This window comes from Lactuca sativa, chromosome 8, assembly GCF_002870075.4.
Source record: "Lactuca sativa cultivar Salinas chromosome 8, Lsat_Salinas_v11, whole genome shotgun sequence".
Lineage (NCBI taxonomy): Eukaryota > Viridiplantae > Streptophyta > Magnoliopsida > Asterales > Asteraceae > Lactuca > Lactuca sativa.
Genome location: NC_056630.2, coordinates 161,192,940 through 161,265,028, shown reverse-complemented (window position 1 = coordinate 161,265,028; position 72,089 = coordinate 161,192,940). Strand labels below are relative to the sequence as shown.

The 72,089-nt window shown below is 38.5% G+C and overlaps 3 protein-coding genes across 3 annotated transcripts; all 3 read right to left on the bottom strand.

Annotated features, from left to right (window-relative positions):
• Positions 1-46,639: 46,639 nt before the first annotated feature.
• Positions 46,640-49,528, bottom strand: LOC111877413 (pentatricopeptide repeat-containing protein At3g57430, chloroplastic). Its single transcript, XM_023873940.3, has one exon. It carries the CDS (start codon positions 49,417-49,419, stop codon positions 46,795-46,797), a length of 2,625 nt encoding a protein of 874 aa, XP_023729708.1. The 5' UTR covers positions 49,420-49,528; the 3' UTR covers positions 46,640-46,794.
• A 664-nt stretch (positions 49,529-50,192) lies between these two features.
• On the bottom strand, positions 50,193-54,264 carry LOC111877414 (protein root UVB sensitive 5). Its single transcript, XM_052765976.1, has 15 exons — positions 53,977-54,264; positions 53,600-53,653; positions 53,334-53,467; positions 53,145-53,249; positions 52,785-52,839; positions 52,632-52,678; positions 52,471-52,549; positions 52,294-52,366; positions 52,076-52,165; positions 51,947-52,006; positions 51,709-51,822; positions 51,530-51,590; positions 50,898-51,016; positions 50,670-50,765; positions 50,193-50,551 (listed from the first exon to the last, which is right to left on the bottom strand). Exons 1-15 carry the CDS (start codon positions 54,120-54,122, stop codon positions 50,321-50,323), a joined length of 1,464 nt encoding a protein of 487 aa, XP_052621936.1. The 5' UTR covers positions 54,123-54,264; the 3' UTR covers positions 50,193-50,320.
• Positions 54,265-54,515: 251 nt separating this feature from the next.
• LOC111877412 (probable envelope ADP,ATP carrier protein, chloroplastic) lies at positions 54,516-58,257 on the bottom strand. The gene is made up of 10 exons (XM_023873938.2): positions 57,810-58,257; positions 57,418-57,474; positions 56,856-56,918; positions 56,671-56,727; positions 56,467-56,550; positions 56,310-56,378; positions 56,091-56,203; positions 55,694-55,863; positions 55,025-55,103; positions 54,516-54,804 (listed from the first exon to the last, which is right to left on the bottom strand). The coding sequence occupies exons 1-10, from the start codon at positions 58,152-58,154 to the stop codon at positions 54,681-54,683; spliced, it is 1,161 nt and encodes a 386-aa protein (XP_023729706.1). The 5' UTR covers positions 58,155-58,257; the 3' UTR covers positions 54,516-54,680.
• Between the last annotated feature and the right edge of the window lie 13,832 nt (positions 58,258-72,089).

Below are 72,089 nucleotides of genomic sequence, written 5' to 3'. Positions count from 1 at the left end.
TTGTGTATGATTTTCAAAAAAGATAGGGTTTATAGGGTTATTTTTGCTCAATAGAATGTTACTTCAATAGTGTCATGACTAGATCTAATAGGTTACATGTACCCTTAAGAGTATAAGGATATTTACGCTTTATTACATGTAAAACTTATCAGTGGTATTAGAGTGTTTGGTTGTTTAACAATTGATAGTGCATTGCTTAAACTTGAACAAAACCTGACTTGGAGATTTGGAAAAATCGACATTCTGTCGTGGCACCACGTCGTGGTCCTCTTCTGCCACGACGTGGGGATCTTTTAATCCGCATTTTTCCATATTCTGCCATGACATGGCAATCCAGTTCGATGCCATGGTGAACCCTCTGATCACCAAATTGGTTTGCTTAATTCAAATTAATTAGGATAATTACTTTCGATAATATTTTTATTTGTATAAAACATAATATTTATCTTGGTAATCAGATATCGCATATCTTGAATTTGTGAATTATCTATATGATTTAATTACATTAAATTATTTGATTAATTAAAAGATCAATATTAAAATCATATTTGGTTTAAAGATTAGTTAATTAATGTTTAAACCTTGTGTTTTAAAAAAGTGTTAAAATACACCTTATACTTAAATTATTAAAAGTTTAATATATTATATGTATAAGAAAAGTTAGTCAAATCACTAGTACGCTGTCACAACTAGAATTTTTGCTAGGGAATTCCACTCTCCTATAATCGTTCAACCAGTATAATAACTAGTACTCTAAGCAAATATCATACTCTATGCTCATTCAAATACATCCCTCATACGTTCAACTATGGGTTGAAAACCCTAGAAATCTCGGTTCAAGTTCATTATGAACTAGGACTCTCTTATTGGGCCTAATGGACCAATAAACTTTCAACTTGATCACCTCGGGCCTAGGAACCCTAAATGGGCTCTAAATAGATCACATTCGTAAAACTTTATCATTTTGGGCCATGTGAGCCTAAAATAATCCATCTTAGCTCTAATGAGCCTTGTTGGGCCATAAAAGATTTCATTTGCCCAATGGGCCGAAAAATATTCTTAAACTTCATAAATTCGAACAAGGCCAAGGATAGGCCCAAACAACCCTCCATCTTCATTTTCTTTAGCCCACATGTTTGGCCCATAAATTTGACAAAAAAAAAAGGAAAATGTTGAATATTCTAAGCATGACAACTCATCTTTGCATGGGGGATATCCATGCAAATTTTCCGATAAATACCCATGCCATCACAAACATCCATACAACCATTCCATCATACTACTCTCTCTTCCCTCCTTCTCTCTTCTTAATCTCTGCCTAAGGCCTTTCTCCATCACCAAAAATCATTCAAGTTTCCTTTCACTTCCAAAAACTCAAGAACTCTTCCATTTTTATCATAAACCCGTGAGTGGGTGTGTGTGCACAAGAAAGTTCATCAAACTCACATACTAGGTAAGCTACTTCACTCTCAAGTTGGATAAATTCATCTATGATTGGATCCTCCTAAAAACATCTCAAACTCTAGTTTATACTACTAGAAACATCATTTTTTTGAGGATCCTCTCAAGAAGCAAGCTAGGCCGAAATCTCTCTATTTCTTCATCCAAAAACCGAACCATCAACCACAAGGTGAGTTCATACCCCCTTGTTTTGGTTTTACTTGTTTTGGGGGGATAATACAAGTTGCTTTGTGTAGATCTATGTGTATATTCATGACTATATGTGTTTTCCATGAATTAATTGGTGATTATGTGTTGATTACTTCATTAATCTAAAAATACGTTAAGAAGTTGAAGTTTATCACTTGGATCATCATAAGAACCTTGAGAAAAGTATGTTTTATCACATATAATACATTTAAAATAGTAGATATGAGATTTATACACTTTAAATAGCAAAAATGAGTGTTGTGTTGTAAGATCTATAAATTAAACTCATAAAACAGCCCTTGACAGGAAAGTTTTGGTCCAATCTCGAACTGTTTTGACCCTCTTAATGGAAGTATTTTTTTAAAAATATTTTACATGGATAAATTTCAGATTTATACCTTTAAAATGACTACTCTCACGTTTTCATACGATTTTTCTACAATTTTTGGCGAATTTTACAAAACTGCCTATCAAATTTGAAATAATTTCGGACCAGCCTGTGAAGGTGGGCAATTTCACACTTGTTAGAAGCCATTAAAAATTATGATAAAAATGTTGAACAAAGTAGACCAAATTTAAAAAATTCCAGAATTTACGGATCCAAATTTTGACTTACGATGATTTTTCTACAAATTTTCCAAAAACTTGGTCGGAAAAGCCCAAAACCCGAAAAATATGTATTTCCACAATAATCAAGCCAAAAATGATATTTTTGACAAAAATGGGTTTAAAATGTTATTTTTACCATAAAGTAGTCATCAACACAAGTTTTTAACAAAATTGGAGATTAAAGTGTTATTCTTACAAAAATTGGGCCTTAATTGTAAATTTTTGGCTTATTGGGCCAAGAACGTCGTTTTTACAAAAAGTGGGCTTTTATATCAACTTTGTAAATAATCAAGCTACAATAAACAAAACAATAGCAAACGGGCTAAACACGATATTCATATCCTTATCGGGCCTGGAAATAATATACATGTTTAGTGGGCCTTAGTGTCCTTTTACATGTATATTGGGCTTAGGATAGACATTCATATTCCATTGAGCCTGGAAATAATAGACACATATAGTTGGCCTTAGTGGTTCACTTACATGTTTATTGGGCCTAGGAATGGGTTTTATATGCGTTCTTCTTTTTATGCTATTTTAGTGAATACTTGAGCCAAAACCAATGATAAACCAACAAATGGTTTTAATTTGATCATTTTCTCAGTTATTGGGCCTTAGTGGCCATTTTTATGTGTGAGAGGTCCTGTATACTATTATTATGTTTATTGGGCCTCATTGACCTATTAACATGTGCGACGGACCTTGGATACTATTTGTGTGCTATTTGGGCCTGTAAATACTTTACATGTGAAATGGGCCTTAGTTGTCATTTCATATATATATATATATATATATATATATATATATATATATATATATATATATATTTCGGGCCCATGTTATATAATCTCATTCCAATTGGGTCTTGAAATGATTTACATGTTTCGTGATGCCTTAGTGGTTCACTTACATGGATCATTGGGCCTGGAATGAGTTTATACCTTTTTCTTTGTGTAAATTCGATTAAGGATCTAGTGAGTTTTAGTCGGTTGGCACCTATTAAGTGTACGATCGTAGCCTGTAGTTATAACCAAAGTCTCTTGGAGGGAGAACGGGGATTTGTGTATAGATCTATACGGGGATGACACCCCACACCTGAGTTGTTCGCTACAGTTAGACTAACTCAGTCTAGGGTGACGAAAACCTTATAATCAAAGTCAAAACCGGCGTCCAACAACGCCAAGACAAGTGAAATTGTCATTATTTAGTATGGTTATGACGGCTCTCTTAGAGGAATTAACGTTATGAAGTTTACGGAAGACCATTTTTTCACAGGCAACGTCGGGTTGTCTGGGAACATTCTCTTTACATGCTCTTACATTCTCTTTACCTTTTAGTCAAATAAACAATAACATACATGCATTAATACAAGATCTAACACAAACACACTAAACAGTTTTCAGAAAATATCAGATTTTCTGGTGGTTTTCAAAGTTATACAAATCATTTTCACAAACATGCTTATGAACTCACCAACATTTTTATGTTGACCGTTTTCAAAATAATTTGTATTCTTAGGAAACCGTTAAATCAGGATGAATGAAACAAACTAATGGATATTATGTGATATTTTGTTTCAGCATATTGTTACTATTTTGGCATGTAATATTCAAATACAATACTCGATGTAAACAATGAATGTTGTTATATTACATGTGTGATGATGATGATGTTATGTTTCAATTATATTCCCTGTAATGATATTTCAAGATGAAGTCACGCACAAGCCCCCGGACGTTTCCGCCGTCTGGTTCGGGGGTGTGACATATGCCTCATTCACGAAGCCATACTATAAAGGTAGTTTAAGGAAGTGGCCTATAAAATGATCGCCATTAGGTGTCCACTCTCACCCACCGCTCTCTTGTATGGTGGAGGGTCGTTAGCCGAATGGGTTTGGTAGGACATAATCCCATTAATAAATATAATGATATAAAGTAACTAAACTATTTTGTAAAAATCCCACTCTTAGTTAATTGAGGAAAACATGAAAAGTATGCTAATCCATGAAATTGCACATTATGTTTTATATGTAGTTAGTGGAGTGTGTGTGGTTAACAGACACACTAATAGTGATTATAAAAAGTAATAATGGGCATATCAAGAATTATCATTGTTAATGAAGCACGTGTGGTTAACCGATACATTAATTAGAGATGATATATGACATCAAGGTTGCTAATAATATTTTCATGGTTATTCAGATATTGTTTCTGATCCTCAGCTTCTAAGTCACAAATAGAAGAGCATAATCTGAGATTAAACATGTCATTGATAAGATTCAATGAATCTTAAAAGATCTAGGAATTTCATTTTGAATGAAATTAGTAAATTGCCTTTACCTACCTTTTCTTAGTTATGAATTCTTAATTCGGATCCTAGCCTTATATATTTATAATGGGTTAAAATATTAAAGATTTATTGTCATGTAACTAAAATTCCTTTTCTCTATTGATGTTTACTTCTTGTGATGCTTCTGCTTTTCAAAACTCTACCCAAAACTTCTCGCTACTATTGATCATGTCCAATGTGACATTAGATGGCACCAAATACAATGATTGGATGCACAACATCAAGATGGATCTTGGATCGAGGTCAAAGAGTATGTCCTTGAAAAACAACTTGTTGAGATCTATAAAGTCACTGCTACTCCTGAATAAATCCTCTCCTATAAGAAACACTACGACGATGCAACAAAAGTTCCTTGTATCATGGTCGCCACCATGGTTCCAGAATTGAAAAGGTTCTATGAGGACTACTGCCCATATAAGGTGAACTTGGATCTTGTGGAAAAGTTTCACAATAGATATTGTCAAGAAAAGTATGAAGTCATTAAGTCCCTCATGGTGTGTAAGTTGAAGGAAGGAGTTTCGGTTTGCAATTACGTGCAAAGGATGCAGAGATACGTAGAGCACCTTGAAAGGATTAATGTGAATTTTGACAAGGAGTTGGCCATTGACATGGTCCTTAACTCCATGCTACCTTGTTATGATCAGTTCATATTGGCTTATCATTTGAATAATATTGAGACCACATTGGTCCAACTCCACAACCTATTGTAGACGGATGAATCGGGTTTGATGAAAAATCAAAAATCTACTCCTACTAGTGTTGATGTCATTGTCATTAGGAAAAAAAGGAAAGAAGGGGAAAGGTGCTCCTAATTTGAACTGGAAGGGTAGGACCCATGTTGGGTCGTCTAGCAATGTCCCAAAATCAAAGTCCAGTTCTAACATTCCTTTTGTTAGTGATCCCAAGAGGGCATTTGCTTCTATTGCAATGATAAGGGCTGTTGGAAATGAAGTTGCTCCAAGTACTTTTAGGACATCAAGGATGGAAAAGTGAAGCCATTGTCAGCAGATATTTAAACTATTCAAACTAATAACTCACAATCTACTCGTTATTGGGTCCTTGATACAGGATGTGGTTTTCATATTTTTTTTGATTTGTAGGGGCTAGGAGAAAGTAAGGAGGTGGAGAATGGAAGGATGAATTTGATCATGGGAAATAGGCAATATTTTCCTACTGTCAAGATTGGAATTTATAGTCTTGTGATGTTAGATTAGATTTAGTTTATTGTTGCTATTCGTCAAAAATGATGTGAAACACTATTTCTTTTCATGCACTATTTAGGCAAGGTTTTCGATATTCATTTAATGATGTGAATGGTCAGATTTTGGTTTATAAAATGGTATTTTTATGTTTAAAGCTTTACCTTGTAATGGTATGTATGAAACTATGATTTGTTTTGATAGCTTAGGTAATAGTGTATTCCATATTGATTCGTCTAATGGTTTAGACAAAGCATGCTTGGGGCATTGTCGTCTTGGGTACATTACCATGAAACGCATCGCCCAACTTCAAAAGGATGGAGTGTTGGAATCATTTTAATTAAATCCATATGAGGAATGTGAATCATTTCTTATGGGAAAGATGACAAAATCACCTTTCACTTGATCTTATCAAATAGGTGAAGGTTTGTTGGATCTCATACACACATATGTGTGTGGACCCTTCAGATCCACCATAAGGGATGCTAATCGGTTTTATGTAACATATACAGATGATTATAGCAGATATGGTTATATCTACTTGATCAAACAAAAATCAAAAACCATTGAAAGAAAAGACTAATTAGAATTATTCAAAGTATATACTTGGATAAGGTATTAAAACGTTTGAGTATGGAAAACTCCAAGAAAGGAGAGCTACCTATTCAGAGTAATGCCAAGTTGAGTAAGACTCAAATTTCTAGTGCATATGAAGAGAAATGAGTCAATTCCCATATGCTTTCGCTATAGGATCGATCATATACGTTATGACATGTACTCAGCGTGACGTGTCTTTTGATCTAACAATGGTTAGTGGATATTGGGAAATCCTGGCAGAGCTCATTGGACAGTAGTAAAAAACATTCTTAAGTATCTACAAAGGAAAAAGGACATGGTTCTAGTCCTTGTTGGAAATGATACATTGAGAGTAACTGGGTATAGTGATGCCAACTTCCGGAAAGATCGAGACAACTTTTGTTCATAGTCAGCCTGGTGTTTGTGTTAAATGGAAGAGCAGTAACTTGGAAAAGTTCCAAGAAGGATATGGTGGCTGATTATACTTATGAATTAAAGTATATCGTATTGAGTGAGGCATCAAAGGAGACAGCTTGGTTGAAGAACTTTATCGGGATTTCGTAGTAGTCTCGACCATTCAGGATCCATTAGAACTTTACTATGATAATGAAGGTGTGGCTTCATTGACCACAGAACCCAAGGATCATGGTAGATCCAAGCATATCGACAGAAAGTACCATTATATCATACATAGAGTTGAAGAAGGTCATCTTGTGGTAAAGAGAGTGTCATCAGAAAAAAAAAATCTTGCAGTCTTCTCGTGAAGGCTCTGAGTAGGGTTAAGCATAATCAACATGCTAGGAGCATTGGTTTGAGAGATGATATTAATTTTTGTAGTTAGATGATTAGTTTGAAACTTATAACAAAATAAATGTAGTTTATTTTGGTGATTAAATAATAAAGATTATTTGTGAGTTTGTTTACTGCCTTTGTCAATTATTTATTCTTGTGTTTCAATTTCTATGTTTTAATTCCTGAATAATTTGATTATTCGACACTCCAAACTCGGTCGTACTTTAGGAAGTAAATAGTGAATGAATATTGTCATGAGTTAGATTGTAGATTGTCTAAGTTGTTTAGATAGAGAAATTGTGTTGTTGCAACGTTCATGAGTGCTTAGAAAATGGATATTTGAGTATTGGATAAACCCATGCTCAGAGAATTACTTCATGGATTCTATCACGAGTAATTTTGAGACTCTAATATCATATATTCTTAAAACAGAGATATATATGAGTTGTAATTTAAAAGTCGGTTATGCATTAGTATTATGTAAATGCATCAGTAATTTGATGTTATAAAACTTAATGTCATGCATGATTTGGTGACTAAATGATACAAGCATATAAGTCAAAGTTTATTCATTCTTTTTTCCCTAATAGAAAAGGCGATATCTTTGGGCCCCTTGGTGATTTGGTGTTGACTTATAGTGCTGGGCCCAGCCATGATTAAATTGATGTGTTCAATTAGTAAGTCTTCTGAGGTCATCACAAATCAGGAAATCGAGAAATGTAATTTTGGACAGTGATATTGATTATAATTCATGTCTTGTGCCCATACGATATCTTGTAGAACGAAGGAATATTTGATCACTTATCTTAGGACTAATGTATGATCATATCAGAGTTTGGAGTTGCTCCAGGAAGCACCCTTTGTTATTAGTTTGGAAGTTATACTAGCAATTGTAGTTATAGACTTATCCAAGTTTGGGATACTGTTGGATTAGGTATCTAAGTCAATAACTAAATTAGTATATACTTGAACTATTAGTAAAGTCCTTTTGGGTTTCCCTCAAACCTGGTAATTGAATAGGATGACTTTTAGAGAGAGAAGACTGATTTATTAATATGATTAATAAATAGAAATGAATGATGTATTAATATATTGTCAGAATAATATATTAATTAGAAATTGTATTATTTGATTAACAATTAATTAGAATTACTTTTAGGATTAATTAGATTAATTAAAAGTGAAAGGACCTAAGTTGTAGTTGTTCAATAGATGAACAAAAGGTATTCCAGAACCTTCCACAAGAGGTGGGCGGTTTGGAGGAGTATTCTAGAGTTTCTAGAATATCCCTTGAAGATAATTAGGAGATTAGATAATTATCCAATTTGAAATAATAGTATTATATTCAAATTAGGGTTTCTAGAGTTTTCCTATCAATTATATTCCTATTAGCCTCTAATTTTTCGCAACTCCTTTTGCTAAGAGCAGAGCCCAAAATTTTCCTCCCTTCTCCTCTCTCTTCAAGTTTCCTTAGTTTCTAGGGTTTGGGTGTGAACCATCAGAGGCACGAGATTTATGGTGCTTGCTTCCAAGAGCAATTGAACAGGGAATTCATTAATTATCTATAAGAATAATCAAAAGGTATGTAATCCCTAACTTGTTTATGATTTTAGAAAAAAAAAAGCTAAGGATTATAGGGTTCTTGTTGTTCAATAGAATCTTACTTCAATAGTGCTATGACTAGATCTAATAGGTTTAATGTACCTTTAAGAGTATCAGGATTTTTCCGCTTTATTATATGTAAAACCCACCAACCACAATTTAACGGTCTAGCTGGGAGGAGAAATCGAACCTCGTTAAACATGGTTCGTTCCATGATGATTCAATCTTCACTTCCTATTACTTTTGGGTTTATGCCTTAGAGACAGCCGCCCATATTCTTAATCTTGTCCCTACTAAGAAGGTTGCTAAAACACCACACAAGATGTGGATAGGGAAAGTCCATCACTAGCCTACATCAAGGTCTGGAGTTGTAAAACTTTCTCTAGACGAGAGACTCACGACAAGCTAGAACCAAGAGGTGAGAGATGTATTTTATTGGTTACCCACGAAAATCTTTTAGATACTTACTCTACAAACCTAGTGAGAACATGGTCTTTCTAGCTCGAAGAGGATGCTTTCGCAAGAGAGAGCTCATATTCAAAGAGGACAATGGGAGTCCTATTGATCTTAAAGAATTCCATAATCAGTTAATGAAGGAACCTTAGAAGACACTAGCTCTCAACTAAAGGATGAGACTCTTATTGAGCCCACTAATAATTCATTACATACACATCGGTCTAGTTGAGTTAGCATGTCACCCGAGTTCTATGGTCTCATATAACATCATATCATTAAACGTTTATCAGTGATGGTACATTAGTAAATTTGGATGAGCCAGTTAACTACAAGGAAGCGATGGAAGGCGTTAAGGCTGCCAAATGGAAGGAGGCAATAGATAGCGAGATTTAGTCCATGTATGAGAACCAGGTTTGGAATTTTCCTGAGTATGTACAAGGTCGAAAGACGGTTGGGTGTAAATTAATCTTCAAGAAGAAGACGGACATGGATGGGAAAGTACACCCATTCAAAGCACGATTGGTTTCAAAGGGATTTACTCAAACCCATGGGATTAACTATGATGAGACCTTCTCACTAGTGGCCAAGATAAAGTCTATTAGGATAATGCTTGCCATAGCTGCCTTTCATGATTATGAAATATGGAAGATGGATGTCAAAATTGCTTTCCTTAAAGAGAAGTTGGTTGAGGATATTTATATGAGCCATCCAGAGGGTTTTGTACACACAAAATTTTCTAATAAAGTGTTTATGCTTGAGAAATCCGTTTATGGATTGAAACAAGCATCTCGTAGTTGGAGTCATTGCTTCTATGAGAAAGTCAAAGAATTTGGTTTCTATAGGAGAGAGGATGAGTCTTGTGTGTATGCCAAAGCTAATGGGAGTATATTAATTTTCCTATTATTATATGTTGATGACATACTACTTATAGGAAACGATATTCCGACCTTGCAAGAAGTGAAATCTTCACTTGGGAAGTGTTTCACCATGAAGGATCTAGGAGAAGCTGCTTATATTCGTAGGATAAGTATTCTAAAGGATAGAAAGAGAAGACTTATTTGTTTTAGTCAAAGTACTTAATTGGATAAAATAATTAAGCATTTTAGTATGGAAAATTCCAAGAAAGGGGAACTGCCTATTCAGAGTAATGCCAAGTTAAGTAAGACTCAAAGCCCTAGTATAGATGAAGCGTTAGTTGACATGATTTGAGTCCCATATGCTTCGGCTGTAGGATTAGTCATGTATACTTGTAACATCTCGACTCCCAGGTACTTTATTTATTAATGAGTGACTCTATGAGTTGGGTGTTTGACTCATCGAATAGAGTTGGATTGAGCACGTGGGTTTAAAGACCGACTCGACGAGTCAGTGAGCCGACTCATTGAGTTGGCACTGTGAGATGAAACCTGAAATATCTGGGGTTGGGACCTATTTAAAGGAATTAAAGCCCTCATTTCCGCCTCCCTTATCTCCAGAGAGCCCTATAAGAAACCCTAGATCAGTTCCATCCATTGTGAGAGAGAACGAGTGTAATTTGGGTGTTCTTGTGCAACTTTGGAAGAAGATTTGGAGAGCATCTTGGCTTGGACCAGATAGGGACAGTTGGATCCAGAGATTCTTCTGTGGTTAGCTTCTATTGGAGGTAAAAAGATGATAACTTGATCATTCTTTGTGTAGATCTTGGTTTGCAGGAGCTTTTAGGGTTTTCTCCCATCCACCTTGTGTTATTGAGTCCCTTAAGCATATCTTGAGGTTGAAACCTCAGATTTGGACTGTAGGAGGTATTGTGAGCCAAAAGACCCAAGATTTATGGAGCTAGAGGCAAACGTTTAAGCACTAAACCCTTGTAAGATCTTGTATTGGCATTATTGAGCCAATATGCCTTGCATGAACGTAAAGTTGCAAGATTTACATAGTATTGGAGCTTTAGGAGGTCAAAAATCCAGAGTATGGAGTAGCATTTCTGCCTTAAAATGTCTGAATGAGAATTTTTACTTAAGGGACTCGACGATTCGATGAGCCGAATCGACGAGTCGGTTAGGGTTTATCCCGATGAGTCTGAGCATTCTGTAACTCAGCGAGTTGATGGGTCAACTCAACAAGTTGAGTTGGTTTTATGAGGATTTTGAGGAAACGAGGTGACTCGATGATTTGCTTTGATGCACTCAACGAGTTGGGTTAACATGGACTGTTGACTCGAGTTTGACTTCTGTTGACTTTTGAAGTTTTGACCAAATGTGAGTAATGGAGACCATGGAGGGGTAGAATGGTCTTTTACCCTTCCCAAGAGTTAGAGAGGGGCTAGTATGAATTTATTTAGAGTTGTGATTTAATTAGAGATAAATATCACATGTGTTAGGTGGAGGCTAGATCGGTCATTTGTGTACGAGGTGTATTTGCTTGCTTGTTTCGAGGTGAGTCTTCTCACTATACCTACCTAGAGTGGTACACTTGTGACCGGAGGGTCTTATGTGCTTATATTGAGTATTCTGATATCCTGCATTATGTCTATGTGATTTATGTTGTGTATTATTCTAAGCTTACTCAGTTAGGACCAGAGGGTCCACCCGAGTTGTGGGACCGGAGGATCCCAATGAGATGCATTGGTCGTAGGGTCTTATTTTCAGCATAGCCATGAGAGGCTAATGAGATATGTGTGGTATTTTGGGGAACTCACTAAGCTTCGTGCTTACCGTGTTGTGTGATTTGTGTTTCAGGTACTTTTATTGGATCGAGGGAAGGCGTCGGCTTGATTGTACACACGAGAGAAAGAGTTATGTTTTGAGGATCTTGGATTTTTAATCAAAAAATTACGGAGTTGTGTTTTGGATAATTAGATACGTGGGATTTTTGTGTGAAATATGTTATGAGAATTATGCGATTTTTAAAATGAATAATTTATTTGAAAATTTACGGTGTTACAAGTTGGTATTAGAACCTTGGTTTGAGGGATTCGGATGTACCTTCAGGTGTGTCTGAACTCAAACTAAGGATTTGGGAAGAATTTTCAAAAGAAATGATTTTTCTAAAATGAGAAAGAGTTTTAAGAAAAAATGAGCTGGAGCAATGTGTACAATTAGCCAGAGCCCGAACATAGATTTCCCAAAATACCCTTAATTGTGATATGATATATTTGCGAGATATTAGTGATTCATGCTAGAGGATAGGCTTGATATTTCATATTTTAGGGCTAGAGATGCCTGATTTGTGATGCCTTACTTAGATTCAACTAAGCCTTCATAATACATGAAGATCGGAGGATTCTCAATCCTCCTCACTTCCCAACGATTTATCAGATGACAACCAACTCTTTCCCACTAGTGTTCCATTGCTAGCTAGACCCGATTCATCACATACTTCTAAGAATCAGATGATCACTTCCTGAATCCCAGTGAAACCGATAGCCACTAATGCATGAATGACTCCACACTCACTTCCTGAAGACCACAATATAGATGCTCCAATTAATACCTCGGCAACGAGTTACTTCTCTTGGCGCTTTTAATCTGTCAACCACTAATGGTTGCTAACCACTGAATCCTGAAAATGATGAATAACCCTTTTGCGGGACTCCATCCGATGTCCTCCCACATAAAACCCCTTTTCCAAAGGTGTTCCAAAAAAGCTTCCCGCTTTCAGGCTTTAGAAATCACTCTCTTCAGGGTTCACACCCTGACTCACTCACCAAATCAAACGCCCACAGCTGAACGACAGCAGCTGAAACAACCTCTGCCCTAAACCGGGCAACAAACCACTCCCAAGACATAGTCTACAGTCCCAAAAGTGCAATAGATCGCACAATCAATCCTTTCCATCCGATACAAGATATCTAAGGAAAACCGGACCTCACAACACTTATGCCACGCCAACCGTCCTGAGCTCACCGGCACTGAAATAATATTGTCTATTCCTGTAAACAACTTACCCCGAGCTGGAATACACCTGATCCTGGGGTCATAAGCCTGCTCACTCCTTCGAGCTCGGAAACTGAGAGGGTGCAATCCTTGACCTACCAAACGACGGTCCAATTCATCAATCAACCATTCAACTTCCAGCTGCAAAACCACAACTGGACATAATCATCACTCCTTTCCGGAGTTCCACGACCCGTAACCCGGCCTCGAGCAAACCCCCGAGCCTCAAATCTATAAACCCACAAGCTAGACTCTCTCGCACAACCCGTGTAAATATAACGAGTACAGGTCATCTTCCTGCTCCCAGATAACTGTATCCTTCTGCTCATTAAATTATGTACCGATAACATGTCCCGGTCCTGGAAAGCTCGTCCAGCTCCTCTCCCTGCCGTTGTTACAGCTGTCAAAGCTGTCGCGACAACCATCTCAACAATGTCTGCATGACGCTCGACAAAATACTCAACCATGGCGGTCTTGAAAGACCCAATCATCTTTAGAATTTTTCCCCAAACAATCTCGATTGTCTCCTCCCGGAGGATATCCCTGACACGATCCCCTGACAATGCTGGCCTATCCTTGCTGTCAGCTCCCGATCCTAACCTGGATCCGGTCACAAGACTTCTTGTGACCACCATTCTGGCAATACACCAAAAGGTCTCTAATAACCTATATAATGACAGGGAAACAACTCCAAAACCCAACCCTAGGGTTGTGACTTCCTTGCCACGCGTATGGGTCCTGTGCTTTTAGTAGTACGGGCCCATACTACCTTCCACACCTACCTATATTTGTCTCAAGTGTCATCACAACACCCTAACAATATACATAAATGTAGTGAGCGATTAAATCCTCACTCCTATAGGAATGCTAAACATCTCATATCTGGCCTCCCGGCCTCTCACTACCCACCCAATCCATGAAACTTCCACCAACCCTGCAGCATTAGTGTATACTAGCCACACATAACGCCCCGATAGACTTTCGAATATCCAATTCTACCTTAAGGTCGAATCGAACATTCTCAGACTATAAGATCTTGATTATGCACAGCCATGATACATACACTAAACAACTACAGTAAGGATGTCAATTTCATATAAGGAAAACCCTAGGCTAATAGGCATCATGAAATCAGGCAATTCTATGATGCAATCCCTGAAGATCCCTAGCCTAGTACTAGCATGTTGTTCTAACATATCACATAATCAAATAACTTGTGTGGTATTTTGAGGTCTACTTACTGGCTCTGGTTGATCGTACCCTCTGCATCATCCTTTCCTTATTTCGAAAACCTTTTGAAAACCATTTTGTAAATCCCTCCTTGATTTCAGACTGGATTCACACGAATGTTCCTCCAATTCACTCAAACCAAGGCTCTGATACCAACTTGTAACAACCAAAAACTTGAGCCAATTTAAAACATTTTATTTCATTCAAAAACCATTAAGTTCATACATCTTATTTTCAAAATAGTTTAAACATCAGAGAATCCCCCAGAACCATATCACATGAATCATAAAACATGAGGAGCGGTACGATCACACCTTTGCCTTGCCACAATCTCCTGAAGTACCTGAAACAATACACTGAATTGTAAGCCCGAAAGCTTAGTGAGTGACCCCCAACATACCAACCACATACAACCATAGCCATACCATATTGTATCACAATACAGAACAGCCATGCCTCTCAATTCTGCAGCGTGACTGGTCCGCCCTCAACAGGCCTTCAGTTCACTTGGTCCACTCTCTAAGTCTACAGTATGACTGGACCGCCCGCGCCCGACCTTCAGTCTATATGGATCTATCCCGAGCCTTCGGTATGACTGGACCGCCATACGGGCCTACAGTCTATCCGAACCGCTCGTAGGGTATGTTGGCCTTCAGCACACAGCAGGACCGCCTCAACCCAACATCAAGCAAATAACCATATGCACATATACCAGATAATCACATAACAGTCCGTAGATAAACAAACCGATCTAGCAGATCATATAGTATAGCAACATCCTAACCAGGATATCGACCTAACCGGTCACTAACATAGCATCATCCTATATACCAGGATACCGACCTAAACCAGGTCACTGACATAGCATCATCCTATATACCAGGATACCGACCTAAACCAGGTCACTGACATAGCATCATCCTATATACCAGGATACCGACCTAAACCAAGTCACTGACATAATACTGTCCCAATTACCAGGACACCAATCTAACAGATCAATAAGCACATCAACAGTACAAGTACAGATATCAGATATAACTATCTCACAGATCATCGATCATAGCAATCTCTCATGACCAAGGCATCGACCTAACCAGGTCACAAACATACCAATCCTAACGGATCACAAGAGCACAACAACATTTGTCTATTATGATACCAATCTAACAGATCATAACCACATGTAGCATACTGTAACCAAGATAACAACTAAAAGGGTTGGCCTTGGTGCCTTAGACCCTATTGATATAGTGAGGATAACTCACCTGAAATTGTTGACTGAAAAGATAAGACCAAGCTGCTCCGACCTCCGACACGATCACCGCCACTGAACACTACCAAAGAACCAATTCCATAAATAACAATATTACCAAAGTACCCTTGGAAGTCAAACTGGTCAACTCTTGGTCAAGGTCAAAGTCCTCAGTCAAAGTCAACCCTCCTGGTTGACTCTACTCGCCGAGTCACCCCGTCGACTCGCCGAGTTCCCTTACCCAGAAAACTCTCATGACACAACTTAACTCGCCAAGTCACCCCAAGACTCGCCGAGTCCAACGATCTCCGAGTCCCATCTTGTCCAACTCACTGAGTTGCCAACCGACTCACTAATCCAAGGCTTTAACCAAAAGAGGTTGGGGTTCTGCGACCTGACTCGCCGAGTCCAAGAACAGACTTGCCGAGTCCAAGGCAATCTTCAACAGACTCGCCTAGTTGTTCTTCCAACTCGTCGAGTCCATGCACGTGTTCATACAACTCGTCGAGTACACCCATGTGACTCCCTGAGTCTCTCCAATTCTCAATCCATTCAGAGGCTTTTCGAGCCATGCTGAGGCTCCAATCTGTAGATCCACCCTTCTACAATCTATCCCTAACATAAAGTTGCAAACTTTATGTGAAACCAAAGAGATATAGGCCCAACACACACTAGGGCTTGGGCTTTAGACAAAAGGGCTTCACCAACAATTCAATAATTGATGCTTTATGACTTTCTGGACCAATACAAGTCTAGATTTGAAGTAGTAACGTCAGATCTGGACTCCAAACCCGAAGTGGATCTCAATCATACCAAAATGGCCCCAAATCTCATTCAAGAATAAATCTAGAAGCAACAAAGGAAAGGTAACAGCTCATTACCTCCAAGATGTGCCCAAAACTGCAGTAGATTCTGGATCTACACTACTTTCTTGATGCAACCCTTTTTGATCTTCAAGTTTCTCCCACTAGAACACCTCTTCAAAGCTTTAATCTCCCTCCAATGGCCTTATACACACAAGCTAGGGTTTATTGGATCTCAAAGGGGGCTAAAGGAGATGAGGGGAGGACATTAAGTCCTTTAAATAGGGTGCAAACCCTAAGATTAGGGTTTTTCTCATCCCAGCACCAACTCGTCGAGTCTAGCTTCCGACTCGGCGAGTTGGTCACTTAATTCGCGACCCAAACCCGCTCCGACTCGGCGAGTAAACGTACCTACTCGTCGAGTCCCTGCTTCGAAATTACACTTTAAACTCTTAAATCGTACTTCTGAAATTCGGGATGTTACACTTCATTATCCGAATTGGCAAAATTAGCAGATGTGGAACCTTATATCGCAAATTAACAAACGGGAATCATTTATGATATGATTCATCCAACTTAACAAACACTAATACAAAACCATTTGTTGTACAATTTCATCTAAGTTAACTTCAACACATAAACCTTCAATTTCCAAGTTAGCAAATCACACACATACAAGGAGAGTTTTTTTTGGGGAAATAATTAGGTTTTTCACGAAAACATATAGTTACTTACCAAAAAAATTACTTATAAACCTGTTCATAAAAAAATAGAAGTATATGAAGGCTTTTTGGAAGAAAAAAAATATTAGACTAAAATAAAAAAAAAAATCTAAAATTTAATATTTTTTTATAATATTAACCATTTCTTTAAATGAAGTTAATGAAAATCCTAAATAACAAAATGTAAATCAAACAAAGATAGTCATATGTTAAATACCGAAATACAATGTATAATTTTTCCTGGCCGGTCATATGTTAAATACCGAAATACAGTGTATGATTTTTCCTGGCCAAACTTCTAGTTAAATCCCCCCTTACTTAAACATTGGGCTATCCATATGAAAAAACAAATATCTTAACGGGTATGTCAGCACAGTAAGTAAACATTTCTAAGATATATTATATTTCATTAAATGGGCCAGGATTTATTACACCAGTCCAACTAATGATTCATCAGCCCATTAGTAGTAAAGAAATTTGAGCCCATCTGCACACCCAAGTTTAGACTTTAAAGTCAAACTATTTAATAAATACGTAAATTTGGTTATAAACATGGTAGATAGTAAAGAAAGAGAAATTAAATTTCTTTCTACATTTTATGACGACTCCTACCCACTAATATTATTATATTAGGTTATAACCTATGAAAACCACGGATAAAAGATTTATAAAATTTTATTAAACTAATAATAAGATATAAGTTTTCCTTAGACTTTTATATTGATTATTTAAAATTTATATATATTTTATTTGGAAGTTCAACTTCAAATATTTTATGGTGAAAAGATATCACGTTGACAAAAATAACTATTTTATTAGAATATGGAGATGAAGATTAAAAATAACAGTAATATAATAAACATACATAAACATAGTACAATAAATAACAAATTAAAATGATCAATGAAATAGTACCTCCATCCCATATGTATTTTTCACTTTGGACTTTTAAAGTTTTTATTAGTTTGACCGTAAATATTTTTGTTGTCGATATATAATACTTTAGGCAAAATATATGAATAGATTGTGTATGATTTATAAAAATTTAAAAATAGTTAGTTTTATACTAAATTCAATGTTATGTTTATAAGTCTGTTGTGGTTATTTTTAATTAATACCTAAAATGCTTTCAAAACCAACAATGTACTTAACATAAGATTAGACAAAAAAAAAAGTCATATATATATATATATATATATATATATATATATATATATATATATATATATATATATATATATATATATATATATATATATATATATATATATATATATATATATATATATATATTATTGTTTTGGGAATTAATGAAAACATTAAATAATAAATAAATATTATTTAAAATAACAAAAAGTAGTCCTATATCATAAATTTTCAAAGATTTTTTTACATATGACATACATATATATATCATAAATGATTATTACTTTTCTCTATCGAAAGGAATATATAAACTTAAATAATTCTTTTTGAATTTCAATCTTTTTGTAATAAATAATTATTTTAAATTTAATTCGTTTTAATTCTCAAACGTTACATATAAGAGGTACTCTAATTATTTAAGTTTTCACTCATTTTAACTTTTGTAAATAAAACAAAATAAACAAATCAACGTTTAAACTCATATTTACTTGTACAATTATATATATTAAATTGTTATTAACTCACAAACAACCAACCTTCAAATCTAAAAATGTTCAAAAATAGATTTAAACGATAGTTATCAAGTCGCTTGAAGATGGTGGGTTAGATAACGAACGATCAGTTTTTGTAATAAGAATTGAGTCCCACAATTTGAAGAGATTTTCAATGATCAACCGACCAAGTTAGTGTTGAAATTTATAAGAGTCAAATTTCAGTAATTCATATGAACTACGAATAAGTTAACAACAAAGAGATATGAACACAACACGTTGTGGGTTAGATGTGATGAGTCAAACCCCTTTACAAACAAACAGTCATACTTTGTATTTTAATTTATTAACAATATCCCAGCAACAAACTGGCACAAAGAAATAGTACAAACAGACCAAAAAAAAATACAACTACCAACTAGAAAACATACACTTACACTGAAATAGAAGAGAAAACGTATATTAACAAACTTTAGGAGGGGACACTCACATTAGATGATTCCCAAGCCCGATAAAACATGAGCTATTAAACTCAAGAGAAGCCACGCTACCAACCTAAAATGGTAATGAACTTTATGATATTCACCAAAATAGCAACTAACATAGATTAGTTATACCAGATAACTCCAGGAAAACAGATATAAATATGAACACATTATGACTATTGTTATGAATAAGAGCCCAACGAATTCCACACAGCTAGCACCAAATGGATCAATTACCAGAAAGAACAAAATATCCCCTAAACCTATCAACATATGGCCAATTCAAAATTAGGTATGGTGCTTATACTACTAATCAATATTTTACATAAGTAATAAAAGTTCCAAATCGGTTTTCATTTCATACACATCACCTAAAGCATCATTGTCATTAAAGAATGCTAAAAAATATAAATAAGTAGGGACATCATTTTTCATTAACTGCAAAAAGTTTGATATTAGGGCCAGGATTTAATGTTAGCAACTTCGTCATAGCGTCTTTTGTAAGGTCATATCAGCGTTACCAGCAATAAATATTTCACCTACTCACACACAGATTGCAAATCAGAAAAATGTATCCCTACAAGAAAATCAATTGAGATTAGAAAATACACTCATTGTACCTGTTTAGCAGCCAAAGGACGTCTTTGGCGGTATCAATTTGAACTCCTTAGCTTCAAGAAGGGTATAAAGGAAAGATATGAAATTACAATATATGAACAACACCATAATCTGAACACAGAGGCATAAACAAAAACATATACCTGCCAACCCAAGTTAGTAAGTAAGAAGATGAAGATAATGAGTTGAGAAGAGAATTTAACCCAGTTGACGAACTTATCAGTATTTTAGGGCTACAAATAGGAGGGAAACCCCCCCCCCCCCCCCTCTCTCCCTTATAAACTCGTTGAGAAATAACGCTACGATGCAAGAAGAAAAGGATACGATGTAGATAATGAGTAAAAATTAAAGAAAACACATGGTGGAGGATTAGGATTCATGAAACCACTTTAAGCAATAGCGAACGAAAAGAAAATTATAGCAGGAGATTTCAGTTACATATGATTATAATATGTTGTATTCTTGTACGATCTATCAGACCTAAATACCTCGATTATCCATCGCTAAGCTTCAAAAATCTAATGGTGTTCCCGAATTGACAGAGGCGGTGACGACCTAACGATCTGTTGACCGCCACAAATTGAAAAAGAAGGTCACCAAATGCCAAAACCAAAAACCTAGAAGTGGAACCATCGACTATGACTACAGGTTGAGAGAAGGAGACGTGGAATCCTTCAAGCGGATGATTTAAATGAGTATGTGTATGCCAAACGACGAAATCGATTTCTCTTTTTAGCTTTCTGAAATTTCTGCTCGTGTACCGGTATCCATGGGAAGAAACAACAAGAGAGGAAGAAAGAAGAAAAGGAAAAGATATTCATTAACATGGCAGATATGATTTTAGATGTTAATTTCTTGCGATTTATAAGGAAAGGGATGTAATTGTGCAACTGATTTTACTAAGTAGTGAGAGAGATAATAAGACGAGTTATTTAGCATTGAAAGTTTCTGGGTGAGGAAGAAAGGGCATAATTCGTATTTCACATTTAAACGAATGGCAAAAGGGTAAATTAACAATGGGCGAAATCTGCATTGAGATGAATGACACGTGGATTATGGTTTCTTTTATTAAGAAGGAAGAAGTGTCACCATTTCATATTTTTTTAACTGTTTCATTAAGAGTATATTAGGAATACATCAAATCAAATTAAATTGAATGGTGGAATAATAACACGCATTATAATGTTAGTAAGTAAGAATATTTGTAGTCATAAAAATTAGGATACAATTTAATTTCTCATAAAAGAAATGTACGGACAATGTTATTATAGATCATGTAGCACCTGGTTCTTGGTACGTATTCTTTTACTTAATTCTTTGTGCATTTTACATCTTGGCCTTAGACATGGCGAGTCAAAGGATCGACTCGCCGAGTAGAAGCGGGAAGGGGCACAGGGTTTAAGTTGTGGACTCACCGAGTCGGGTCCCGGACTCGGCGAGTAAGCTGCTGTATGGACAAAAACCCTAATCCAGGAGTGTGCACCCTATTTAAACACTCTAACTCGGCCTCCCTTGCCCCTAACACTTCCAGAAGAGCTGCAAAGCGAAACCCTAGCCCCCATATTGTTCTTGTGAGTGATTTTGGCTTTGTGAAGTAAGTTAGGAGCTTAGAAGAAGAAGGAGAAGGTTGAAGGGTGCTAGGAGGGGAAGTATATCCGAAATCTACTCTGTGAAAGGCTTCCATTCAGGTAGAAAAGTTCCTACCTTGATCTCTAGTTCATTAGATCCCCTTTTGTCCCTAATTTGTGGTTTTTAAGCCCTAAAACCTCAAACTCTATGTGTTTATGCTCTATGTTCTGAAAGGGCTTCATATATGGGCCTTATTGACATCTTAGAAGTGTAAAGTTTCTGTGGTTGAAGTGATTGAGGTCCCTATTAAGTGTTTGACCTCATAAAGAGCTTGGATTTGCCTTTTGGAGCTCATAGGGCCATGCATGCACGTAAAGCTTACAACTTTACGTGATAAGCATGCCCTAGGAGCTTAGATCTACGGTTTGGAACCGTTGCATGTCTCAGATTTGGGCTATATGGGAGGAGAGTTGAATGGACTCGGCGAGTTCTATGAAGATGGTCTTAGACTCGATGAGTTGGACGAACCACTCAGCGAGTCCTATGAAGATTGCCTGGAACTCGAAGAGTTGTTCTTCAAACTCGGCGAGCCGTATGAACAGTTACTGAGTTAAGAGGGGTTTAAGTGTAGAAGGTCCAACCCTTCGTCACTGCTCGCGGAATTAGCAATTTATCAAGTAGCGATAGCCCCAAAAACACAAATCCTCAAGATGGATGCTATGGTGAGGATTTGGAAGCGAGTAGGAGATCTGCTCGTGGGACTCGGCAAGTTGTTCCCGGAGTCGGCGAGTCGGATGAGTTTCCTTGTGGCTTTCGAATGGGAGAAGAACTCGTCGAGTTGTCAGCCCAACTCAACGAGTAGGGTCGCTGATGGGGACGAGTAGAGAGTGAGGGACTCGGCGAGTTGATGGCCCAACTCAGCGATTCGGGTCAACTGGAAGTTGACTTGACTTGGTTGAGGGTAAAATGGTCATTTTACCCTAAGTATAGAGATCTGTTTCTAACTGAGTGTTTGTGGGGTTTATAGCCGGAGGATTTCCGGAGCAGCAGCGGACAGAGGTTTCACGCACTGATTATCAGCAGCTACTTTTATGAGGTGAGTTACCTTCCAGTAGGGGTGGGTCTAAGGCCACAATGTCGGCCCACAAATGAGGAGTATCTAGAAGATAATTGTCTTTGTGATAATTTATCTTAGTCTAGTATGCGTTTGGATATGAGTTATATATGTATGATATGTTACATGATAGGGATAGTTTCCCTGATAGTGGTCCTTAGGAACAAAGGGTAGGTCGATACCCGGATATGCCTGACTGTGTGCTTATATCTTGCTATTGTATGCTAGTGGTAGGGGTGGAATAGTCCCCAGTTACCGTTAGAAAGATACCGATGACGATTACCGATTGAAAGATACCAATGGTATTGTATGGTATGTGGTATGGTGGGGGAACTCACTAAGCTTTGTGCTTACGGTTTCAGTTTTTGGTTTCAGGTACCTCTTCATCTAAGGGGAAGGAGCCGGCGGCGTAGCATGGCATCACACACACATTTGATTTTCCGCACGGTGTTTTCTGGGATTGTACTCTGATATGTTATTTGTTTATGTTGTGGGTTTGAAACATGATACTTGATTTTATGAGATGACGTGTTGATTCAATATTTTCTAGTGAATGTTTTATGAACAATTTAATTAAAAATGAAATTTTTGGACTTGAATTTTGGGATGTTACAAGTTGGTATCAAAGCCCTGGTTTGAGGGATTCGGACACGCCCTCGGGGGTGTCTGGACTCAAACTAAGGGGCTAAAAGATTTTTACAATAAAATGGTTTTCTAAAAATCTACACGGAAGGATTTTAAGAAAGACAAGGTGTGTGATGCATGTGACCAACCGGGATCAAGTAAGTTCTCCCAAAGATACCCATACATGTTATGTTATGCTATATGGCTTTGATTCAGAATTGCATGCTAGAATAGGACTAAGGATCTAGGAAGATACTTTGTGTGCCTGATATATGATTCTGATAATTGCATGCTAGTTAGGGCTAAGGATCTAGGAGGATGCCTTATATGCCTGTTGTATGAGTTGTATGCTAGGACTGTTTAGTCAGCAGTAGGATGGCCTGTATAGGTTTTGCCTGATTTGGTTACTCGATGCACGAATGTTGTTTGCTTTGTGTTATGGGGGTTCTGGCTATTTCCTACTAACTAAGGAGAGGATATGTAACAGTACCTACAAGTTAGTTAGGGGGAAATGGTAGGGGCTCCTGGTGCAGCTGATAGCGGAGGGTAGGTCGGAGAGTGCCCTAGGGAAGCCTAGGATGAGGTCAGTGGAAAGGGTATCGGTAAAAGAGACTTGGTGAAGTCGAAGCAATCCTTGAGGAAAGTACAGGTAGATGTGGAAGGTAGTATGGGCCCGTACTACTGAAAGCAGAGAACCTGTACTCAAATAAAGGAGGACCTAGATGGAACCAGAGACCTTGGAGAGTGTGTTAAATCTCTCGAGTATATGTATGATCCTGACATTTATGCGTGTATTTTCAGCATGGTGACCACACGTCATGGAACATGGGGTTCCGGATCAGGATCGAGATCAGGCTCGGGTGCGGAATCCGAGCAGGTTGATGACAGGCTGCGCGAGTTCATCGCGTCTAAGATCACGAGAGGCATCCTTGAGTCGACCCCTATCATCTTCGGGTTGATCAAGGAGGGGATTGTTGAGCTGATGGAGGATCGCCTCCGATCATTCAGGAGTGACATGGCATCTGGCCAGTCAGGATCTCGCACACTATCCTTTAAGGACTTCAGGGGTAGTGGTGCGCCGGATTTCCATGGGGCGAAGGACCCCATTGCTGCCATACGATGGATTGCGAACATTGGTCCGCACAGCTGACCAGCTTCTACCCCGAGGGGTCGAAGGTGAGATATGCAGCAGGATGCTTGCGAGACAGGGCTAGAGATTGGTGGGAGTCTGTTGGTGACTCATTGGGAGCCTCGGCTGTTGAGCCTATGACTTGGTCGAACTTTGTGACCAGATTCAGGGCGGAGTTTACGCCAGCTGTGGAGCTTCAGCGGCTGGCCAGGGAGTTTTTGGATATGAGGCAGACTACGGAGACTGTGGCGGAGATCACCGCCAAGTTCTAGGAGAGGGGATTGTTGGTGCCCCATTATGCGGGTGATGAGGATATGAGGAGGACCCGCTACCATGACATGCTACGAGCTGACATTCGGGAGCATGTTAGTTTTTTAGCTTTCCCTACCTTGTATTCCATGATTGCCAGGGCTAGGGAGAGGGAGGTTGATCTGGAGCACGTCCATAAGAGGAAGGCAGTGGAGGGGCTGATGACCGGGGCTTCGATGAAGAAGCCCAAGGGATCTGATGGTAGGCTGAAATGTCAGGCAGGACGGGACCGCTGTGGAAAGTGCGGTCAGTCACATGAGGGAGCTTGTCGCACTGGTTCGGTTTCGGGCTGCTATAAGTGCAGCAAGGTGAGGCATTTCGGCAGGGATTGTACTGCCCCTGTCCCTGCGGTACAGATGACAAACCTGATTTGCTTCCATTGCAATCAGAGGGGCCACAAAAGGGCCAATTGCCCGAGATTGACAGCAGCGTTAGCAGCAATGCCAGCAGCGACGCCGGCCTCAGGGACGGCACAGGTTACAGATAGTCGGATGGTCAAGACAAAGGCTCCAGTGGTGCGGAGCCGAGCATTTCAGCTGACAGTCGAGGAGGCACGCGCTGCACCTGATGTGGTGATGGGTATGAGTATTTCCCTTTGATTTATGTATATGATGTTTGTGATATTGATATGTGCATTGTTTAGGATCGTTCCACGTGAACGGCATCCCAGTTCAGGTATTGTTTGATTCGGATGCTACCCGATCATTTGTTTCTCTTGCGCTTAGCAAGAAGTTTTCTGAGTCTTCGGGCATGTTGGATTGCCCTCTAGAGGTCGAGATTGCAGACGACTGGTCAGTGCGAGCATCAGAGGTCTTCCGGGATTGTGTGCTGAGGTTATTTGAGGAGCGCTACTTGGTAGACTTGGTTCCCATTCCATTGCGTGGGAACAAGGTGATTATAGGCATGGATTGGCTCAGCCCTAATGGGGTAGTGATCAACTACGCGCAGCTGTTGGTGCGGGTCAGGACCCCAAGTGGGGGAGAGCTGGTGATTCAGGGCAAGAGGCCACAGTGAGGACCAACTTTATGTTCAGCAGTGAGAGCTAGGCGTTACCTCCAGCAGGGTTGCGCAGGTTATGTCGCGTATGTTATGGATACCCGGGAGACGAGTAGGGCGACGGTGGACGATGTACATGTGGTATGAGAGTTTGCGGACGTATTCCCCGAGGAGTTGCCTGGGATACCTCCGAAGCGACAGGTGGAGTTTAGGATCGACCTAGTCCCTGGTGTGGCTCCGATAGCCAAGGCACCGTATCGGTTGGCTCCTTCTGAGATGCAGGAGTTGTCTACACAGCTGCAGGAGCTGTTAGACAAGGGTTTCATTAGACCGAGCAGTTCACCCTAGGGAGCCCCGATTCTGTTTGTGAGGATGAAGGACGGGTCGCATCGGATGTGTATAGATTATCGGGAGCTGAACAAGGTAACAGTGAAGAACCGTTACCCACTCCCAAGGATTGATCTCTTTAACCAGTTACAGGGAGCATCTTGGTTCTCCAAGATCGATTTGCTTTTAGGTTATCATCAGATGAGGGTCAGAGAGGAGGATGTGCAGAAGACCGCGTTTCGGACGCGCTACGGCCATTATAAGTTCGTGGTGATGCCGTTTGGGCTCACCAATGCTCCTTCCATGTTCATGGACCTCATGAACCGCGTATGTAGCCCGATGTTAGACCGGTCTGTGATAGTGTTTATCGACGATATCTTGGTTTACTCCAAGATGCGAGAGTAGCATGAGGAGCATCTACGGGAGGTTCTGGAGACTTTGAGAAGGGAGAACTTGTATGCTAAGTTCTCCAAGTGTGAGTCCTGGTTACGCGAGGTGTAGTTTCTTGGGCACCTTGTCAACCAGAATGGGATTTCGGTAGATCCAGCCAAAGTGGAGGCCGTGATGAGTTGGGAGGTTCCGAGGTCTCCATCTGAGATTCGGAGCTTTCTAGGATTGGCAGGCTACTATCGGAGATTCATTCAGGACTTCTCCAAGATAGCAGTTCCACTCACCCGACTGACTAAGAAGTCGGTGTTGTATCGTTGGGGGGGGGGGGGGGTGGGCTGAGCAGCAGGCCGCATTCGAGGCATTGAGACAGAGATTATGCGAGGCGCCAATTTTACCCCTGCCAGAGGGCATGGAGGATTTTGTTGTGTACTGTGATGCATCCATCGCAGGTTTGGGCGCGGTATTGATGTAGAGAGGGCATGTCATCGCCTATGCGTCGAGGCAGCTGAAGCCTCACGAGGCGAACTACCTGGCGCATGATTTGTAGTTGGGGCTGTTGTTTTCGCCCTCAATATTTGGCGTCATTACCTCTATGGGGTTCTTTGTACGATTTACACAGACCACAAGAGTTTGAGGTATCTCATGGACCAGCCAAATCTGAATATGATACATCGTCGGTGGCTTGATCTTGTAAAGGATTATGATTGTGAGGTCCTTTACCATCCGGGGAAGGCCAATGTCGTGGCCGATGCGCTTAGCCGTAAGGCAGCGTCGATCAAGGATATATGTCTGAGGATGACAGTGGTGACTCCGCTTCTGGAGCGGATCCGGGAGGCTCAGCAGGAGGCTATGAAGGAGGAACATCGGAAGAGTGAGCGGATTGTGGGGCAGGTTTCCTCTTTCGACTATGATAGCCTAGGGTTATTGACTCTTCACCGTAGGGTGTGGGTCCCTTATCATGGAGGCGTGCGCCAGGTCCTGATGGAGGAGGCGCACAAATCCTGATTCTCTATTCATCCCGGGGCGACGAAGATGTATAGGGATCTTCATCTGGACTATTGGTGGCCCTGCATGAAGCGGGATGTGGCATGGTACGTGGAGCAGTGCTTGACCTGCAGGAAGGTCAAGGCCGAGTATCAGAGACCACACGGCAAGATGCAGCCGTTGGATATTCCACTGTGGAAATGGGAAGACATCACGATGGATTTTATCACCAAGCTTCCCAGGACCACGCGGGGAGTGGATTCGATCTGGGTCATTGTCGATCGATTGACCAAGAGCGCCCACTTTATCCCGATTCAGGAGAGCATTTCGGCCGAGAAATTGGTCGATATCTATATCAGGGAGGTGGTGGCGCGGCACGGAGTGCCAGTTTCGGTGATTTCAGACAGAGATGTGCGGTTTACTTCTATGTTTTGGAAGAAGTTTCATGACGAGTTGGGTACTCGTCTGCATTTTAGCACTGCTTTTCACCCGCAGACGGATGGCCAGAGCGAGCGGACCATCCAGACTCTGGAGGATATGTTGCGGGCGTGTGTTTTAGATTTCGGAGGTAGTTAGGATACCTACCTCCTGTTGGCGGAGTTCTCGTATAATAATAGCTATCATGTGAGTATCGACCGTCTTCCCTTCGAGATGTTGTATGGGAGGAGGTGTAGGACTCCGATATGCTGGGGCGAGGTTGGCCAGAGGGTAATGGGGAGCACCGAAGTAGTGCTTAAGACGACAGAAAAGATTCAGCAGGTCCGGAGCAGGCTTCAGACTGATCATAGTCGGCAGAAAAGTTATGCCGACAAGCGTCAATCAGACCTGGAATTCCAGGTCGGGGATATGGTTCTCCTATAGGTGTCGCTATGGAAGGGTGTCATCTGATTCAGGAAGCGGGGCAAGTTGGGCCCCAGGTACATTGGACCCTTCAGGGTTGTAGCCTGGGTGGGCAAGGTGGCGTACCGGCTGGATCTACCAACCGAACTCAGTCAGATCCACAGCACTTTCCACGTCTCTCTGCTGTAGAAGTGTTTGGTGGACGACTCAGCAGTGGTACCTTTGGAGGACATTCAGGTTGATGTAAGGATGTCAAAGGGGACAAACGGGAGCGGGAATAGCTGCCCCCGCCCCCGCCCCCGAAATCACTTTCTGCCCCCGCCCCGGTCCCGCCCTCGGCTACCTCCATCGCCCCCGGTCCCGCCCCCGTTCCCCCGGTTTCCCCGGTTTATAGGCTTAAAATTGGGTTTTTTTGCTAAAAAACTACTTTATTTTAGGCAAAAAAAAAAAACTATTTTTAATAACCTTAAAAGCTTAAAACTTAATCTTTTAGAAGCAAAAAAAAAATAAAAAATCCAACATTACGAATCCAATATTACAAAACGACAATTCCAATAATATTACAAAAAGACAATTCAAACAATCGTCGATTGATTCGATTCGTCGTTCACTGTTTGGGTCTTTGGAAGAGGAAGACCGAAGACCAAATAAAGCTTAAGGCAACGGTGATTTGTGAAGCCTTAATATTAAAATTAGTTTCCCATAACCCATTTCTATTTTGCATTAAATAAATATATATTTTATATAAATATAAACGGGGCCCCCGCGGGAGTACGGGACGGAAATACTTACTCCCGACCCCGGTCCCGAAAATAAACGGGGGTTAATTTCGCCCCCGCTCCCGAATTTTTTTAAAAATTAGTCCCGTACGGTATCGGGGTCCCACGGGAACGGGGTCCCGCGGAGGTTTTTGACATCCCTAGGTTGATGACAGCCTGAATTACATCGAGCGGCCTATAGCGATCCTTGAACGGAAGTCGAAGGATCTGAGGATCAAGAAAGTAGAACTCGTGAAGGTGCAATGGCAGCACCGTAAGGGGTCGGAGTGGACTTGGGAGCCAGTGGACGAGATGATGGAGCATTACCCTGAGCTGTTTCAGGATCGAGCAGCAGACTTCGAGGACGAAGTCTAAAATAAGTGGGGGAGATTTGTATCACCTGGTTCTTGGTACGTATTCTTTTACTTAATTCTTTGTGCATTTTTCATCTTGGCCTTGGACTCGGCGAGTCAAAGGATTGACTCGCCGAGTAGAAGCGGGAAGGGGCACAGGGTTTAAGTTGTGGACTCGCCGAGTTGGGTCCCGGACTTGGCGAGTAAGTTGCTGTGTGGACAAAAACCCTAATCCAGGATTGTGCACCCTATTTAAACACTCTAACTCGGCCTCCCTTGGCCCTAACACTTCCAAAAGAGCTGTAAAGCGAAACCCTAGCCCCCATATTGTTCTTGTGAGTGATTTTGGCTTTGTAAAGGAAGTTTGGAGCTTAGAAGAAGAAGGAGAAGGTTGAAGGGTGCAAGGAGGGGAAGTAGATCTGAAATCTACTCTGTGAAAGGCCTCCATTCAGGTAGAGAAGTTCCTACCTTAATCTCTAGTTCATTAGATCCCCTTTTTGTCCCTAATTTGTGGTTTTTAAGCCCTAAAACCTCAAACTCTATGTGATTATGCTCTATGTTCTGAAAGGGCTTCAGATCTGGGCCTTATGGACATCTTAGAAGTGTAAAGTTTTTGTGGTTGAAGTGATTGAGGTCCCTATTAAGTGTTTGACCACATAAAGAGCTTGGATTTTCCTTTTGGAGCTCATAGGGTCATGCATGCACGTAAAAGTTTGCAACTTTACGTGATAAGCATGCCCTAGGAGCTTAGATCTATGGTTTGGAACCGTTGCATGTCTCAGATTTGGCCTATATGGGAGGAGAGTTGAATGGACTCGGCGAGTGCCAAAGTGCACTCGGCGAGTTCTATGAAGATTGATGAGTTCAAAACTCTTAGATCAATTAGATCTTTCACAAGTACAATAAAAGAAATCAAACAATTTAAGAACAATATGAGAATGAACACAGAACAGAATCAAATTTATGCTTATGATTCAAAACTGAGTCACGCCTCAGCAGAGCTCGATGAAGAACTTCTGCTGTAGAGGCGAGCTAGGGTTTACAAAAACTATGAAGCAAATAAACAATGAAAGTGATTACTACTAAGTCTGCATGCATGCAGCTTCTATACTAAACCCTAGGACAAAATTATGCACGGCTGGACAGGCCCAATACCGGCATTCAAATTGGGCTAAGGACCGAGCCCATTACGCAATTTAATAGACTCAACAATCTCCCCCTTTGCGTCAAATGAGGCAAGAGATTATTTCCCTCAAGCAGGCTTCACCGTCTTTATAACTTTAAACAAACGAGGAATTATGGCGAGAAGAGTCTGTCTAAACTGTATGTACCATCTCAGCATATCAGTGAATAAATTCTTATCAACAACACTGTTCTGGTCGCACCTCTGAATGATCTCCAAGATGTGCTCAAGGCAAGATGTTAAGAAGAGGTGTTTGTCAACAAGAGCGAACAGACATTTTTGACCTTCGCCCTTGAGGAACATAACTGTGTGATACTTTGAATCGATTTTCCCCTTGATCATGGTATTAACATTGCCAGCTCTGCCCATGGTCTTGATCGTTGTTCGCTTGTGTATGGCAGAGGCAATCTCCTGGTCCATCTTCGCTACCTCATGTATGTAGCAAACAAGCATACGCTTGACATGATCGATTATAGGCTGATACTCCTGAGGATTCGACATAAGAATGTTGTTAAGGAGTATCCAGTCATGGGGATTGAGGTTTGGTAGATCAGCGAGGGTAAAATGGTAGACTGAGCCTTCGGTTCCTTGAGTCGCCTTGAATTTGACATTGATAAATTTCCCTGCTGAATAGGGCTTCATTACTTTGACTGTGGTTATCTTCTTTGAGATCCAAGTTAGGAATTGGGGTTGAGCAAACTCCAAGTAAAACTCCAGAAGATCCCTATCTACCTTCGGGTCCGGGGATGGAATGGCAGCAGTCGAGTTGAAGCAGTGGAAGATAAATACCTTTCGAGTGATTGGCATATCGAACTGTGCATCTTTGGAATTGTCAAAGCCAAAGGACATTATTGGCTCGAGCCAGAGAATAGTTGGCTCATCAATTGCACACCTTTGAAGCGAGTCTTTTGTCCACACAGGAAACATAGAATTTTTCTTCTCTAGGAGCTCTGCCTCCTTTCGCTTCAGCTCTAGCTCAGCTTGCTGTTTCTTGGTGTTTTCTTCCGTTTCTTTTTCAGAAGTGTTAACCTTCTGGACGGGTTTCTTGGGAATCTCGACATAGACATCATCTTCATTGTATGTGTCGTCTTCACCTATTTTCTACTTCTTTTTATCTTTGTTGCTGACCGAAGCTTCATTACCCTTCAGTTCAACAGATGGTTTTGATGCAAAAGGAGGAGGTTGCTTTGACACTTTCTCTCCCCCTTGTTTCGGTTGGACCCTGGTCACCGGAACACCCTCAATACGGCTGAGAACGTCCAGTGTCGGTCTGAGCTTGTCCACCAAATGACGTCTGACAGTGATAGTGATGATCAGATCATGAGCCTCAATAAGATGAAGAAGGATGGAGTGAACGTCTGCAACAGAACTCCTAATCACCTCCCTTTCTGACTTGAGGTCATTAATCTCAGCATTAGCAGTACGCAGCTTGTGTGTTTGCAATTTAAGCTGGGTTGTACGTCTGTCGAGCTCATCCATAATCCGATTTTCCACTGCTAATTCTGCCGTTGACATTAGCATGGAGCGTTTCATTGGCTTCTTCAATGGCTTGGTGTGCCGCTTCAAGGTTCGAGCGCTCAGATTGAAGAGACCTTTGAAGATTCTCTACTGAAGCGTTGACAGTTTCAACATTTTGGCAGCAGAGGCCTGCAAGGAGTCTAGAAATAAGTGAGCTTCTGAAACTAGCTTATTGACTTTTGCGGTCGCATCCTTGCACTCTTTAGTAGAGGCATCAACAACGAGAGAAGCCTGTTGACATTGGGAAGTGGAGACTTCGATAGCCTTGGCTACATCAGATAAAGTGGCACTGCGTTCGGTGACGACCGAAGAGAACAAGGCCTTCAAAGCTGCTTCAGAATAGGCACCAGAGGAAGAGGATGAAAGCAGTTGATCAAGCTTTTCATTTACTGCCTTGAGATGACGTTTTGTAACAGACTCATCGTCATCATCATCACTCTGTACTCGATAAGGACTGAAATATGTGGAATCAAATTCCAAGTCCTCACCGCCTAAAATAGCGGTTGTTTCAGTAGATGGTGTGGGGGATAAGGGTTTTGAAGAAGGTGGAGGTTCGGTTGTGATAGGAGGTTCGGTTACAGGTGGATTGGGAATAGTAGAGTCATGTTTTGTGGTAGTAGTGGTAGTGGTTGTATCTGTGAAAATGGGAGTGGGAATAGGAATTGTAGTGAAAGGTTGATAGGTGGTAATTAGAGAGATAGGAGGGATAGAAACTGGGATGGTAACAGGAAGAGGTGAAGGAGGAGAAGAACGAACCGGAATTTCAGGAGTAGGGGAGCGAGGCGGAGTGTCACCTCGGCCCGAAGCCTCTTCATCATAACTTTCGCTCTCAAATTCTGAAGGAGGAGTGTTCTTCTGCTTAGGAGGGACATATTCTGAATCCGAATCACTGGAGGATTGAAGAATAAGTCTCCTAGCGGGCTTCTTCTGCTTTTTCGTTTGAGCCTGAGAAGTAGCAGCTTTATCAGATTTCCGCTTCTTGAGAGTTTGCCCCTTGGTTGGTTTAATGACCGGTCCCTCTTTCTGTGTTTCAGGCTTTTTACCCCTCTTGGCTGGCTTGTCAGCCTCTTCAATTGAACGAACCATAGCCGGTGTAAGTTCTCTTGGGCCAACAGATGGACGCATCCTGTACTGTTGAAGAACATTACTCGATGTTGAAATACGACTGAGCATTGCTTCAAGAATAGATCCAATAAACGAAAACTTTGTTGGGTCAGTCACGATGATTTTTGTCGTATGAAAAATAGCAATGGATGAGAGCAAGGAGTCCGCCATTATTGGAACACGACGGCGATCCATTGCCCAGTTGGTAATAAGAGACCAGAAACGCCCGCATGAAATCTCAAAATGCCTGGATGAAGAAACCAAGCTTTGAACCAACTGCTGCCAGATAATGGACCCATAATCAAGGTTAAGTCCATTTTACAACCAATACAGCACCGTCATGAATGACTTGCTTGCACCATCGGAGCCAGCGCTTCTCTCAGATAGTCCCTTGAAAAATAGCGTGAAAAGGCCATTCCATTGAGGAGGAAGGCAGGACTTCTTGAACTTCGTAACAGTGGTTAGGGTTTCGGTATACCCCATCTGATAGAACATAGAGAACAGTTGACCAGTTGTAATGGAATCAGGGTTTACCAGAGATGGATCTTGAGAAAGACCAATTAGGGCACATAATCGATTCTTGGAGATGGAGGTCTTCTCATCGTGGAGTTCAAAATGAATCCGTTCATTTATCTTGTCAAAAAATGCAGTAGAGTAGACAAGAGACAAGCACGACATGGGAACCACTTCAACCTTAGTCAGTGGGTTGACGAGTGGTGAGTATTTGAGACACTCAACCACATACATCATATAGGGCTCATAGATGAATGGAGTGAGATCAATGATCAGGTTCTGTTGGGGTTTGATGGTGAGAAGTGGTTGACGAACTGAGGTATCGTGAACGGATGATGATTCTGCCATTGTAGTTGCTTGGAGAAGATGATGAACAGTTGCAGAGAATCATCGGCTTTCTTTGAGAGATTTTTGGAAGTGATAAAGGTTGAGAGAGTACCGTTCCAATTCCTTTTATGCGTACAAGGAAGAGAGAGAGAAAAATCCAGTTGAAATCTTGGATTATCTCAAAAATAGCGTCTAAGTTGATGGGTGAACAGTTGGCATGCCGAAGATGACGCAGGAGAGAGAAAAGACATTTCCCTTTTACACGACCTTTCATAAAACTCGCTTTTTCAAAGCGCCAAACCGTTTGGATAGTCGTTGAGTCAACTTCCACTTTATCCCAATCGTTTCTCCATATGACGTTTGAATTGCGGCAGCCTTAAGCATTTTAATTATCATTCTGAACAAAACTAGAATTTGGAAAATTAAGAATTTTCGTGCATAGGGTGTAAAAGATAAAGAAATAAAATGGGATTTTAAGGATTATCTGTGATGTCGTAATCAGACATAAAACAATTGATTATGGGCAAAAATCACTTCCTTCAAAGTCAAGAGGGACATTGAAGTGCCTGGTTGGTTTCCCATTGAATAACGATCAATAACTTGTTGAGAAGTTTTGAAAGGCTTCTTTTAAAGGTTAAAGAGGGTGGCTTTCACTTCAATTCATAATTTCGATACTTAACATAAGACCAAAACTGAATGAAGTACTTGTGATATCATTGTGATCTGTTGAACAAGTAGGTAGGATAAACTTTATGGTGATGAGAGAAGAATAGAAATCTCAAAAAAAAAATTTAAACTGGATCTTTTAGGATTAGAGAAGCCTTGGTGAAAGGCAAATTCATAAAGATCACGCAAAAGAAAAAAGAGATTTCACTGGGTAACAAGTAAGATCTTGAATTTTTGAATTCACCGTCAATTCATTAGTGGTGTTGAACTTTGGGTTTCACTTAGTACATAGTGGCATGAAACTAAGATCATGAACGCATATTTTGTATAACCATAAACCTCCGTGGTTAATACTGAGAGTCTTAGGGGTTATATTGGTGAAACGAATTATAATGGAGAAAGGTGATGGAGATGGTATAAGAAGCGAATGTACCTCTGCTTTTAAAGAAAAAAGGACCAAGCAGAAAACTCTAAACTCAATTTGAGTAGAGTAAGGTAGCTCATGATTAGAGTGAACTTGATAGCCTGGATTGGGAAAACATGATTGGTATACATCATGTTATTAAGGCTTCACTCAAAATCAGTCGAGGCTTTAGTCAACATACAGCAGCATGCTTCTAGGGACTCCTAACTAATAAAACCATTTACCTGCGTTAGCTTTGCCATCGAGAATCATACTTATACAAAAATAAAAAAAAAATGTTAGATAAAAAAATAAATAAATAAATAAATATTTTTGGGTTTTGTGAAAATTGACCAATTGAACGAAAAAGAAGAAAATAAGAAAAAAATATTTTTGGGATTTTATAAGTAGAAAAGAAGTAATGAAAAGATGTACATAAGAAAACAGTTGAAATGCCTTAAAAACGAACAAGTTCAGAAGGACCGAACCCGAAATAGACCGAATGTTCGGTTCATTTCGGTTCATGGTCGAACTTCACCTGAAATAGACCGAACCCGAAATAGACCCGAACGTTCGGTTCATTTTGGTTCGCTCTATTTCGCTTGTAACCTTTATGGAAGCGAAGGAAATTTCGGTACAGACTCGGCTTGCATCATTCCCAGGCCTTGTAGAAACTTATTGAAGCTTGCTTCGGGTAAGGCCTTTGTGAATATGTCTTCCAGTTGATCAGTCGTTCTGACGAAGTGAATCTCTACGTTACCATCTTCGACGTGATCCTTGATGAAATGGTACCTTAGGGCAATATGCTTAGTCTTCGAATGTTGCACGGGGTTGTGACAAATCCTAATTGCGCTTTCAGAGTCACAATATAGTGGGATTTTCTTCATGTTTAGCCCATAATCCCGGAGTTGACTTTGTATCCATACGACTTGAGATGTACAGGATGTTGCAGCAATATATTCAGCTTCTGCAGTGGATAACGAAACACATGTCTGTTTCTTTGATTGCCAACTGACTAATTTACCGTCGAGAAATTGACATCCTCTGGTGGTGCTTTTACGATCCAATCCACAGCCACCCAGACCAGCATCTGAAAATGCTTGAACGAAGAATCCGGAGTTGGCTAGATACCATAGGCCGAGAGAGGAGGTTCGCTTCAGATAGTGAAAGACGTTCTTCACGGCTTAAAGATGAGGTTCTCGTGGGTTAGCTTGAAATCGTGCACAGTAACAGACAGAGAACATGATGTCAGGTCTACTGGCTGTGAGATACATCAGAGATCCAATCATCTGTCGATAGAGTGTTGTATCAGCTGCTGTTTTTTCCAATGATGGTGTGAGTTTAGTTCCAAAAGCCATAGGTACTTTCACTTTAGAGTCTCCCATCATTCTAAACTTGGTTAGCAAAGTCTTGGTATATGCTTCCTTATTAATAAAGATGCCTTCGGGTCCCTGTCTAATGTTCAATCCAATAAAAAAATTAATTGGACCCATTGAGCTCATCTCAAATTTAGTTTCCATTAACTTTCTGAATTCAGCTGTTAAGCTAGGATTCATGGAGCCAAAGATGATGTCATCAACATAAATTTGGACTATCATAAGGTGGTTACCTTCTCGCTTACGAAAGAAGGTTGGGTCAACCGAACCTTGTTTGAATTTAGACATTTTTAAGAAGCGTGTGAGAGTTTCATACCATGCTCTGGGAGCCTGTTTGAGGCCATAGACAGCTTTTTCAAGGATATAACAATGATTGGGATACTTCTCGTTCACGAATCCTGGCGGTTGCTCAACATATACGGTTTCTTCAAGTTCACCGTTGAGGAAAGCACATTTGACGTCCATTTGATAGACTTCAAAGTTCTTGTAAGCAGCGTACGCAAGAAAGATACGAACAGATTCCAATCTTGCCACATGAGCGAAGGTTTCTTCATAATCAATTCCCTCTTCCTGACAATATCCTTTGACCATCAGCCTTGCTTTGTTCCGAATGACATTCCCCTCTTTGTCCATCTTGTTTCTGAATACCCATTTGAGACCGACAACCGAATCATCCTTTGGAGTTGGAATGAGACGCCATACCTTGTTTCGTTCAAACTCATTTAACTCATCCCGCATGGCTTGAACCCATTCTGAATGATCGAGAGCTGAGTTGACAGTCTTTGGTTCAATTTTAGAAACGAATGAATTGAACATGCAAAACTCGACTTTTGAAAAAAGTGCAGCTTGTTTAACTTTGATTTGAGAGCGAGTTAACACCTTTTCTGAGGATTCCCCAATAATTTGAGTTTGAGGGTGATCTTTGGTCAATTTGATAAGTGGAGGAAACTTTGGATCATAGATAGGATCCAATTCAACATTTATTTTTTCCTCTAGTTCAAACAAAATGTCATCATCACCAACATCGGTGTTCTCCCCCTCGAAGAATGATTCCTGTTCAGGACCAACATTTGTATCCCCTTCATTGACTGGAATATCAATAGAGCTTGATGTATTTGGTGATGAGTTCTCCCCCTGGAATAAAGAACTTTGATCATGATGAGGAGAGGAACCCTCCCCCCTGGACAGTAGGACAGTTACTAGAAGGTTCGCTTGCGTCTGCACCTTCGGTTTCTTTGGATTGATCATCTGCCATCTTCTTAGCAGAATCATCTATAACTTGTTTTAGATTATCAACTTTGTTGTCTTTTGCAGTTGATTCAGAGTCAATCGCCTTTTGAGGCTCATCAAACAGGAGCATGAATTGGTCGAAAAGATTTGAGATGGAGATAGTAACCTGACCATTCTTTGGAAATATGTCTTACGATGCATCTTCTGTTGGTTTCAATTTCTTAACATAACTATCGTCAAAGGTGACATAGTATGTTTCTTCAATTTTCTTTGAGTGTTTATTGAGAAATCTATACGCCTTGGAGTTCAGGGAGTAGCCTAAGAAAATTCCTTCATCCGCCTTAACATCGAACTTGTTTCGATTCTCTTTGGAGTTGAAAATGAAACATCTTGAACCGAACACATGAAAGAATTTCACGTTTGGTTTTCAATTGTTCAGGATCTCGTAAGGGGTAATTGAGAACCGTTTATTCAATTATGATCGATTCTGAGTATAACATGCAGCCGCAATTGCATCAGCCCAGAAATACAACGGTAAGGACGCAAATCATAACATAGTGCGAGCAGCTTCACACAGGGACCGATTTCTTCTTTCAACAATGCCATTTTGCTGCGGAGTATAGGGCGCTGATAAATTGTGAGTCGTCCCTTTTTCAGCAAGAAACCCTTCAAAGTCTTTGTTCTTGAATTCCAGGCCATTGTCGCTCCTTATATTACGAACTACCTTTCTTAGTTGCGTTTCGATCTGTTTAATGAAGAGCTTGAGCTTTGGAGTAGCTTTAGACTTTTGCTTAAGAAAGAAAATCCATGTAAACCTTGAGAAATCGTCCACAATAACCAAATTGTATTTGTCTCCACCAATGCTTTCGATGGACGAAGGACCACATAGATCAATATGCAGTAATTCCAATGGTTCTATCACCTTAGTGTTGATAATAGAAGGATGACTCTGCCAACTCTGCTTTCCCATTTCACACGCTGCACAAAGATGTTCTTTATCGAATTTTAGAACTGGAAGACCTCGAACGTGATCACCTAAGACCAATTTGTTGATGTCCTTGAAGTTCAGATGAGAGAGTCTTCTATGCCATAACCAGCTTTCATCAGAGTGAGCCTTTGTGAGTAAGCACACTGCTGGTTTACCTCTTATAGGATTGAGGTTCAAAGGATACATTTCCCCTTTTCTCTTTCATTTTAACATAATGTTCTTTGAGCTCTTCTCGACAATTTCTGAGCCTTCTTCGTCGAATGATACTTTTAATCCAGTACCAACCACCAGCTGTGATACACTGATGAGATTGTTTTGGAGCCCTTCAACATAAGCAACCTTCCTTATGGAGAACTCGCCATTAGTGATCATTCCATAGCCTTTGATGGTTCCAAAAGAGTTGTTTCCATACTTTACAATGTCACCATCTTTGAGAGAACGAAACTCTCTTAGTTCCTCCTTCCTTCCTGTCATGTGACGCGAGCAACCACTATCGATGTACCATTCTTCGTCAAACTACTCGTCACGTATAACCTGCAAAATATTAAGCAGATTTAGGAACCCAAAGTTTCTTGGGTCCTTGTGAGCCTTTTACAGGACAGGGAATAGTAAGAGAAATATCAACCATATATGTGCGTTTAATTAAAGTTGTTTCATCGTTTCTTTTAATGGTGAAAACTTTAATTTTTGTTGATTTAGGAGGACTGGGGTTTTTGACTGAGGAACTAGAATTTAGAATAGACATTAGATTTTTGGTTCTGCCGATTGAACTTGTAAGCATGGGAACCGCAATTACTATTTCGGTTGCTATGGGATGAAGGACCGAAACTCTCCTTTTGGTTGTTATAGGACGAGGGACCGAAACCGTTCTTTCGGTTGTTAATGGGTGATGGACCGAAACTCTCCTTTCAGTTGTTTTCAGTCGAGGGGCCGAAACTACCCTTTCGGTTCCTATCGGTCGAGGGACCGAAACTACCCTTTCGGTTCCTATCGGTTGGAGGACCGAAACTACCCTTTCGGTTCCTGTTGGTTGAAGGACCGAAACCTTCCTTTCGGTTGGTATTGTGATGAGTACTGAAACTGCTCTTCTGGTTCCTTGAGTTTTCTTCTGATTTATTCTTCCTTTCAATCCTTACAAAATCAGGATTTTGAGAATTCCAAACTCGTTTTCTTTCTGAGAGATTCTTCTTATATCTCAGATTTCTTTGATGCTTTCGATCAGCCACCTGTTTTGGATTTCTATGAATGTTAGCCTTTCTTTTCGAAGTATGGGCGCAACATTCACTCTTTGTTGAAGAAGTATCACTTGTGGTTTGCATTGGTTCGTCCAAAGGGGGTTTAGTACCACTTGTGCTCGGCACATCGTACTTTGTAGGCTCATTTAGTGGTTCAGGTATGTATCTACCTTTCACTCTCCATGAGGTTTTCTGAGAAAGACCCTTCGTCTCATATGCGTTATCTATTGGGGCCGACCAGAAGAATTCATCACATCCCCCAGCATTGTCTTCTTCTACCATAGCAGTTAATTCTGCAGTTTGTTGTGGAGTGACTCCCGGTACAGTGTAGACTTGGTTTGGGGTAGTTTGAACCTTTTGGTAAACAACAACTTTAGCTTTGAGAACTTTGGTTTTGTCGGTAGACGAACGAGCAAACTCAACAAAGTTTTCAGAAATTAGGTTCTTATGTGACTTGGGTTCGTTTTTGGCTAATTCAGAACAGTCCACCAAAATCTTCTACAGAAATTTCACTCATATCATCATCCTCATTAAGATGTATTTTCAACATCAATTTTATTTTCTGAACTTAAATTGGCATTCAAAGAGTCAAATTTTTGTATAGTTTCGGCTCTCAATTTCAATCTATCATTTTCGTCTAACAGATTTTTGATCATGTCCTTATGGTCCTTGGACTTTATGTAGGATTCAATTTTGTCCAGACCTATTTTATACGCTGGAGACACTTCATCAGAAGATACAACACTTTCACAGTTATAGGCTTCAGCGTCGATTTCATCCTCCTTTAATTCAAGGAAGGGTAAAATCATACGATGTATCTTCTTCCCTATTTCACAATCAAGATGCAACTGAGTGATGTTAAAATAGAGTCTCTTAGCAATTAAACAAAACACATATCGCTGTTTAAGAAGTTTAAGATTGTCTCTTTGCAAATAAATAGAATCATCTTTAGATCTAATTAACTCCTTTTCCTTTTGCTCGATCCACATCCTTCGTTCCTCACTCTTTGAAGAAATCCTGTTGATTTGATCAGTTAGGTTAGAATTTGTGACACGGGTTTGGGTGAGACTGCTACTTATGCTTGAGAATTTTGACTTTAATTTATTTAATACCTTTTCATAATCATTAACAGGTATTTTTAGAGACGCAAGAATATTTTGTACCTTTTTGATCAACTCATCACATTCGTTGATCTGCGCACTAACAGGCTTGGCCGCAAAACATCTGTCCTCTCGCCCTCTTTCCTCTTCAGCTCCCCCATCAGTTGTGTATCCTCTCATTTGGGACACACCCTCGGTCACTACAAAGCATCTCCCCGTTGCATGTTCTGCTTTTGCCAGCATAGCCTTTCCATGAGTAGGATTCCTGACTTCATCATCCTCAGAATCTGTAGACCAGACCTCCACACCACCAAACTCATCATTGTTGTTTGTATCCTGCACAATTAAAGCATTCATGGTAGAGTTATTAACAACAAACTTTCTTTTCTTTATTTCCTCTAATCTTCTCAGGAGGCTCGCTTCCTCATCTTCTTCGTTTGTCTTTTCTTCTTTCTTTCTTAGCATACAGTATTTAGCAAAATGATTTTTGCCTCCACAGTAATGGCAGTCGAATCCTGAGTCTCCTCCAACTTTAGCTTCCTTCTTTGACTCTTCAGACTTTGACCCCATCTTCGGTTCCTCCTTGATCCTTTCGGCGTTGTAACTACCCTGCCAGTTTCGGTTCTTGTTGGCTGGGAATTTCTTCTTAATGAATTTTCTGGGATTGGACACCATCATGGCGTATTCTTCGCCAGTTAGATCAAAATCTGCAAGATCTAATTCCTCTTCTTCTTCAACCGAACTTTTTCCTTTGGAGACAAGAGCTAAAGAACCCAGACAAGAAACCACATTCGTTTCCTTTGATAGAGCATTCTCATGGGATTTTAAAATACCCACTAGTTTTGCCAGAGAGTAAGACTTGAATTGTTCATGAGCTTTGACTATTGACACAACAGTCATCCATTCAGGTCTGAGGCTGTTCATGAAAGTAACCTTTTGTTCAATAACTTTTCTTTCAATTCCATGTTTTATAATCTTACTTAAAAGATGATTGAAGCGATCGAAAGTTTGAACAAGTTTTTCTTCAGGCTTCTGCTTAAAGTCACCAAACTCAGATAGCAAGAGAGTTTGGATAGAGTGTTCCAAGTCTTCGTCTGTGGAATGTAATTCCTTCAATCTATCCCAGATCTCCTTAGTTGTAGCACAAGAACTCACTAAACGAAACGTATCCGATTGCAACGCAAACCTTATCATCCTCAGGGCCTTGATGTTGCATTGAAACTTCTCTTGTTCATCCTGAGGAATGTCTTTGACATCATTGACAAGCTGATTGTATTCTTTCTGTGTTTTAGCAATCTTTGATGTGCTTGAGTGAGCAAATGGGCCTGTAGTAATAGCTTCCCAGATTAAATACTCATTGTCCTCCGATCCAATCACGTAGTCTTCAAAGTGATGCGTCCAAACTTCATAGTCTTATGTATACAAGATTGGTATTCTTGTTGTAGACCCTATGTTGTTGGAGATATTGATCGGATTGGTTTGTGAATCATCCATGGACATTGTAAATACTTTTGATCGATAACCTGTAAAAGATCAGACTTGTAATATATCGCTAGGGTTAGATCAACAATTAATTAGATACGTCAATAAAGAGTGACGGCTCAATAAATATTAATCAATGCGGAATTAAAACCCTATGAACTTCTTTGACAGAAGAGGTGTGTATGAATTACACAGTCTCCTGCTCTGATACCAATTGATGAGTTCAAAACTCTTAGATCGATTAGATCTTTCACAAGTACAATAAAAGAAATCAAACAGTTTAAGAACAATATGAGAATGAACACAAAACAGAATCAAATTTATGCTTATGATTCAAAACCGAGTCACGCCTCAGCAGAGCTCAATGAAGAACTTTCGCTGTAGAGACGAGCTAGGGTTTACAAAAACTATGAAGCAAATAAACAATGAAAGCGATTACTACTAAGTCTGCATCCATGCAACTTATATACTAAACTCTAGTACAAAATTATGTACAGCTGGACAGGCCCAATACCGGCATTCAAATTGGGCTAAGGACCAAGCCCATGACGCAATTTAATAGACTCAACAATTTAATAGACTCAACGTGTGAACATCAATTCTCAAGAATCGATTTTTGTTTGTCTTAATCCAAGATCTTGTTTTTCATCAATTTTCTCGTTCCTGCTCTTATCGTTGATTGTAAATCAAAGATTCCCATTTTCTTGTACTGTTCATCGGCGGTGTTTTTGTCCCTTTATCGTGTTCTTTGTAATTGTGGACTGCAATCAATAAATTTTATCTATGATTGTCAAATCTATTGCTCATCCATTCCTAAGTCGATTACCGTGAATAAAGCCATTATCGTGATCAATTTTTTATTATATCAATTGATTCCATGATTTCATAAAGTCAAAATGGTGTTAAAGGTCGAATCGTGTTTCCAATTAAAATTGACATGAAGGGTTCATTATTGAGAATCAATTCTGGGAAGCTACTGATTCGTTATTAGGTTTCAAGATCTGAGAACGAACCACTTGGATGTCAATGGGAAGATGGTTTGGTCTAATTGCAACTGGGAAGGACTTCAATTGGGAAGAAGTTCAATGGTTTGTAGTTGGTGTAATAGTCCTGCAAGCAGAATGTGTTTGTATATCTGTTCACCATTGCTAGTCAACAGAAAAGTCAAAATCGCTATGAATTTCCTTACCTGCGAATGAAATCGGAACTCAATCTTGGAATTGAACATAGTTTTCTGATCGAAAATGGCTTTGTGATTGGAATCAGGTTCTCAATCGCCAAGTGGGTATTGTTATCGGGGCTTCAAACAATTAAAACAAATGAATTCCCAATCAGTGCATGATGATCGGAACGAATGTAATTGACTCAACTGGAATGTGTTGGGGATTTGTTCGCAACTGTCAAGTCAACAGATAAGTCAAAATTGTTGTGAAAAGTTCTGACATGTGAACGAATGAAGAACAAATCGATCTCATCTAGATGAACATTGGTCAAAATCGAAAAGTCAAAAATTGATGATTTGCGAATGCTCACTGCGAACGAATGAAATTGGAATGAGATGTTGTATGGCCTGGCATTCGTAACTATGCAATCGGAACGAAGGGATGTTCGGAGTTTGGAAATATTGGTTGATCTCTGAATTGGTCTTTGGAATTAAGTCGTTGTTGTTGTTCGTTCGTATTTAATCAAATGGGGAAGAAGATGTCAAAGTTTCATTTTTTGGTCCCTACAACATCAGCAGTTTGACGCTTTTGGTCCCTGTTGTTTTCACAGATTGGCAGTTTTGGACTATTTCCAGAAATTGTTACAAATGAAGGGGAATGTGATGCAGATTTATTATTTTAATCCCCTAACTTTCTGCAAAGTGACAATTTCAGCCAATTTTTCAAAAAGTTAGCAAATTTGAGGGCCGGTGAACAGTTTTGAATTCTTTAATGCACATATTTTTTTGTGAACAGAAAAATAAAGATTTCATCAAGTCTTGGCAGTTCGGAAAGTCGTTTTTCGTGATAACGTCAAATTTTCACGACTTTTTCGAATTTTATACTTCATTATCTATATCATTTTGTCGCGGGGGAGCATAGTAATTTTTTATCCATTCAAGATCATTTTCATGACCATTTGAAGGCTTTATAATCACGTTTTTTATTATAAATCAGGGGAGAATTTGGTATGGCCATTCGAAATTGGATTGTGATTTTTCAAATTTAAAGATTTTTTATAAAGCTTGTGGTAGAATTATGAAGGTAGCTTTTACAGTGGAAGTTCTTCATCGATCTCTGCTAAAGCTTTGACAGAGAAGTATCCTTTACATCGGAAGTTCTTTATCGAGCTCTGCTAAGGACTTGTTATATCTCCGACTTCTAGTATTTTCTCGATCAGGTGGCATTACGAATCTTAAAGTTTACATGATATTTTTTGATGGCTTATATCATTAGCTTATTTGAATTGTGACTTGGAGGGGGAGCTCTTCAAAGACAAGAATGATTTGGTTTCTTTGTTCTGAAATGGGTTTTTATGGCGGGTTTGGTTTTCATGAAGATTTTTTGGGATTACATTCGAAAATGAAGTTTAAAGACATTACATCAGTGCTTGATTTATATATCCTAGAGCTCATGTTTGAAGACTATTGAAGAATCAAGATTCGTGGATTGCTTCATCTATTTCTCGTTGCAAGATCTTTTTATTCGCTAGATGCTTGTTTTGGAAGTTAAAGCATTGTCATCCATTCCATACTTTGAGGGGGAGATTGTAGGGTTTCAAAGCACTCCATGGATGATGACAATGGGCCCCTTGATGAAGTGTAGGTTAGAAACCCAAGACTTGTCTTTTCCCTATAAATAGTCATGTATTATTCATTGTTAGGGTTAAGAGTGAGGCAAAATGTAGCCGCCACGTTGTGAGGTTTCTGTAGAGTTAGATTCTTATTCTTAAAGTGTAATCTGTTCCTCACAATTCAATAAATCGAGTGATCATTCGACCTAATCTTCATATTTGTGTTTGTTCTTATTTTCCGCATCTTGTTCATCAAATCTCAATTGGGGTTTTAATCCCAACAAAGATGGTCTTAGACTCGACGAGTTGGACGAACCACTTGGCGAGTCCTATGAAGATTGTCTGGAACTCGACGAGTTGTTCTTCAAACTCAGCGAGTCATATGAACAGTTACTGAGTTAAGAGGGGTTTAAGTGTAGAAGGTCCAACCTTTCGTCACTGCTCGCGGAATTAGCAATTTATCGAGTAGCAATAGCCCCAGAAACCCAAATCCTCAAGATGGATGCTCTGGTGAGGATTTGGAAGCGAGTAGGGGATCTGCTCGTGGGACTAGGCGAGTTGTTCCCGAACTCGGCGAGTTGGATGAGTTTCCTTGTGGCTTTCGAATGGGAGAAGAACTCGTCGAGTTGTCGGCCCAACTCGACGAGTAGGGTCGCGGATGGGGACGAGTAGAGAGTGAGGGACTTGGCGAGTTGATGGCCAAACTCGGCAAGTCGGGTCAACTGGAAGTTGACTTTGACTTTGACTTAACTTGGTTGAGGGTAAAATGGTCATTTTACCCTAAGTATAGAGATCCATTTGAGTGTTTGTGGGGTTTGTAGCCGGAGGATTTCCGGAGCAGCAGCGGACGGAGGTTTCCCGCACTGATTATCAGTAGCTACTTGTATGAGATGAGTTACCTTCTAGTAGGGGTGTGTCTAAGGCCACAATGTTGGCCCACCAATGAGGAGTATCTAGAAGATAATTGTCTTTGTGATAATTTATCTTGGTCTAGTATGCGTTTGGTTATGAGTTATATATGTATGATATGTTACATGATAGGGATAGTTTCCCTGATAGTGGTCCTTAGGACCAAGGGGTAGGTCAGTACCCGGATATGCCTGACTGTTGCTTATATCTTGTTGTTGTATGCTAGTGGTAGGGGTGGAATAGTCCCCAGTTACCGGTTGAAAGATACCGATGACGATTACCGGTTGAAAGATATCGATGGTATTGTATGGTATGTGGTATGATGAGGGAACTCACTAAGCTTTGTGCTTACGGTTTCAGTTTTTGGTTTCAGGTACCTCTTCATCTAAGGGGAAGGAGCCGGCGGCGTAGCATGGCATCACACACACATTTGATTTTCCGCACGGTGTTTTCTGGGATTGTACTATGATATGTTATTTGCTTATGTTGTGGGTTTGAAACATGATCCTTGATTTTATGAGATGACGTGTTGATTCAATATTTTCTAGTGAATGTTTTATGAACAATTTAATTAAAAATGAAATGTTTAGACTTGAATTTTGGGACGTTACAGATCAAATACAAAATAAATTCCCCATATAAAAAATAAAGTAAAATGCATTGCTATTTCCTTACAAGTTGCCCTAATACTAGTCTCACCAATAATCACCACACGAACAATTCCCATCTTTAAAACAATGAAACCTTCGAACATCCCTCACAACAATCTCCCTCCCAACAACCTTCGAAATAAACTTAATCGCTGAATGGCAATCATTACAAACCCTAAGATTTTTCGCAACTCGAATCGTGACACCCGGTGGCATATTAATCAACCCAAATGCTATAGCCAACCTCTCACTATGTCCACAAAGCAAACTCTCCTTTTCATCTTCGTTCACATCATGAAGAACACACGAAGTATCGGGCACATACCCTTCTTGTTTCAATCTCTCCAATAACTTTTCAAGAAATCCATGAATTTTCTCACTTTGCGGGTGTGAAAAATCCCCCGCCATAAATTTATGCACTTCATCATCAAACTCAATCCAACTGCACCCCGGTTCTTTCTTAACCCCGTTTTTAATCATTGTTTTTCGTACTTCGGTTGCTTTTTTCCAAAACCCTGCGGACGAGTAGATATTTGATAGTAACACGTAGTGGCTGGCGACATCCGGCTCGAATTCCAGTAGATTTCGAGCCGCGATCTCCCCTAGGTCCACATTTTGGTGAATCCAACAAGCACCAAGTAGGCTACTCCATGCACCAAGTTTCTTGAACCGTGGTGGCATTTTGGTTATCAGCTCGTGTGCTTCGGCTAGCCGCCCGGCTCGACCTAGCAAGTCAACCACACACCCGTAATGATCTTCGGTTGGGTCAACCCCGTATTTGTCTTTCATTTTATGGAACAATTCTAGACCTTCATCCACCATGCCCGAATGGCTACATGCTGCGAATAGTGAAATGAAGGTAACTTCGTTAGGGTTGATTTCAGCCACCATGTGGTTGAAAAGTGACATGGCGACATCTCCTTTCCCGTGCATACCATACGCCATGAACATTACATTCCATGTGATCACGTTTCTCACAGGCATTTCATTGAACACGTTGCGGGCGAAGTTTAAACACCCGCATTTTGCATACATATCAGTTAGGGCACTTCCAACTGCCACATCCGTGGCCAAAAGATTTCTAATTGCGTAAGAATGGATTTCTTTACCTTTTGCTAAGGCAGCCAAGGCTGCACAACCTGGAAGAACAGTCATTAGGGTTATTAAATTAGGCTTACATGTTACCTTTTCAAGGTTTTGCTCGTGGGTTTCATCTCTTTGATTCATTTTATGCAGCAAATCTAACGCGTGTTCATGGAATCCACAAACGACGTATCCTGTAATCATTGTATTCCAAGAAACCGTATCTTTAATCTCCAATCTATCAAAAATGTTTCTTGAAATGTCGATTTTCCCAATTCGGGAATACAAGTCGATTAGCGCGTTTTGCACATACCCGTCTTTTGAAAACCCCATTTTGACGATGAACCCATGCATGCCTTCTTTGTCATGAAAAGATTCACAGTGGACAGAAGCAGGAATTACACTCGCCATTGTTGTAGGGTTAGCAGAAAGCCCAGAAAACTCCATCATTTTGAAGAAAAGAACAAGGGCAGAATCGTAAAATCCGTTCTGTGTGTAACCCGCAAGCATCGCGTTCCAATTTGCAAGGCTCCGGTTTACGAGACGATCGAAAACTTTACGGGCGATTGTAATTTCTCTGCAATTGCAGTACATGTCGATTAAAGCACTAGAAACGTATGAGTTTTCAATCAAATTATTGTTTCTTATTGCATAAGCATGAATTTGTTTCCCATGATGTAATAACTCCAAATGAGAACAAGCAGGAAGAACACTTGAAATTGTGACTCCATCGGGCTTCATTTCTTCAAGAATCATGAGCTTGAAGACAGCCATGGCTTCCTGAAATCGATCTTGTTGTGAGAGTGAGCTTATCATGGTGTTCCAAGAAATTATATTTTTTCCAGGAAACATCTCAAATAGCGAAACTGAATCTTGAATTCTTCCTAGTTTTGCGTACATAGACATCAAAGAATTGTTTGTAAAACTCATGGTGTCCCCGATTTTTAAACTGTAAGCATGAACTTGCTTCCCAAGCATGACACCATGGCGATTTTCAAGATTTGAACAAGCAAGCGACATGCTGACCAAGGTAAATGAATTGGGTTCCACTTTATCATCAAATTGCATTCGCCTAAACATATCCAAAGCAAGCTCCCATTCTTCTAACCTACATAACGAAGCTATAAAAGTGTTCCATGACACTTTATCTCTTTCAGTAATTTTGTCGAACACCTTGACGACATCGTTTAAACCCCCACATTTCCCGTACATATTCAAGAGCGTATTCGCAACAGTCACTGAAGATGCATCGTACCCAAGTTTAACAACAACACCATGAACCTGTTCACCCAAATTGAAGTCCTGAATCTCTGTAACTGCTTTTAAAACAGCCGGGAAAGCGAAGTTGTTGGGGCGGAGACCGGCGGTGGTCATGTCGATGTAGACGGAGATGGCTTCGTGGAAGTTGCCTGAACGGGTGTGGGATCGAAGTTGTTCGATCCATGAGGAATATGAGCGTGAATCTGATGTGGGTTTTTGATTTGATGAAGGGGGTTTAGGAGGGGAGCGAAAGCTGTGGTTTTTGTTGATGGGGTTTTGTTGTTGGTGGGGAGTTTGAAAAGGGAGGGAGATTGTAAATGCGGACATTGGTGGTTAAATTCAAAGCTCCTCTCTTCCTTTTCCCAAGAAGAGAGGAAGGAGATGGAGGGAAATTTGATCCTTACCAGAAAAATCTCATCCACACTTGCACAAGTCCACAACATCTTGATAAAAATAATTAGAACTTTCACGAAAAATAATAAGTTTTATGTTAAAAATAAGCCTTCCAAAAATACATCACTATTATCATGATCAAATAGCATAATTTTTTCATTTGTTTAATATATATGTCATTTAATTTTTTTTCCTATACACTAAATGTTGTTTGATAGTTGTTGATTCATTCAGATTTGATTAATCAAAGTTTGACTAGGTCACAGCCAGTCGCCCATCACCTTGAATCTAAGAAGCATATTAGAGGAGTCATGACCAAATCAGAGGCTTTTAAATTTGGTATCAAATAGTTTGTATCTTTGTATCTAAGCAAGTTAGAAGCTTTTAAATATGATATCAAATAGTTTATATCTCAGTATATCTGATTAAGTCAAACTCAGCCTCTTATTAGACCTAATAAAAAGACATATCAAACATCTTATATTCTTTTTCTTCGTAATAAGTTGTATTTTCACATATAAGAATCTCACACATATAAGAATCTCACCCGGATAGAGTTTTAATCTACTAACCAGTTTAAGCGTTAAGCAATCAGTTAAATTTTGCCGACATGGAATGTATTGGATACTTCATTAAAATGTTAGAACAAGTTCTCTTCCCTTAACGACCACTAGTATATATATACATAATGGAAATTTTCATAAAACTACAAAACAAAAAAATGCTATATTTTATTGATAACATGTCTTATTGACATCCAACATTGTATCTAGTGGATCCATTCATATGTTCAAAAAAAGAAGAAAAAGAAAAAGCCTTGGACTCCAAAACACGATTAATCCACATGCAATTCTTGGATAGAAACATCCTTACGAACTTTCAAGTTTATTTGATCAATGTCCCATCCAACGTCTCTCAATTGTTGTAAAAAGTTCTCAAATTGATCATTAAGTTCATTCAGACTTTCTTTCAGGTCATCAAAACCATCCTTTTGTTTGTCTTGATTCTTATACAGCCAATATGTCTGCCAAACACTTCGAAGCACCGAGAGACTTGTGGCTCCTTCCTGTCATTTTTATAACATAACAAGAAAAACCAAAATTAGATAATCAGACATTTAATCACATGTGGTGGTGGTGGTAGTGGCGGTGGTGGTGGTGGTAATGGTGGTGGTGGTGGGATACCTTAAAGCAGACAAGGGTCTCAAAATCCTTGAAAGGCTGTTGGTTCACCACAAGAATATATTTTTCCTTAGCATACAGTTTCAGAAGCATCTTCACCTATCAAAAAAAAAAAAATTATGAATTAGTTTATGTTTCTTTAACCCCTAGGTTTTGCTGACATGGCATCTATGTGGCATATAATTGACACATCATTAAAAGGTTGAGTGTGAAAAGAATATGAGGTGATACCTTGAGGCCTGATCTTTCTCCAACAAGCATGTCAGAAAAAGGCACACCAAAGGCAATTTGTGGAACCGAAAATTTCTCCCATGATAAGATATTCTCCATTTTATTGCATTCCTCACATCCTAAATCCAAAATACATTTTTAGTCCTTATCTTTTATTTTTAGTCGATTAAGTCCCAAAAACCGGAAATTGTATTCATTTTGACTCTTTTACCCGGTTTACAGGTCATCCAACTTTGAAAATTTACACTTTTGTCCCAGATTTCGAAACTTATTACAAATTTGGTCCAAATTTTACACTTTTGGCCAAAATTTCAAAATTTTGTTACGAATTCATCCTAAATAACACTTTTGGCCCAGATTTTGAAACATATTACAAATTTGGTCCAAATTTTACACTTTTGGCCAAAATTTCAAAAATTTGCTATGAATTCATCCTAAATTACACTTTTGGCCCAAATTTTGAAACTTATTACAAATTTGGCCCAAATTTTACACTTTTGGCCAAAATTTCAAAATTTTGTTACGAATTCATCCTAAATTACACTTTTGGCCCAGATTTTAAAATTTACTACACAAAACCTATATTATAAGTAAAAACTAAAGTAAGTTGCTATTATAGGTAAAAAATTTACCTAGAACTTTGGAGTTTGAAACATGCAAGTTAACCAATATCCGGGCACGTTTTAGATTTACCTGAAAAAAAAAAAAAACTAATGTCAAAAATTCTACAAAAAAACAATTCAGAGTACAATATTGAATATCCTCCTAAATTACACAAATAATTAAAAAATAAATAAATAATTTATCTGACTGAGTCAAACTGAAGAACTGAAAGAGAGAGGTAACGAAGCCAAAGGTGAAGAAGGCGAATAGTCATCCATGTTGATGCTAAAACTGGATATGATTTCACAACACCTGGTGTAGACTGCAATAAGGTTAATATAGAGTCACATCACTTCCTCTCAAAATGACCAATATACCCTTTTACGACCTTTGTTAGGTATTTTATTTATTGTGTTTACACCTAATAAAAACAATGACATACATACCAAGACCAATATGCCAAGACCAAGGCCAAGGAGTTGTGCAGATACTTCCCAAACTTCTTCCTGAAAAATATTTAAGTCACTCACAAAAGTAAAAATAATTTGGTTAAAATGACGAAAATACCCTTTTACCTTTGCTGCCACATCCCCAAGATTGCCTGAAATAGCAAAATGATTTTGAATCACACGAAGTGAAGGATCCTTTAGCCCTCTTGCCACAGCCTATTCAAGTTATCAAATATTAATCAAATGAACTTCTAAAAGTTTTAAAGCACACAGCAAAGAAAATCAATATTATTTTTTAACTTTTAATGCTTTTGTTATTCGGTCAATCTTGTAAATTTGCATACCTTTGCAAGATTCCCTAGAGATGCTAGTGGCAGGAAATATGCAGGATAGAGAGGTGTAGTGAGATCAAAGATGCTGCATATCACATTAAAACAAATTAATTTTAAATTTCTTATTATTTTGAAAATTTTACCTGATTATAGCAATGTCATTCAAATTACAATGCTATAATTAGTCACCTTCCAGCACTTCCAATGAAGTCTGCATACATTCGCCATTGTTTTGGATCATCATCAAAAAGATTTCCAAATCTTCCACCTGTGAAATGCATCATGGTTATTGATTAATGTATAAATTTGGTGTTTTTTTATCCATTTATGAGATTTTCAAGAAAACCTACCAATGAAAAAACGCCCAATGGCACCAATCCCATCTTTTGATACCCATCTACATGTTTTTGGTAAATATGTTAAAGTTATATAATCATATCTTTAACCCTAAAAAGAAATTCTTGCAATTATACTATTATAGTAGTATCTATATAGAAAATCACCTGATGGCAGCAGCAGAAGCTGCAGCTGTGGTTCCAGAAGAATAGTCCAAACCAACTGCCTGTATTATATAAATGCACAGAATTTTATAAAAAAAAACGATAATCAAAGAGCATTATAATTACAAAATCTATGATTCAGCCTTAAGTACTAGACATAGAGCAAAAAGATGATGATAATTACAAAAGAATAAAAAGAGATGACTGAAATGAAAAACAAGGGGAACAAGAAGTAGAGGAAATTAGATTAGGGAATCAAAATGTTTGTTTGCTAATGAAAAGAAAGAAAGAAAGAAGAATTAGAAAAAAGGTAGCAAGTTAGATTGATACCCAATCAGAAGTACTGGCTTGAGTTAGATTGACATGCCTTTAGAAGACTTGAAGTGACCAATGTGTGACAAATCCATCCAGTGACATTGGTTGGAAACTGTAACAACATGTATTCCAAGTAATCATCTGAAACAGATCCTGATTTTGAACAAAAAAAAAAAGAATTAGAGAAGAAACACGTTAGAGTTACCATATGATGTGAAAATGAAAAAAGGAACAAACCTGGGAAGCCAGCAGGAAGAACAAAATCTTTAACTATATCAGGAAGCCATGGCAATTCTTTTGAAGAATATCCATTAGATTTGGTGTCATCTTCAAGAAATGTTGTAAGTTGAAACTTGTCATCCAGTATATACCTGACTTATAGGAACATCAGGAAATAAGAGTATTATAAGACAAAAGGAATTTGAACAGCATATTTGGTTGGAATCTACAATGTAGAGTGATTTTTTCACATAGATACTTCAAGAAATGCAAATGCAAATTACCTCTTTGAAGTTCCATTCCCATATCTTTCCACCAAAACAACCCTATGCTCATCACTACAACCAAAAAACACATAAACTTACAAATCGGAAATGAAAACATATATCTAGAAGGATCCTCAACCCCAGGGGAACTGGATAGCAATGCAGCACAATCTCAATGAAATTTTTTATTTGGATAAAAGTGCTTTTGTTACTTGAATTCGTTTCCATAACACATTGAAAATGGATGAACTGTGTAATCCCATTGACCCAATGGACGCTGTGCCAAATTAACGTACAATCGCACAATGAAGAAATAAACGCAAAGAATAGAACCATATCTTTTTTCCTTCTACGTAACGAGAAAAACTGTAACGAGATGAAGGTGTAAGCAATACCTTGTACGTTGAGTATCATCTTCAGACTCTTGTTTCGAAGAATTAGTTTGCTTAGAAGAAGCGTTGCATACAAATTGAATCCTCTGCGGCCTAGTGGCAGTGTTAAAATCGAAATTTGGGAAGGAGAGCTGCAAAGCGAATGACATTTTGTAGTAGGAAATGGGAGCTATGATTAGAGGGGTTTAGGGTTTATAACTGATTCGAGCCTTCTCTCCATTTTTGTGGAAGGAGACAAAGCAGCAAGACCTTCGATGGTGGGTTGAGGTTACCTGATCGGTTATTACTCTATTTATTAAAAATTGATTTCTATGTTCGTTTCTATTCGATTATTTTTATATAATATACTTAAATTTAAATACATATATAAATATTTCATTTTTTTATGAATATGTTCATTTGTCTCTTTTTTTATTAGCGGTTTAAAATAAAACAAAGAAAAAATCTACGAAATTTCATCTAAAAGATTTAGAATATATTGGTTTTTGTATATTCCTTTTATTATTCATTGAATATCGAAAAAGAATACTAGGTCTAAAATATATGGAGAAAAGCATATTATAATGATTACTTATAACAAGTTATATTACAACATCACATGAATAAGAAAGAGGCATTACACATCACAAAGTTGCTTTTTGTGCCAGAGTCACTTTTTTATATATATTATAATGGCCAAAAGATTTACAACAAATCAAATAAATAACTCAACTTGTGGAACTACATGAACCTTGCTTTTGTTCATTACTATTTTCCTCCAAGATTCTTTGATACTCTTTCTCACTTGCTGAAATCAACCGTTTCAAAGCATCAAAGGTTGTGAGCCTAATGCTACAAGAACCAAACAAAACCAGAGGTCAAATTGGTCATTTCCTTGTTTTTACTTAATCCTATAAACTATATATGTCTGTTTCTTTCTTACAAATTTACCCTCATCTTTTTTCCTTCCATATTTTTTTTTTCTAATATCCAGACAAAAGTTAATAAAGAAAAAAGGAAAATAGACATGGATTTAAATTTTAAGGGGATAAAAAAGTTAATAAAAGTAAACCTGCTGTTTGGTAACGTTTTTAATGCATTTGGCACAAAACCTCTATATAATCCAGCAACACCATCACGAGCAATAATACCTACATAAAATAATCCAATTATACAATTAATGATGTTTTTTTTTTTTTTTGTGAAATTTAGTGGAAACAAGTGTTTTAAAGAAAAATTTAATACCTCACATTTGAACAAACATACATTTTTAAGGCTGAATGCAAAAGATATCAATGCGTTTTCATTTACTTTTTTATTACAATATCTCATAAAAGACCTTATATTTTGTGCTTTTTTCCGAATTAAACATCAAGTTTATTTTTTGCTTGAAAAATACCTTGTATTTTTTTTTACTCATTTTTTCCAAAAAAAATTGTAAAATGTGAGGGTTTTTTTGAGAAAAACTAAGGGTTTATTTGGAAGCATTTAGAAGGTTGAGGGGTTATTTTCGGAAAAAATACAAATTTGAAGGTTTTTTCGTGAAAAAATGAAAAAATACAAGGTCTTTTTCAGGCAAAAATAAAGTTGAGGTTTAATCCGGAAAACACAGGTCTTGACATTTCTATAATTGGATAAGTTTTTCAAAGTAAAATGATGTAATAAGAAGAAATGAAAGTAGAAGGGTGTATATTGTAAATAAATAAAAGAAAGTAAGTTGCTATTTATAGTAAGAAATTACCTGGAAAAGCCTCCAAAACTGTTTTATAAGGAGTACCCCTCATTTGCATTTGTCTTCTTATAGTATCCAAAGGGTAGCAAGTTACAGTGGCAATAGTAGCTGCTACAAAAGCTGTCACTAGTGATGCTTCAGTTTTGTTTCTGAACTTTTCTGGCAAAGACTTTTTCACCCTATTTATATACATTCATTGTTAATTACCAAAATACCCTCGGCTATTGGTCAAACAAGTCATGTTTAGGATCCAAAATCAAATATGTTGGAGACAGTAGAGCATTTTCTTATGGATTTTCTATAGTGATTAATGGTTTAATCAGTAAAGAAAATAGTTAAGTGGCTAAAACAGTAAAAACCAATAGTTGAGGGGGTTAAATGTAAATATATTTAATAGGAAGCTCACAAGTCAAACACGCAAAAGTTGACTGCAACATAAGGGGCTATTCCAATGAGAGAAGGTACAAGTCCTCTGTAGAAAGATCCGATTCCTTCCTCTTTTAGCATCCTTACAACAACCTGATTAAAATTATGGTTTATTTATTTATAAAAATAAAAATAAAAAAAAAAAGGTTATATGTTTTTATAAATAAATAAATCGTTAATAAGTAGACATAAATCTTACATTTGTGATTGTTTGATATCCAGGATCAACTGCCATTCGTAATCGAAGGACATCTAATGGATATGTCACCTAAAAAAACATATTAAGGAATTTTAATTTAAAACAATAAATAAATAAAAATAAAAATAAAAAATGAAAAAAGAGAGAGAAATCTTACAAAAGTGGAAGTCATTCCAGCAGAAGCACCTGCAGCTAATCTCCCAATAACAGAAAGCTCACCATCTTTCCCCCTATAAAGTTTCTGCAAAACTCAACATCAATTTATAATGTAATAATCATTAAAAAAATAAAAATCTTGCCCTTGTTTTTACAAGGGCAAAATGGTCAAATCACCTTTTTATCAGAAAAGGTTTTTGCATACCTTGTAAGACTCATAAGCAAATAGTTGGACTGCACTATAGGGGAGGATACGTAGCACCTGAAAAATTATAAGACATAACTGAATCAATTAAGTTATATATGAGTGTCTTCTCATTAAGTCCTAAATTTTACAAATTTGCCCTTTTTTATGTTTTTCCTTTCATTTCCTCAAATAATGTAAAGCACCTGAGCAAGGTTACCCTTCCAATACCCTTTTACACCTTCTTGTTTTCCTATGGAAACAACTGCCTGAAAATTTTGCAAACCAATTTAAAATATTAACACTAAATAAAAGTGAGATAAGTTGATAATAAAACAAAAAAAGGGAGAAATTTGTGTTTGACAAGTTTCTTGAAAATTGAAACCTATCAAACAAGTTTTAACCAAAATAATGCTTTTATTTTATCTTTCTATCTTCTTTTCAATATTGATTTACTGCATATATTCCTCTAATCTTTTACTTATGAAGGGGTAACTTTAGACATATGACTAAAGTTAAACATTGCCATTAAACTATGTGTCACAAGGAACAAAAGATTTAACTCTACAAGTAATGGAGTATGAGTCAATAATAACATAAGTAACATGGAAATCATGTCAGAAAACCATTAAGATGAATACTTTGTATATAATAATGGATAAATAATAGGTTTAAATGCAAAAATATCAATGTAATTCCATTTATTTGTTAAATATAGTACATTGCTATTTCTTGCATTTAGCCCTAGATAATATGGATATAAAATACCTCTACGAATCCAATTGTTTTCTTTGCAGTTTCTTGCCCAGCTCTCAGCCCATGAGTCTGCAGAAAGAATACTTATTAAGACAAGAAAATGGAGGTGTAAAGATTAAATAGGAGCTTTTTAATGGAATTTATCAGAAATCAAGTTAACATGAACATCTTTTAATGGAATACCCATATCTGTTTTTTGAAAATTGGGTTTTTTATTTTCAGAATTCAAGAAGAAAAAGAGATTGATAGACCTAGTTATTTATTGTTCACGAAACATGTCAAATCGGATCACGGAAAACATTAATGAGTAGTAGGTAGCTAACAGAAACTGGAATTGATCGATGCTTATTGTTCAAATTGTAAAGTAAACGAACAAAATTTCGAAATCAGGTGCAATACTTCACCTGCATGATGAGTTTAATCCGGTCAAGGGGTGCAGTAACGGTCTTCGCGGCGGCACCGGCGACTGCACCGGCGGCGAACACGGCAGCTTCTTTAGGCACCAAAGCCACAATAGCAAGCGGGTGTTTCATGAGCTGCGGTGCCTTGGGTGTGAATTCAATCGTTGCTGCAACTCTATTCTTCTCTGTCATTGAAACGGAAGCGAAACAATCAATGCCAAATGAACGAACAGGGCCACCACTACCACCGCATCTACGCCGCAGGAGGTCATTTTCTTCGTGTTTTAGGGGTTCAAGGCCCGGAATGTCCTTCCAAATTAATGTCGGTTGGTTGTTTCTGGGAATCATTTGGGTTTTAAGAGTGAATTTGAATCTTGAAAACAGAATCAACAATGGAATTTTAGTTGGTGGGATGAAGATGAGGTAAAACCCAGAGAAATGTAAATGTTAGGACTATATACTGTTGTTTTGCTTCTTGTACTTTATATAAACATTCAAAAAAATATAGATTAAACTACAATAATGATCCCTATAGTATAGTAAAAGTTACAAATTGAGTATAAATTTTCATTTTATTACAAAAAGTATCCTTGGTTCTATTATGTTGCTACTTTAATTATTCATAACTTACATATTTACAACGTTTTACATTATAAGTTACAACATTATAAAACGATATTTGCACCCCAATAATGACTTTTTAATTATTAATCTTTTCTACCTTTTGGCTTTTCTATAATGTTTTTTATCGATTATTTATAATATTAAGAGTAAATTACATACCGTACCATCCGAGATATAGTGGAATGACAACTTTAGCCCACCTTTTGAATTTCTTGCTTTTGTTTTATTTTCTTGTGGGTCTTGGTTCTCATAAAATGACTTCATTACTCTTATTATTTTATCGATTCCTTCTGTTTAATTATATTTTATACAAATCTAAAATTAGAGGGCTCTCTCTCTTTATATATATATATATATATATATATATATATATATATATATATATATATATATATATATGGAAAAATGAATATACATTACAGCCCCACCTAAGCTTAGGTATTAAACCTCTTGAAAATACATTGTTTTACTATATAAAGATTACGGTTAATGGATTCACGATTAATACTTCAAGATGTAAATTCAAGATCGACACAATAGGGCTTAGAGTTTAGGGTTTAGGGTTTAGGGTTTAGGGTTTAGGTTTAGGGTTTAGGGTTTAGGGTTTATGGTTTAGGCTTATGGTTTAGGGTTTAGGGTTTAGGTTTAGGGTTTAGGGTTTAGGGTTTAGGGTTTAGGTTTAGGGTTTACTAATGTTCACTTGGGTGAAGTAATAAACGATAATGGAGGAAAGAAAACGGAGTTGTAAAACGATAATGAAAGAAAGAAATGTTATGGAGGATAATATATGTACCAAGTGAAACCAAACCGGGTATATTTAGCTAGTTAAAACGATATATTTTAGAGGTTTAGTACCTAAGCTTAGGTGGGGCTGTAATGTATATTCTCTATCCCCATATATATATATATATATATATATATATATATATATATATATATATATATATATATATATATATATGATGACTCCTGTTTCCCGTACTATACTTCATAGTCAATTGCAAACACCACGAGAAACAAAAAGATATCATCATTCCATACACATGACGTATTTTAACAAAGACACAATACATCGATAAATATCATTTACCAATTATATGTTGGAAATAAGGATTTCAGAATAACAATAATACTTGGATATTACTTGGATCGTGATTATATCACTTTCCAAAATTCGTAATTCGTCATTTATAGCCTAGGGTTACACAAATTCAAAAGTGGCATAATAATAAGAAATCTGATTTGCATCACAAGCCTAATCTAAATCATAAAACACAGAATACCTTGATGTTTTGTGTTTTTGAGGGACAGAGAATAGTAAAAGATCAATTTCTTATGTATGAATGATCAACCCTTCTCCTGGAACATTTACCTTCCATTTGTAAGACTGCAATGGGGTCGTAGCATTCACTAGATTAAGGTAGACCATCATTGGGGTGGTCGTGAGTATAAAGGAGGATCAGATTGTGCCTTCGTCAAGGCGAACAGTGGGGTCAGAGAGCATTTCTCTGTTATGGGAGGAGGACCATTAGGATCCGAGGCGAGGTTAGGCCTATGTAGCTCTCGATGGGGTGAGACATGTGGGCGTTGCTAGTTCGCTGGTATAGATAGGTGAGACCTATGGGCGAGGCCCGTATGATTATGGCAATGCAGGTGAGACCTGGTAGAGGCCGGTTGGGTCAAGGAATTGGATCATGGTTTTAATGGGATGGTTATGTGGTCAATGAGTGGTATAGTGTAGTGCATAAGCTAGGGTAGCCTTATGACTTGGACTCTCAGGAACCTGGTGGTTGGACCAGGTATGAGACTAGTAGTCTTGGTGGTGGATTGGGGATTTTTATATCCCAGTTTAGTAAATGGATGTCGTGAATCAGAAGATTCCGGGTGAAATGCAAGTGTAAATCCTTGGATCTCAGGTTATGAGTTATGTACTGAGTTGGCTTTTGGTCAAAACTCGCGTTGGGAGTCATTAGTGTGTTTATGCAATATCTTTACTTCAACAAGTTATAGATTAATGAATCTGTATGTTGGGTTATCAGTTGGAAGGTTCAGGGTTAAAAGTAGGGATGAGCGTGGGACGGAACCGGTACCGACCCGTACCATTCCCGATTTCCCAAATACCGAATTTGGTCAAAAATCAATCCCAAGTCCCGAACCGAATTAAAATCACCGGTACCGGTACCGGGAATGGTACCAGTTTTCGGTACTAGTACCGGTACCGGTAGTACCGATTCCCGAATTTCATATATTTTGAGTACCAAGTACCGTCCCATATTTTTAAATTCGGTACTGATTCCAGTACGGTACCGGTACGAGATCGGGATTTGGAAAAAATTGTTCATCCCTGGTCAAAAGGATGTTTTTAGTTCTGATGGTAGAAGGAGACCCCTATGATTGTGTTTCGGAATGGTTCTACCTGTGTGGAGTTCAGGCAATTTTTAGGGCTTCAGAATTATAGAAGTAACGTATTGGATCGACAATTATGGGATCGGTGATTTGTTCAGCACTATAAGGTTTTATTCAAAGCGTTGGTTTCTAGGAGGTTGGTAAGGAGTGATTTTGATGACGGGATCTAATTAAAGTGGCAGAGAGTTGTAACTCCTTATTTCAAATTGTTTCATAATTTGGAGTTATGACCCGAATATCAGTTGTCATAAGGCTTCGGGCCTTGGGGAAAGAAAGAATTGGACCCTTTTTGGGTGTGGGAATTATATATTAGGTGACCCGAGAGTTCGATTGTGTTTCGAAGCCTAATGGTGTAACCGTAAATTGCCAATTCGGGACTTTATGAATTTTAGGTTTTTGTTTGGAAGGTCTTAAGGCGAGGATGAATTGATAAAAGTTTAGAGCTTCTCGTTACCTTTTCCATTGATATAAAGAATGATGAAAATGGACTTAGAATGAAGGAGTTATGGCTTATTGATGTTGAAGTGTTTAGGACCTTTGGCTAGTACGCGGGGCGTACTCATTGAGTAATTAATTGCGGGTGGCATTTGAGTACGCAAGGCGTACTCCCTTTATCTTGAAACCCTAATTTTTAGGGTCTTACCCTTATTTAAGCTCATTATGTTCATGGGGTCTTACCTCTTATCAGCCTCCATACCTCCTAAACCCTAATCTCAACCCCTAGCCACCATCTTTGAGTTCTTGAGCTCTTGTGACGAATCTTGGTGTGTTCTTGTGCAATTTGAAGTGATAAAGAGTTGTTGAAGAATCATCACTTAGAGTGGAGCTTGGAGATCCAGAATCTACACCTCTTTTGCAACCTATTGCAGGTAAAAAGCTCTTGCCTTGACATCTCCTTGGGTAGATCTAGTTTGGAGTAATTTATTGCATATTTTGGTCTCTTTGGGTTGTCCTGATGAGAATGAGATTGCTCCAAAAGTTTGGTCACTAGATCTGGACGTTTTAGGTGTCTCAAATGCATAAAAATGTAATCTTTATGGTTGATATCAACCCATGCGTGAGTATTTAGATCTTTTTTTTGAAGTTGTGAAGTTAGGGCTTGGATTTGGGACCCATTAAGCCATGCAAAAGCTCAAAGTTAATGACTTTATAGACTAAGGCATGATTTGGAACTAGTTTTGAGCATTGGGCATGTTGGCTTAAAGGTTTAAGACCTTTTCTAGATGGATTAAGTGCATGCATCGTACGTGGGGCGAACCTCTTGGTACGCAGCGCGTACTAGGTCAACACCCCCGTGGGCTGGTCAAGATCTAAAGTACGTTGAGCGTACCAACTGAGTACGCAAGGCGTACTCAGTCTATATGGACTTCTTTGGCTTGTTGGCTTTTTGACCTTTGACCTTTGACCAAAATTTTGACCAGAGTTGACCGATGGGTATTTTGGTACCTTTTAGGAAATTAGGTCTTCTTGGATTAGGCCCATTGCGGTTTTTGGACCCAATTTGGGAATTGGGCCATATTGGGCTTTTGTTACTTTTGGTCTAGGCTTTGTAATTTGGCTAAGTGAGGAAAGGGTAAAATGATATTTTACCCTGGGCTTAGGCTAGGTATTATGGGCCGATACCCAGTATTAATTAAATGTTATTTTATGATGATAGCGCGGGGATTTTCCAGGCCAGTAGGCAGAGATTTATCTATGTGATTCAGCAATTAGATGTGATTTTTCACACTGTGTTTAGTGGTTCGAAGGCACCAATGTCAACCCATGGTTTATTAGGTTAGGATGTTAGATTTTTGTGTGAATTTTACATGTGTTATGCGGATGTATGCTTACTGGGCAAGGCCCGATGCCGGGTGGGACCCGATGACTGTATTGTATGCTACTGTCTTTGTGATTATCGCATGTGTTCATATGTCACACCCCCGAACCGGGACGGCAGAAACGTCCGGGGGTAGGTGACTTGATCTTGAAATATCATAACAATTGAATATGAATGAAACATAACAACCACCATCAACATACATTACGATATCAACATACATAGTTTACATCATTGTGTTTATTTACGAATTACATCCAAAATAACATAATGTATGATAAAATCAAAAATACATCAAATATCCAAAATTCCATAGCTGCCAACCTGCTTAGTGAGTTCGTGAGAATACAAGTCGTTTTGAAAAGCGTCAACATAGAATGTTGGTGAGTTCATAAGCATGTTTGTATGAAAACTTTGTAGTAGTTTGTAAATCTTCAAAAAAATCCAATATTTCCTTGTAATAATAGTTTGTAAGTCTCGTATCAAATCATGTATAATTGCATGTGTATTCTTTGTTTATCTTGTTTGAAAATGTATAAAGAGTGATTCCCAGAAAATCTTGTCTTTTCTTTTATATGAAAAAATGTGGTCTTAAATCCTAAGACCCGAGTGGTGAAATTAGATGTAAAATAGTTGATGAATAGTTTCATACTTTGTAACATGAGTAGAGTATATGTATTGCGTAAATTTTAATATAGCATTGTTATTCTCTATGTGATTCGTTACAACCATACTAATATGACGAGAGCACTTGTCTTAACATTCTTCAGGCGTCGGTTTCTAAAAATAATTGTCACCCTAGACTGGTCTATCTAGTTGTAGCGAGCAGCTCAGGTGTGGGGTGTTAACCTCATATTGATCTATACACAATATCCCGCTCTCCCTCCAGGAGACTTTGGTTATAACTACAAGATTTTCTATGTATACTAGGTAGATACGAGTGAATGAGTGCCTCGCAAGAGCCTTAACGAAATTTATGCGAATATTGAGTTTCATTATTTAACATTATAAATAATGTTACGAGTGTATATTTTCGTCTACAACCCATAGGTGATAAAAATATAATCATTGTTACCGAAAGTGGCAAAATAACACGCCTTTACTATTATTGTCAAAAATAGTCCATTGCTACCAAATTTGTCATTAAAGGCTCATTTAACATAAAATTTGTCATGAAAGGCCCAATTAAAATGGAATTGTTGCATAAAGCCCAATTTTTACCCAAATTGTTATAAGAGGCTCAAATTTTACTAAAATGTTCATAAATAGCCTAATATTATCCACAATGTCAATAATGGCCCATTATTATCATAAATGTCGAAATGGCCCAATAATGCCAAAATTGTCGAATATGGCCTATTTTTTTTAGTAAAATACTCATTTAAGGCCCATTTTTACAAAAGTGTTCAAAAATGGCCCAAGTTTGCTAAATAATCCATTTTCGGCCCATTTTTATTAAAATGCCCAAAAATGGCCCATTGTTACTTTTATGGCCGAAAATAGTCCAATTTTTAGTGAAACTTCAATATTTTATCATTTTTCATGTTTTCATGCCAAAAAATATATTTAAACATATACTTGGACTAAACCTTGTGATATTTACCATGCTTCAAGTGAAACATATTTCATTTAGAAACTATTCTTCATGTTTAACACATAACAAGTTAACTAAGTCCAATAACTTGAGATTCAACCCAAAATCTCGAGTTCATGGATACTTAGCATGAATTTCACAACATTTAACATACATATCATACAACACATGCACATACAAGCAAATATACAAGGATTTACACAAGACTTTGACTTGTATCCTCCCCCAAAAGAAAGAAAAGCTCGAAAATAAGGGTATGAAGCTCACCTTGGGGGCTTTTTCGGTTTGAAAAGGAAGATGTGTAACATCCCGAAATTCAGGTACATCTATTAAACCCTTCTTCTTTTCCAAGTTGTCAAGTTTAGCCCTTAAAAGAAAGTTATGGAAAATAAGTACGTTGGGCATACTGAAGAGTACGTTGCGCTTACTCATGCGCTTACAATGGACGCGGACCCGATTGGGTACGCTGGGCGTACCCAAGGTTACGCCGGGCGTAACCGGCCCAGATGTAAACCCTAAATTGTGGCTTGTGCACTATAAAAGGAATGATAAGGCCTTTTCCCCAGCCACCATACTTCAGTGAGTGAAACCCTAAGAGAGCAAAAACCCATTATAAGCTTGTGTGTGTGTTCTTAAGCTTGAAAGTGCCATTTCAAGGTGGCGAAGGAGAAGAGGAGGCCATTATAGGAGCTAGAAGTTGGTGGACAAGAGTATATCTGAGTTCTACAGAGGTTGGAGCTTCTTTTAGAGGTAAAAAGCTCAAAGTTTTCCTTGTTATTTTTGTTTTGTGCTTTATGGACTAATTTTTAGGGTTTTTGGTCCCAAGGTGGAGACTTTATGAGCAAATGGTCTCCATAAGCTTAGATCTGCCATATTTCAGAGTAATATGAGTTGTAGGTTCATAAAAATCCAATCTTGGACGTGAATATTAAGTCATGCATGAGATATTGGCTTAATGAGGAAAGAGGAAAGGTGTTTGGAGTGATTGGTGACCTTTACAGCCATGAAAAGGCTTAAAGTTTTAAACTTTATGGATTAAGTGACCTTAGAGAAGTCAGATCTAGAGTTTGAGTTTATGTCTTAACCGTTTAAGACCAAAATCCTTGAATGCATGGAACTGAGACTTACGTTGGGCATAAATCTCAGTACGCGTCGTGTAAGGGTCTGAGACCCCGATTCTGGATCGCCAGAGTACGCCCCGCATACAAGGACTGGTACGCGCCGCGTACTGCCCCCTGTTGACTTTCGTTGACTTTTAGGGTTTTAGTCAACATTTGGACTTTTGGGTCAAGGAGGGGTAAAATGGTCTATTACCCTTCTGTGGGATTGTAGAAAGGGATTTAGTCTAGCCTTGAGAGCCGCTATTGATTTGAATAATTACCTTGTGTGATTAGGCGAGGCTAGGTCGTTGTTTCGAGATTCAGGGATTTTGAGTATGTGAGTTACTAGACATCAGACGAGGTGAGTCTTCTCACTATACTTTACCTAGAGTGGTAGATATGTGTGACCGGAAGGTCTTATGTGCTATGAGTAGAATGTGATATATGCTGTTATATGATATGTGTGTGCTATGTTATGTTACGAGTATAGTATGGACCGGAAGGTCATTATGATATGGACCTAAAGGTCAACAGTGTATGGATCAGAAGGTCAATATGATGAGGACCGAAAGGTCTACCAGGGTTGGGACGGAACTCCCCTGAGACACATGGACCGGAAGGTCCCATAGAGTTATGGCCTTGTGTGACAACCCGGATATTTCATATATATAATTTCTACAGTCAAACACTTTATTTGGAAGTTAAATTCATTTCCGCCGTCTTTTAGCAAATTTAAAATCCGTTTTAGTATTCCTAGCTTTTCACACTTAACGATCAAGTCTTAGAAAGTAACCACTAAAGCCCTAACACCAAAAATCATGTCATAAACCTCATAAGATGGAGTTTTCGGGCGGTAAACTCCGGGGCAGTAAACTCACCCTATATAAGGGTTGAGTGAACCTCATTTACACTCTTTCCACACTCTCTCTACCCTCTCTCTTCAAGACCCGATTTCTCCTAAAAATCTTCAAGTTTTCGTCCCCAAACTGTAAGTTCTTCTACCCTAGAGTGTATTAAAGCTTATTACATGTCCATATATCATTGAAATCACCCAAAAATGTCATGAACAAGGTGTTTACGACCCAAGAACTTCTTAGGCCGTAAACCCTTAAAAAGGGTGCCAAAATGCCCCTAACTCCTTCCTTGTGCTTAGAGACTAGCTTGGATCATACCCTTGAAGTGTTAGGGACCTTAAACATTAGGTTTTGGAGGGTTGAGTGAGAGTTTACAGCCCATGATCTTCTTAGTCCATAAACTCCCTCAAATGGTGCAAAATGTGCCCTAATCACCTCACCTAGCCTTGGACATTAACCTAGAATTATACCTCAATGAGTTAGGGACTTGATCAACGATTTGGCACTTCTTGTCATGAGTTTACGGCCGTAAACTCATGGGGTAGTGGTCCCCATGCCGTAAACTCCACACAAGACCATTTATGGACCTTAAACTCACCTAATCTCTTGTTTAGGCCTTGGAGCACTTAACCACTTAAGATATAGTAGTTTAAAGACTTGTTTGGAGACCCAATTAAGAGTTTACGGCCAGGAGTAAACTCCCATGGGCCGTAAACTCCAACAAACATGGTCATTTGATCATACATTTCCGTATAAAGCCATACACTCCTTTATTGCAACGCAATAGCCTCCTAGCACTTGACCAAAGTGTTTTCTTCGCATTAGGATGTTTATACGTGTTTAATTAGTGTTATAATCACTAATTATATGTAAACATATGTCTTCATATGTTACTAGGGTCATTAAGTGTGTTCAAGTCTTCACTTGACACCAAGCACTCAACCGACACTTCCATCCGATCCACTCGCTACAGGTGAGTTCATACCCCTAAAACAACCTTTTAAATGATTTTAACTGCTTTTATAGGGGGGAATACAAGTTGAATTGTACAGTTATTAGATAAATCACATGTGATTAATAATTGTATAGCAAAATAGATTTTTGCATGTTAAACTGCTTTATCCAGCTTAAGATTTCCAAATCATGTTTTCGAATCTTGTTAAAGTATAAATATCCCTTTTTAGATTATTAAAAGGTTATCCAAAGTTTTCAAAGCTTGTTTACTAAAGAGACATCAAGTCGTAATTTCTTGTTAAAGGTTTTCCAAAGGTTTTCTTCACTTAAACTATTTTATCAAATCGTTTTCAAAAGCTTGTTTTATAAACTAATATCGAGTCATAAATTCTTGCTTATAAAGTTTTCCAAAAGTTTTACCCAAGTTTATGTTATGCTTTTATTTTGTTAAATGCATGCCTATATATGTATAGTTATATAAGTAATGTTTAAAGGACTTAGGAAGGCTAACTCGCTTTGATTCCTTTTCCTCGTTTGGATGTGGCTTCGGGGTATCGGTTATCCGTCTGAAGGTTGTTGAAATATTAGTTATATATCATGTATATAAATATGGACATAAAAGCTCTCTCAGTCAGTTCATCGCCTCTGGGTAGTAAAGGCATCCTTCCATTCATCATTCATATACCTGAAACATTAGTAACTATTATAGGAATAGTTAGGAGATTCTATTTACTCTTTCCAGTGCGGAAAATTCCAAAGGAGTCAGTTCATTCATGAGTATATATCATTATTCCATTACTTATAATAGAATTCGAAATACGAGATACATCCTCAGGACACAGATTCCACTGTTGTCAAGTTGGTAACCAGAGTCTCCTGGAGGGAGAGCGGGCATTGTGTGTATAGATCTATACGGGACAGACACTCCCACACCCTGACTGCTAGCTATAGTCCTGACCGACCAAGCCAAGGGGTGACAAACGTCACATTCATTCCGACGCCAGCAGGTCGTCAAGTATTCGATTGTCAATCAGTATGGTTACGAGTATCTTTATGTTTACCTTATAATTCATGGCTTTAAGGTAACAAGAATTATCACGGTATTTTTGAAACCATCTTAACCTATTTTCCTAGTTATATACTAGGTCACGTTATAAACTTTTAAACCAACCCACTTAGGATTACCGAATATTTTAGACTGAGTCGGGCGTATTGTTTATTCGATACTGTCTGGAGTCTGTATTTCCTTGTTTTAGACTTTGCTAGTTGTATCGTTCATTCGATACTGTCTGGAGTCTGTATTTCCTTGTTTTAGACTTTGCTAGCTGTATCGTTCATTCGATAATGTCTGGAGTCTGTGCTTCCTTGTGTTAGAATGAGCCAGGCGTATCATTCATTCGATACTCTCCTGGAGTCTATGTTTTCATTTGCTTTAGTCAGCAGTATTACTGCTGAGGTATATGTTATTTTCCCCTAGTATTTTTACTTGTGATTTTCTCATAGTTCCTTCAAAGTCAAAACTGTATTTTGGTAATGATAGTATCTTGGGGAAAATTACTCCTTAAAACATAAATCTATCGGGTCTTGGTAGAAGACTGCTTTTATTTAGAAAATATAGGATTTTCTGGAAAGAACGCTAATATACCGTAGATTTTAGACTACTATCTTTCATAAAGTTATTTTAAATAAAAATGTGTATTTATACAAATGAAACTAAATACTTATGAACTCACCAACATTAGAAAAATGTTGATACTCGCTTTCAAAATAACTTGTATTCTCAGGTCATCGATAGACAGGTACATCCCGGGAGCTTGTGCGAAGTCAGCCTAGAACCAAGCGGCATCTACACTATGTTCTGTATTTACTTTGATGTTTCTATGTAATCTAACCTATGTAAAATTATTACTATTAATGCAATGGTTGTTATACTTTGTTTACTATACTGCATATGTTATGATACTTGACATGACGTCCTCCACCCCAGAACGTATTCCGCCGTTCTCGGTTTTGGGGTGTGACAGATTGGTATCAGAGCATTGTTTATAGTGAGCTTAGTATATCAATTCATAAAAGATATACAGCCTATAAATACATTGGGATAAAACACTCTGACCAACAATTATACTTTAAAATATAACCATATTTGACCAAAGTATAAGAACATCCAGAATCTAAATACTCGAATAAAGTATCACTAGAAGAACAAAATAAAAGTCTTTGGATGTTGACCATTACCGTCAAACCTAGGCAGTTATGTAATCGTAAGCTGGAATAAATGTAACCTGATCAACTACATTTATTCGAGATGTGACCAACGTGTGCTTGGGAGTGATGGTGGTGTTGCAACGAATCTGAAACTTACCAAATAGGAATCAAGCAAGTAATTAAAATACCATAGGGGTATTTTAGGATCCATAGATAACCTTGTGTGAACAACTAAAAAGATCCTTATTGACATACCTTTGATTACAGAGGTTATATTTCCAAGGTTATATATAATAAGGATCCCATAGACTAAGAATGTGTGGTTTCGCTCTACTTCCTTTTCCTCGTTAGGATGTGGATATAGAGTAGTATCACATATTCGAAGGCCTATCAGATCTAAGTTATATATGATTTGTGTACGCTATGTAATTGTAGCAGGACTCGATATGGATCACCCAGTGAAATGTTTTAATAATCTCTTAGGATTCTTTAGACATTTCCATTCTCGCACGAACCCTGTAGAAAACCTTATCCACTTCAGTGTGCGACGAAAGAGTTAATTCAGACCCAGAAGAAGTTCATTGAGAAGGTTTCCAATTCGGAAATAAATGAACTAGGGCGAGACTATTGAAACCACCTAGTACCTATACCTTTTAGGGACACCGGTGGGAAATCCTCCTGAACCTCCGAGATTTCCAGTCATCCATCATGAAGCGATGACACTCAGGGGTAGGAATGGAAGTAAGACAGCGATGACACTCAGAGTCAGAATTGGAAGTAAGACGGAGTAGAAATTCAATATGTCTACACGAGAAGAGAACCCTAGGTAACTACCCGAAGAAAACCAATGCTGGTCCCAGTCAAGGATAAGAGGTAGACAGAGGGAGCCAATATGTGGAACCCAAGAAGTGTCTTTTCTTCGTATTCGCCGCACTAATACACCCATAAAATAATACAATTTAGTGAGTTAGTGATTAAACTACTCATACTATGTGTTAGGTAAATCACCTTTTCCCGTCGCAAGTAATACGATTAAATCAGATCCCAAAACCTCGATTGAGAGTGTTTAGCCATAAGTCTTCATGAGCCTTTTCTTCCACGATCTTCGTTCCGAACTGTCCTCAAATCTTTCTAAAGCCGGAGAGCGAGTCTCTCCAGTATAAATATAACTTAATAGTAACGACTCCCATCTTATGGCTTTCCGATACTCTTACTCCTACCTTGAAACCCGGATTGCATCATAGGGATGTAGGTCGACACTCAAATAACCAATATCCAAGACGCAGGGAAAATTATTGCCTATTATAGTAAGGATAGATGCGTCCAGGGTTAACCATCGTCTCTTATCAGCTTGTGTTCCTTTTCGTGTAGGAAAAACCATGCCTCCGAAGAAATGTAACCAATCCTCTGGCAAGAAACTGACTCTCCTATTCGATGAAGCTATGTTCCAAGTTGCAGTCTCGGCAGCTGTAGCAGTTGTCATGGCTCATTTGAATGCTAACAACGCCAATGTTAGCAGAAGCCCTATCGAGATTCCCGATCCTAGCAATGGACAGCAGAAACCAACACCTGCATACCCAGCCACCCAAGAACCTCAACCAACTCCACTGAAGTTAAAGTTCAAGAACGAGGAGGAAAGTACCTCGGCTCAAGGACCTTCCGAAGGGAAATGAGCTGAGGCAGTCAATACCCCTGCCAACCCTTCCATCCCGACACCTAGAAGGCCATACCTAGGAAGCCTTCCCCGCTGCAAAAAGTGTAGCTACCTATACCTTTTAGGGACACCGGTGGGAAATCCGCCTGAACTTCCGAGATTTCAAGTCATCCATCATGAAGCGATGACACTCAGGGGCAGGATCAGAAGTAAGACAACGATGACACTCAGGGGCATCAATACTGAATGAGTTTTATGGTTTGAAAAATGAATTAAAATTTTACGTTGTTACAAGATGGTGAAGGTTTTCAGCCTTAGCTTGTTTCCATGAAGAGATTTTTGAAGTTTTGGGGCTCTAGAGAACATATACACAAAAAATAGAGTGGTTTGAGGAATGATCTTAGTATAAGCTGGAATAAAACATCTTGAATGTTATATAGACTTACCAAGTTATGAAGGTTTGGAAGGAACTCCTTGAAGAACACTCACAACTCATGATTTCTAGAGAAAAGGGTGGGTGAGAGGATTTTTTTAGAGAGAAATGAGATAATTGTGTGGGTGTGAAATAAAGAGTGGGGGGGGGGGGGGGAGGGTTAAGGGGATCGACCGATGAGAGGGAAAAGGCATAGAAGAAAGGTGTTATGGAAGTATGTTGGGTAAATTCACTCCCTTAGAGGCATGGTGGTCAATAACATAGTTACATGTTATATAATTTTGAGGTGGCACTCAAAGTCAACCCCCTCCTTTCATTTGTTTTTCTCTCTTTTTTATTTTAATTCCGATCGGGTTTAGGGCAGGAAGGAAAAAGAAATGGGCTTGGTTTTTTCTAAGTGTAGCCGAGAACTCCTTAAGCCTAATAAGTTTTGCATTTTGCTCAAGTTTTTAGGCTTGGATCAGCCCAAGAATGATTTTCGGTCCAATACTAGGCCAAAAGGAGTGTATTAAGCCCAATAAGGATTTTTAGTTTAGGTGAGAGAGCCTAATAAAGAATTTTGATCCATTAGGACCTATATATGGGCTTTCGGCCCAAGAAGATTAAGTGAACAAGTTTTCGGCCCAAAATGTTTCCT

Bases quoted from the DNA above. Each gene is read 5' to 3' on its own strand.
- LOC111877413 (XM_023873940.3), bottom strand. From the start codon at position 49,419: ATGTCCGCATTTACAATCTCCCTCCCTTTTCAAACTCCCCACCAACAA.
- LOC111877414 (XM_052765976.1), bottom strand. From the start codon at position 54,122: ATGTCATTCGCTTTGCAGCTCTCCTTCCCAAATTTCGATTTTAACACT. The intron at 52,679-52,784 runs GTGATTTTCTAT...AAAAACATGTAG, and splicing joins GCTTCTGCTGCTGCCATCAG to ATGGGTATCAAAAGATGGGA. The intron at 52,007-52,075 runs GTAAAAGGGTAT...AATATTTTTCAG, and splicing joins TTGGGGATGTGGCAGCAAAG to GAAGAAGTTTGGGAAGTATC.
- LOC111877412 (XM_023873938.2), bottom strand. From the start codon at position 58,154: ATGATTCCCAGAAACAACCAACCGACATTAATTTGGAAGGACATTCCG. The intron at 56,728-56,855 runs GTGCTTTACATT...ATAATTTTTCAG, and splicing joins GGAAGGGTAACCTTGCTCAG to GTGCTACGTATCCTCCCCTA. The intron at 56,204-56,309 runs GTAAGATTTATG...AATTTTAATCAG, and splicing joins GATATCAAACAATCACAAAT to GTTGTTGTAAGGATGCTAAA.